General features: G+C 51.5%; 1 protein-coding gene across 1 annotated transcript; it reads right to left on the minus strand.

Moving 5' to 3' along the window:
* Positions 1–30,121: 30,121 nt before the first annotated feature.
* Positions 30,122–60,544, minus strand: LOC135892391 (SLAM family member 6-like). The gene is made up of 10 exons (XM_065420161.1): positions 60,445–60,544; positions 47,814–48,134; positions 45,540–45,806; positions 43,774–43,797; positions 42,270–42,389; positions 40,925–40,963; positions 36,521–36,573; positions 35,661–35,753; positions 34,389–34,490; positions 30,122–32,651 (listed from the first exon to the last, which is right to left on the minus strand). The coding sequence occupies exons 1-10, from the start codon at positions 60,494–60,496 to the stop codon at positions 32,565–32,567; spliced, it is 1,158 nt and encodes a 385-aa protein (XP_065276233.1). The 5' UTR covers positions 60,497–60,544; the 3' UTR covers positions 30,122–32,564.
* Between the last annotated feature and the right edge of the window lie 3,461 nt (positions 60,545–64,005).

The raw sequence follows: 64,005 nt of genomic DNA on the forward strand, positions 1-64,005 counted from the left end.
GCTGGTTCTGTTCTTCCTCCTGCACCGTCCACAGAGCCTGACGACAGCATCTCTGGCCTTGGTTCTCGGTGCCCTGAGCCTCGCACGGTCCCTCGCACCAGTGCACAGGCCAGTGTAAAAGGCTCCCCCTCTTGATCTGGCAGTCTTTTGCCCTCCCTTTGTACCGGTGACCCAGGGCGCTGGAGAATCGGGTTCTTTTGTCTCCATGGCTGGTGCGAGAAGGGGACAAAAATGCAGAGATTGCAGCTGGTTCCCGGGGCTGGCCGCAGCTAATGAAATCCAGCTCTTGGCTTGGTTACAAACTGAGCTGGTCGGGTCTAGAGACGAAGGCCTCCAAGTCCATTTCTCTTACTCACCCTTTGTAGATTGAATTAGTTTCAACACGCCAGCTGGCCCCCTGCACAAACAGGGCTCTTGTCCACGGAACAGGGCTAAAGCCAAGTCACTTGACTTAAAAATAATTTTTGCTTCCTCCTGGCAAACTTTGTCCTGGTCTCCCCCTTTCATTTTGTTTCTGGAGCAGCGTTGCTGGGCATCAAGGGCCCGATCCGGCTCCTGCGGGAGTCTCCGGGGCCCAATTCCTGACCTTCCTGCCCCTTTACGCCAGCCCAAAGCAAGCACGTGAGATGCAGCCGTTCTGATCCGCTGGCATCTTGCACCCGACTTTGCACATGCCTCAGTGACCAGGGCCCGGACCCTGCCGGCTCCTACGCACACGCTGAGCTTTGTGTCCCGTTGGGCCTGCTCCTCTGCGGCGCCCAGTGCGGTCGTGAATGCGGGTCGCTAGTGCAAAGCGAGTGCAAACCAGAATGGTCGTGCGTTGACACCCGCGTCGCACTGGTGCAGCGAAGGGCTGACCCTGTGCCTGTCGGCATCCATGGCAACGCTCCCAATGACTTCAATGGAGCAGGAGCAGGCCCGGAATGCACCAGACACAGGGTGACGGAGAAGTGGGCACAAGGGGACCGCTCACATGCACAAGTGTCAGGATCCGAGCAAGGCAGGGTGCAAGGCTGCGGAGGATCAGGTCCAGCGGGAGCGTCTCTCCCAAGGCCCCAAAGATTCATTCCTTCTTCCCTCCCGTGTCCTCTGGAGCCTGGAATCAGAAACCTGCAGTTTGTTACCGTGCCCCGGCCTCCCACTTTGTACCGAGTCCCCCCACTCAGCTGGTGCGTGCGTCTAGAACTCCCCACCCAGTGGATACTAGAACTGTCCGTCCGTCTTTGTCATGGGCCTGTATGAATTCTGCCTATGCCAACTTCAGTGCTGGGGAGAGGCCTGGGCTAGACCTGCCGCCTGCCGTCCCCAACTGCAAGTGGCAACATTATGATGGGCCCCTCGCTTGGCGGGTTTTCGTCTGACGTTTGTTTGTTTGTTTGTTTTTTAAGTCAAACCGACACGAAGTCTTTTTGGTTACAAATACCTCACAGGTTTTCTACTGGGTCCTTTCTACCGTCTGTGCCGCTGTGGTTGTGTGTGTTCGGTGTGAGGAGAACGCCGGGGCTGTGTGAGGGTACTCAGAAACGGCGGGTCGCGGTTGGGGGGGCGGGGTTGTAGGGCTCGCCAGATTTCGTCACTGTGATTTCAACTTTTTTTTTTTTTTTTAGCACTAAAATTATTAAAGGACTGTGACTTGTGGGGGCGTGAGGGGAAATTGACAGTATTTTGCTCTTGAAGTCAGATTTGCGGTTAACGTTTTTCCTTTTATTTTTAAAAGTAGGGGTTCCCCCCCCTCTTCCATGCTGTTGCTCAGAGGTTTACAATCGTGGTAACTCCCTATCTCTCTAACAGCCTCTGGGATGTCAACTGCCTTTCTGAGCTCAACTCCTCCAGGCTAGCCCCCCAATTGGTGCCAGTTGCCGTAACATCTGTCCAGCAGTCCGCCTATCAGTCATAGGGTGTTGTTTTGCCACCCATCACCGTAGTGTCTGGGCGCCTTCCACATAAGATCAATAGCAAAGTCCCTAGTGGATTTCATGGCCTTTTTCGGGGTCAAAATTTGGCTTGGGGGTAGGTTGAGCCCAGCTGGGGATCTGGGTCTCCAAGTCTGTACAAAGATACTCTGCTCTCCTCACTCTCCTGTTCTCTCACTGTTCTTTGACTTAATTAGCACCAGGTTCACCATGCGGTCAAAGTTCACCCTATGCTGAGGTCCGTGCACCACTAAACCCTTTAAAACAGCGTTGGTGGGACATCGCTGGTGCAACTGCTCCGTGCACGCCCTTCTGCACAGCAAGGGAATTCCATCCCCTCTCTCTCTTCCCTTTTCCCAGCATCCTCTTTGCTTACCGCCCGGGTCCGATTTTGATCTTGGTTACACTGGTGTAAATCTGGAGCGACACCAGTGGAGTCACTCTGGATTTGCACAAGTGCAGCTGAGACCAGTCTGACTGTCTTTAGTCTTCCAGGGCTTTTAACCCTTTGTTTCTATCTCCCGTTCCACCTTGCTTTGGATCTCTGTACCTTGGCCTTTCCATCACCACACCAAGCTGCCAGCTTCCCCATCCCTCCCTGCTGGATCATCCCCCAAGATGAGATCCCCCTCCCTTTGTCTGGCTCCATTAGTGTCTTGCCTCATGTCCTCTCGACTTCATTTTCTTCTATCCTTCGGGCCAGATTCCGATCCCAGTAACACTCATGTGGAGTCCCGTGAGGAGGGTCCCTGGAGAGACTCTGGCTTGACACCAGTTTCACTGAAATCAGAAACCGGCCTCCAACTTCACCTCCAGATTCCGATATCCATGTCACAGCACAGAGGTCAGTGAAGTGACTCTGGTTTTACACTTGTTTAACCACGATCAGAATCTAGGGCCTGACTCCTCATTGCCCTGCATCTAGCTTTATACCAATGCATAGCAGGTGTCCGCGACGAGACCAAGCACAGGCCCACCGAGAATCCGAGCCCATCGCTCCAATCTCTCCGATCCCTTAACATCCTCCACCTTCCCCTAGAAAACAAAGCCCTTCGCTGTAAACCCTCAGCTTCAGTATTCCAAGGACAAGAGGATCCAGCTAAAACATCTGGATCATTGAAGATGCTTCATGCAAACATCTGCTTCCATTACTGCTGCCTTCCACCATCAGGGTGATTACTTGACTTTCACCATTTCTTCTCCTCCAGATGATCTGTTAATCTATCCGTCCGTGTGTCTCCTTTCCTGATCCTCCAGGGGGATCTTTCGCCGACACTGCTTTATGGATCAGTCACCGTCGCTGTGATCATCTTGTCATGTTTCCATGTGCACATTTACAGGGATAGATTTTTTTTTTTTAAGTCCCCCCCCCCCCCCCAAAATACAGACTCTTCAGTGGAGTGAGATTGTAAATGTAGAGGTTTTAGGGGGGGTTGTTTTTTCCATTCTGAGTTTAGGGGGAAAAAGGTTTTGGGGGTTTTTTGTTTTGTTTTGTTTTTTACAGAGCTGATACCTTGTGCATGCGTGTAGAAAATTGTAAAATGTAAAATTGTTTTTTAATATATAAAAAGTTTGTTTTTACAGTTTGCAGTGAATCTAAGCATTATGGCCATGTTAGGAACTTTGGGGTTTTTTTCATAAATATAGGAACTAAAACTGTACAAATTTTTTTTTTATATAAAATAAACACATTTGACATTTTCCTTTTCCTTCTTTTGCCTGTGACTTTGTTACTACATTGAGAAATAGAGATTTCTCTACGCTGGTGGTTCTCAATCTGTACCATACCAGTGCCAATATGGGAAGGGTGGCATGGTCCAGACAGGCAGCGTGACCTAATGGTTAGAGCACTAGACTGGAACTCTCTTCCCAGCTTTGATGCTGGATAACCTTGGGCCAGTTCCCCTCTCTGTGCCTCAGTTTCCCCATCTGTAAAACAGGGCTGATAATGCCAATAGAAGAAAATTCTGGCAGGGCTATTAAACCTCATGCTTCAGGGTTTAAGATAGTCTAACTATTTAGCAGTCAGGAGGGAACCTATCATGGGGGGCAGAGTACCTCACCTCCACCTAGGGTGACATTTCTTCCACCTTCCTCTGAAGCAGCTGGTGCTGGACCACTGTCCGAGATGAGATACTGGGATAGATGGACCATGATGGGTCTGATTCAGTCCGGCAGTTCCTAGGTCCTAAGCAAGGGAGTTCCTCCCCCCTCTTCCTACGGGAGCCCATTTCCCAGGTAAAGATCTCATTGTCCGCATAAACTCTGGTGGTGTCAGCTCTGTGGGATATAAACTCTGATTCTCAGCTGCTGCGGTGCTGCAGCTGTTGCCACTGGGCTGGGCTGGACACAGGCAGAGGCGAGGGTAACCGTGTGCCCCCCAGTATTCTTGTTTCCTGTACATTATGCCTGTTTGTTTTTAAAACCACCAGCTGTGGGTTTGGGTGTGTGCGTAGTGCGGGAGGAGGTGGGGTGATGGAGGGAAGTTGCTTTTTCCTCTAAGCTCACTCTGTGATCACGGGCTATGCACACTTTTTCCAGCGAGTGCAAAGAATCTCAGAACAGACGGCTGGGGGGGGGGAGATGGATCATGTGACCACCACAGAGCGTTTCTTCAAACACTGAACAGGAAACTTTATCCCAGTAAGGGAAAATGCATTCTCCTTCTGGCTGCACTGTGGAGTTTCTGCCCTATAACCTTCCCCGCTCTTGCCAGACTTCCTGTTACAATTTGAAAGAAACAGGACACGATCACAGAAGGCCAGCTTCTCATTTACAAGACCTTGGCTACACACACGAGTAAACTGCTTTAACTACACTGGTATAATGAAAACTGTACAAGCCGTAGTGTGGATGCAGTTACATCTGTCTAGCTTATTGCCATAAATGTATCAGGCCTGGCCTTCACTGAGGTGTTAGCTACAGGGGAGTGGTGCTTAAACTCTACCCGGTACAGCAGGGGGTGGGTTGGAGCTCAAATGCTGCCTAGTTTGTGGACGCTGCTGCTACTGCCCGTGCTCTGTGCAGCGTGAGTGGTGGTTGTGCCACGGGTCTCACTCAAGCTAGGCTAGCTGCAGGGGAGTTAACGGTGCCATGAAGACAAGCCAAGTGTCGGGTGGGCGGGAGTGGGTGGGGGTAGTGTAATTGAGAATCAGGTCGTTTGGGGTGTAGTTAGTTTCACTGGTTCCCCGGTATAGCCACAAAGATCCAGATCCTAAAATAAGAACATGCGATCGGCCGAACTAGGTCAGACCAATGGGTCCATCTAGCCCAGTGTCCTGTCTCTGACAGTGCCCAGCGGGAATGAGCAGAACAGGGCGATGATCCAGTGATCCAGCCCCTGTCGTCCAGTCCCAGCATCTGGCAGTCAGAGGTTTAGGCACAATGGGAGTTAGGAATCGAGGAGCTCACACCCTTGCCCCAGTTAGGAGCCTCAGTGACTTAGCTCAGTCTCCTGGCCCAGAGCGGTCCACCTACACAGAGCGGCTCCCCGAGTCAGTTTCCCTTGGTGTGTGAACCAACCTACCCAGAGCGGGGAAAGAACTGCTTGAAAAATAGGAAAATGTGATTGTAGAAAACACGCCAGTTAGCCGGGGCGGGGGTAGCTCAAGCTACTTTTAATCCGTTTCTACCTGGACTGGATTCCAAGCCGCTGTTTTCCCTCCAGATTTGTCCCCTAATTTAAAGGTTCCACTCCCTCTCTGACCAACGGGAATGTTGTCGTGACAAGGGAAGACAAGAAGATATTTAACTAAAAGGGAAAACTAGGAAGGTGTGGGGGGGAGTGAAAAGATGACGAGGGAGGGGTTTGGAGTCTTCTGGACGCCTCCCTGAGCGCTGCGTGGCACTGGAAACATCCTGTATTTTCTCCCTTTTCCCCCAATGCTGTCTCATTCCAGGAGAAGAGCTGGGTCTCAGACGCCTTCCCCACCCAGTCGGCCTGTGCTGATGGCCAGTGTCCCCCTTGGTGGATCATTCTGAGCAATGTTAGTCTGTGACACGCCTCGAGCTGCACGTCTGAAGCCCTTGCCCATCGTTGCTCCACTCCCATGTGGCCTTTATGAGTAAAGCCCGTTAATTCGCTAATTAAGCTCCATTAAGGCAGACGCAGAGGATATGTTGGAGATGAGACCATGGGGCAGAAATCTAATTGATGGAGAGCTTGCATCACGGAGCATGTTTTTCCCTCTCTGGTGGCGTCTCCCCCGTTGCTCTGCATTATTTTTTTCCATTGCACCTTTGTTGTTTGTTCCCTGTGAACTTTGCCACCTACTCTCGGACATGGTGTCATTCTTCAAGGGCGACTCTGACTGTGAGGCTCCTAGGCAGCATAGTCCGGCGGACAAAGCACTTAACTGGGCCTTGGCAGACCTGAGGTCCAGTCCCAGCTCTGCCCGAGACACACTGTGTATCGTTAGGCAAGTCGTTTCCTCTCTGCGTGCTTCTGTTTCCCCAGCTTGGAGCTCTCCAGCGGAGTAACGGGGATTTCCACCAGCTGGGGATCTGGCCCTAGGACTGTTGATTACAGAGCAATTGAATGGGGAAGGGGACTGGAGTCAAGAGGGAAACTAGAGGCCAGAAGGGTCAGTGTAATTAATGGAAAAGAGGCATGAAAAATGCCCGGGAGATGGAAGAAAGGAGAGATGACCGTGAACATGTGATGACAGGAATCTGCCCCAAGAGGGGGCTCCAACCAAAAAAAGAAGGCACCTGGTCTCTGCACCCCATACTGGAGCCAGCCGTTAGGGGTCGTGCGCCACTCAGGCAGCAGCCCAGAGCTGCAATTTCTGGGGGAAATATTTGAGCCAAATCAGAGGGAATTGGAGATTTACATACAACATCCCGCCCTCCCTCCCTCCCCCCCCCCCTCCCCCCAGGACACTTGTTTAAAAGGTTTCAGAGTAGCAGCCGTGTTAGTCTGTGTCTGTAAAAACGAACAGGAGTACTTGTGGCACCTTAGAAACTAACAAATTTATTAGAGCATAAGCTTTCGTGGGCTACAACCCACTTCTTTGGATGCATCCGAAGAAGTGGGTTGTAGCCCACGAAAGCTTATGCTCTAATAATTTTGTTTAAAAGGCCTTGCAGAGCAGTGGGACTTTATTCTAATCCACGGGGGCTCTGCGGACAATCAGCAGCTCAGATCCTACAGGGGGAGCAAGTCTCGGATCAATAGCTAGGGGAGGGGCCAAATAAATCAAGCCCACCTTCCCCATGGGCTCCCTGGAATATCCGAACATTTCCGAGGCTCAGAAATAGCCAGTGAAATTCCCCTCCCCCATTTGGGCCATACACCCCCTGCCTCCCTCCCCCCGCCGGTAGTTTATTTGTCTTACGGTAGCGCCGGGAGGGAGCCTTCCTCGTGGACCAAGCCCCCCACGGTACTAGGTGCTGTACGGACACAGAACAGAAAGATGAGGCATGCCCCAAAGAGCTTAAAGTATAAGACAAGAGAGGACAGGTGGCTCCAGACAGACGGGGGAGCACAAGGAAACAGCCAATACAGGTTCTGATGGGCAGGTCTCAGCTCACCGAGTTTGTTGGGGGCCTCATGGCAAAGGAGAGGGAGGCGGGCCAGGTGCCTGATTTGCTCCACAGAGCAGAGGAGTCAGCGAAGGCCTGTTGAATACCCGATGCCAGTACGGCGAGCAGCTCGTCCGTCTAATGCGCTCGTCTGAAGTGGCTGGCGCCTCCAAAGCCCAGTGGACTGGCTGGCCAGAGCCGATGTGGCGGCAGCTGGAGCCTGCCCAGCAAGTCTCTCCCCTGCGTGGCTCTGGTGACAGACTCCTGACAGCACCGGCCATCGCACCTGCTGGACGCTTAGACGGCGGAGCCGAGGCAGGAAACTAAGAGCTGGTTGACACACAAACGTTGCCCTGGTATAAGTAAAATCAGGTTAGTTGGCCCAGTGCAAGGCCCTGCAGGGGCACTGCTCACAGCTGGATTATAGAGAGTTAGCCTAATTCGGTCAATGGCCCGGCCAGAGTAGGGGGCGTGGCCAGAGTAGGGGGCGTGGCCAGAGTAGGGGGCGTGGCCAGAGGCGGCAGTAAACTAGAGCGTTCAGAGGCAGCTCTAATTTACGCCAGGGGCCCTAAAGGCCAGGTTTGAACCAGGGCAGCTCCTTTGGTGAATAACCACTGATGGTTGAAATCTGGGCAAGCCCCCAGTGTAATTTCATGTGTCTAAGGTCACGGCCCCTGGCCCAGAGCAGGGGCTTGAGTCATAGCTACAGAGGGGCTGTGGGAATGGCCTGCCGCTCAATCACCAGTTGGGGGCGGTGGGGACAGGATATTCCATTTATAACCCCCAGCACACCATCCTCCGCCCCCAGAAATCCCACGTCCGTGGGAGAGGTGTGAGTATGCAAATAGCACCTTGCTTTTTTGCAGACAACAACTATAAAAAGATGCACCCCGCGGAAATGTCAGGCACGAAAAGTTCAGCACTAAACAGCAGCAGCAGCATAGATCATTGTGTGTGCATGTACACATGAGCACATGCATGACACACAAACACGCGTGTGTGCGTGCACATGCGCTGCAGAATGATCCAGTGATCAGCACCTGCCATTTCATGGCAGGAGCTCCGGGGGGGTTGCTAGGGAGAGTTTGCTTAGCAAATAGAACAAGGTGGGGGGGGGGATTCTTTTCTCCCCCCCCCCAAATCATCCTGTTTTCTTTGAAACCAGACCCCAGGCCCATTGCCCCCACCAACCCACTTGTGCCTCATCGTCCTCAGAATGAGTCACCTGACAAAGGTGCCATGATTTCGGGGCATGGGTCATTTCCTTTGGCTTTTGCATTGTCTTATTTTCCCCTTCCACCTTTTCCATGGAAGATCCAGCCCCGTCTCTTCCTCAGAGAGGACTGTGGACAGCAGCAAACTCATTTGGAGTTGGGGTACCCTCATGTCCCTGGATGTAATTCTCCGCGGCACCTCACCAGAGCGTGAAACGCCAGCACTTGGAACCAGCAGCGTCTCACACTCAGTTTGCACCAGTGCAAATGGCTGTGTATGGTCCAGTGCGCTGGGGAATCAGGCCTGCATGCTAGGAAGTGCATGGGGTAGGAGGCTGAAGGCGCTGTTGATACCCTGCTGGTGGACTATTCCTGCGACAAATCTGCTACAGACCATGGTGCTTATGTAAACAACCCCCCCATCCCAGCCGCAGTGCTCAGCCCAGCTGTGCGAGATTGGCCGACAGACTCTGGGCGTGTCTACACTAGCAAAGAAGGGGCCTTCAGATCACCGAGTCTGCTAAACCATTGGAGCAAACATCTTGGGGCCAGAGCTAAGACAGGAGCCAAATTGCCCTGTCTCCTTGTGCCAGCCCCCTCCAGGGAGAGGGACACGGGCTTTGCATTTCGGGCGGTCTTTGCCCTAACATGCATCCCTGCTATGGGGCCGGAGGAACACACCCCCTCCCAACTTGACCACGCCCTCTCTCCTTTGGTCCTCCCACGCCCTGTTCCTGCTCCACCCCCAGCATGGCCCCTTCCGAGATGCTGCATGTGGGTGCAGGTGTCAAGGGCCTCGGGGCAACAATGAACTGGACCAACAGGTGTCACCTTTGTCAGCACTTCAGCGCCCTCTGCTGCTGGCACCAGGGAACTGCATTGGCCCTAGGGCTGGCGTGACTCCCTGGACCCCGCCCATGTGAGCTTGTCGAGTCAAAGCTGTGATCTTGTGGTGGGACTTTTTGCCGGACGCAGTCACGGGTTCCCAGTCAGACCCAGCACTATTGCCCCTAGGGGGGTCAGAATCCCCCAGAGCGCAGCCTGAAAAAACACCCAGCTAGAAATTCCATCAGACCCCCTGACGCTGAGCGGTGAATACCCCCGACTTGCCATTTGGTGGCTGGACTTTTGTGGACCATTCAGCTCAAAAACCGGGGCCCGGAAAAATGTTTGCGTTACAGATAAGTGCATTTCTGTGAACACGAGTACCAACTCCCAGAAAGAGGAAGCCGCTTCGCCATCTGCGTTTAACCAAGATAATTTTAAAAAACTGAGCTAGTTATTTCTTCTTTTGCTCAGTTTGCATTTAGCTCACTTCCTGGTGTGAATCTGAAGTAATTACAGGCTTCAGTGCAGCGACTGATTCACTTGCACCTTGTGCCTGCTTTGGAAAGCAGGAGGAGGGGTGGGGCCTGAGACCTTAGTCTATCCAGGGATGATAAAACTGCCCTATGACCTCACAGGGTGCATTAAAGATTGTGAAGTGCTCAGATAACCGAGTAATGAGGGGCCATGTAAGTACCCAAGGTAGACAGGTAAAATGTTACTGCCTGGGCGTAGTAGAATTTTACCCCTTGTCCCAGCGTGAGTGACAACACAAGGTACAAGGCAAGGGGACGCCACAGCCCTCTGCATTTTCACTGGTGTCACTGAGATCCGACGCGGCCCACTGCGGCTTTTTAGACATGCCTCTCCAAGCGTCGGCATCCCAGCTGAACCCGGCCTCCTTCGCTGTGGGCCTGGGACCATCTGGGGACGCTCTCTGTACCGTGTAGGAATTCGGTATGAGATGCTGAGCTCTCTGGGCATATCTGTATCGAGCTGAAAACTCCATTTTGAAGGTGCAGCCTTTTCCATGGGGTCCATTCGCATCCCTGTGGGACCAAAATTCCAGCAGCGCTGTAGTGGTCCAGGGCTGAAGTGGACCAAGGCTGGAAATAGCAGGTCGTTAAATTGGGAGTGCTCGCCCATTGAAATAGAATTGCTCGAAACAATAGACTGGCTTCCAACCAGGAGAACTGGTTTAGAGGTTGCCTGGCACTGTCGGAAGGCTCAGATCCTCAAAGGCATCTGGTGCCAATGGGAGTTAGGCACCTAAATACCTCTGAGGATCGGGGGTCAAGTCACCTGGGATCGGGGGGTCTGGAACCACCTGAGGAGGGTGAGCAGGAAGCCACCTGACAAAGGGGGCTAAGTTAGGGTTACCATACGTCCGGATTTTCCCGGACATGTCCGGCTTTTTGGGCCTCAAATCCCCGTCCGGGGGGAAATCCCAAAAAGCCGGACATGTCCGGGAAAATAGGGAGGTAGGGCCCGGCGGTGCGGGGCCGGGGGCCAGCGCGGTGCTCGGCAGGGGCTAGGGCCGGGGGCACGGGGCCGGCGCGGTGCTGGGCCGGGGGCACGGGCACTTGGCCGGGGGCCGGCGCGGGCACTTGGCCGGGGGCCAGGGACGGGGACGGGACCAGGGTCAGCGCGGTGCCCGGGGGATCGGGGGGTCTGGAACCACCTGAGGAGGGTGAGCAGGAAGCCACCTGACAAAGGGGGCTAAGTTAGGGTTACCATACGTCCGGATTTTCCCGGACATGTCCGGCTTTTTGGGCCTCAAATCCCCGTCCGGGGGGAAATCCCAAAAAGCCGGACATGTCTGGGAAAATAGGGAGGTAGGGCCCGGCGGTGCGGGGCCGGGGGCCAGCGCGGTGCTCGGCAGGGGCTAGGGCCGGGGGCACGGGGCCGGCGCGGTGCTGGGCCGGGGGCATGGGCACTTGGCCGGGGGCCGGCGCGGGCACTTGGCCGGGGGCCAGGGACGGGGACGGGACCGGGGTCAGCGCGGTGCCCGGGGGCCGGCACGGTGCTGGGCCGGAGGCGCGGGCATTTGGCTGGGGCCGGGACCGGGGCTGGGGTCGGCGCGATGCTCGGCTGGGGCCGGGGGCGTGGGGGCGGCACGGTGCTGGGCCGGGGGCGTGGGCACTTGGCCGGGGGCCGGCGCGGTGCTCGGCCGGGGGTGCGGGCACTTGGCCGGGGGCCGGGGCCCCAGCCGGGCGGGAGACGCCGGGGCCAGAGCCTCTTGGCCTGGGCCGGCCGCCGAAGAGAGCCGCTCGGCCAGGGGGGCCGGACTGAGCCGCGCCGCGCCGCCCCCCGCCCCAGCTTACCTGCTGCCTCCCTGTTTCAGGCTTCCCGCGAACATTTGATTCGCGGGAAGCAGGGGAGGGGGAGGAGCAGGGGGCGGAGCGTTCAGGGGAGGGGGCAGAGTTGGGGCGGGGCTGGGGGCGGAGTTGGGGCGGGGGCGGGGAAGGGGCGGAGTTGGGGCGGGGGCGGGGCCCCATGGAGTGTTCTCCTTTTTAAAAATTAAAATATGGTAACCCTAGGCTAAGTGTTACAAAAGGGCAGGAGCTGCCTTACTCAGGGCCTGTTCTTCTTCGGCTCCAGAGGAGCGAGAAGCCACCCAGCATGTAGGAGCTTGATGAGCCAGGGGACCCTGCCTACCTACCTGAGCACAGCTGGTCCCCCCCGGACTCCGCTGGGCGAGCGGGGGGCCCTGCAGGTTGGACGTGAGTGGTCTGGGGGAGCTGTACTCCCCTGTGCTTTCTCTGTTCACGGACAACAATGGGGTTAGAATGCAGGGCCCGGCGTGCGCCTCTGAGAGAGGTCAGTGGTCACCCCTTTGGGTGGGGTTCTGGCAGAGGGCGTGTTTAAGCAATGGCAGATGGGTCAGCACTGAGCCAGGGGCTAGACCCTGGTCTGTGGGCTCCAGCCCTCAGCAGGGGGTGGTAGACAGGGGGTCTGTGCCCCAGGGCTGTGTTCAGGCTCCAGAGGCTTAAATCATCCAGAGGCAGGGTTCCCTCCAGGGCCGGCTCCAGGCACCAGCTTACCAAGCAGGTGCTTGGGGCGGCCACTCCGGAGAGGGGCGGCACGTCCAGCTGTTCGGCGGCAATTCGGCGGACGGTCCCTCACTCCTGCTCAGAGCGAAGGACCTCCTGCTGCATTGCCGCCGCAGATCGCGATCGCGGCTTTTTTGTTTGTTTGTTTGGCTGCTTGGGGCGGCCAAAACCCTGGAGCCGGCCCTGGTTCCCTCACAGCGGTCTAGCACGTGGCTGAGAGGGGCGCTCACCCGGGGCTGAGATATGGCCTAATCCTGCTTTCTCTGCAAACCCCCAACTCCCACCAGTTCCAGAATCGGGGCCAGCCGTGTTTCAAACAATAAATATTACTTTATTGGATGAAATCGTGTGTATTACACACACACACACCCATTAGATTGCTCTACAGTTTTGATACTCCCGGAACCAAAACCAGTCCCCAATCTCGCTAGGATTTAGACACGTGCTTCACATTATGGAGAATCAGGACCAAAGTTTGCCATCCACAAGGGAGCAGCACCACAATCAAGGCTAGGCAGCATAGTCCAGTGCCAGGCAGGGTATTAGGATTCCTGGGTTCTGTTTCCTCGCTCTGTTGCTGGCTTGATAGGCACGGTCACGTCGCCTTTCTGTGCCTCAGTTTCCCGTTCTAAAATGGGGCTGTTGATATGTACCCCCACTTGCAAAGCACCTTGAGATCTACAGGAGAAAAGCGCCGTGTAAGGGGTGAGATTGACTGTCACCTCCCTTCTTCATCAGGGGAAGATTTGGGGCAGGGTGGGAGTGGCGTACAGAGCTTTCTTCAAAAGTGACCAAAGCCTCTGTGGTTTCTCCATGTGTTGGCATCGCGCTGAGGGGCCAGGAGGCTCTGACCGGGTCTGACATCCTGGGCTAGCTGGGCGGGGCTGCGCTATCAGCCGCTGTGTTCTGTTCAATCTAAGAGAAGCAAAATCCACATGAAAATGAGCTGGAAGGAAGCGTTTAAAGGCTTCCACAGGCACTTCCCTTTCAGAACGCAGCTGCCCGTGACTTGTGGGTGCTGGGCACAGGATGGGAGCTGGCAAGAGAAGCAGAAAACCAGCCCTCCCGCCCAGGCCCGAGATTTTGGAATAATCGCACATCCGACTCTCCAGGAGCCCGACTGGCTGGGGGCAGCTGTGGAGTTTGCATCAGGACAACTCATCTCTGGGCGCTGCTCAGAGCCTCCCCGGTGACCTGCAAACTCCTCTGCGCTTTGAGCCCAGCTAGAACAGGTCTGAGAAGTTCTCATTCTCCTCTCACACCTGTGTTATCCCTGCTTTGGACTGGTGGAAAGAAGAGCAGGATCAGGCTCTCAGTGAGATGGCATGAGCAAAGGCCCTGCGGGCAGGCAGACAACTCCCCCCTCCGCTCCCAAACCAGGAAGGGGTTAACCACCGCCTGTGGTCACACTCAGCCCCACCTGCAGCCTCAGGTGGGCCAGAGCAGAGACTTCCTTGGAGGGTAGGAAAGGCTGCATCCCCTGCCCGCCAGGCAGCTGTGGGGAGACTGGTCTCCAGTGAGCCGTGGACGTGTTTTTCATTTTCTTTGGGCTGCTCTGGCTCTCTGGACGGGATGGGCTCCTTCAGTGGCATAGCCGGAGGGCCGTGACCCTGCCCCAGCCAGCAAGACTGCTGTCACCCAGGGACTGACCTTCAAGGTAAGTCACCCAGGGTGTGATGGGGAGAGGCAGCCTTTGACGACCCCCCCGTTGCTAATTGGGGATTAATGACACCCAGTTCTTAGTGAGCGATGGATGAAAAGTGCAAGTGCGTCATGTGGGAGGGTTAAAAACCTCTTAAATGCATCTGTTTAGCAGCTGCCCTTCATCCAGCCCTAGCTCCTAGCTGTCTCCACGATGGAGACATGCCCGCAGGCTAGTCAAGATGTCTAAGGGTTGGGTGGAGGGGATTTTGCTTTTGGGGAAGGAGTACGTGGGTGGGACAGGCATGGCCGGAGGAGAGAGACATCCAGGGAGAAAGAGAGACAGAGCACGACAAAAAGCCCAGCAGACACCGCCTGGAAGCTGGGAGCAGGGTGTCTGGACAGAGCAGCTGTCGTGGGTGCTGCAGGAAGTCAGAACTAAGCATGAAATTTTGCCATGGACAGCGGGGGCCCAGGATTTCACTCTAGTTCTTGTAGCAGCGGATGGCCAGGGGCAATTCAATCAGTCCTGTTGCTCTTTATCTTCAAAAGATAAAACCAAGGAGCAGTGACTTCTTGCCTGGCTGGGGGAAGGATCTGGGTCAGAGAGAGCTGCTTCGTTTTCCTCGGTGGTTAGTGTCTCCTTTGCCTGCAGCGTCTCCGCATGGGTCCGATTCCACGCCTGCAATACAAAATACAGCCACGGTAGATGGATCTTCGCCTGCGTGTTCGAATAGGCCGACCCACTGCTGCCTGCCTAGGGGGTGTTCTGAAATGCTTCCCAAATGTGAATGGATGGAGCCCCGTTGCACTCTTGCTAAGCATTGTTATTCCCATGTGGGGAAACTGAGTCACAGGTGCAGGGGCTGGCCCGGGGGTAGAGCCAGGCACAGAGCCCAGGTGTCTGTCACTGGGCAATGTTTCCATGAGAAGTAAGGGCCATAGTTTCAATCCACTTTTGTACTGGTGCAGGGCTGCTGGAATCAAGGGAGGTATGTGGCCATGAAACTGGATTAACACAGGGGGTGAATCAGGCCCTAAATTTGAAAAAAAGAAGTGGTTTAAGGCAATCTAGGAATGAAGACCCATTCGTGTGCAGGTGCTCACACCGAGGCTTTCTAAGCCATGGGGTCATTGCATTAGAGACCCGTAAGTGGCGCTGTGGGGTGAGCGCTTGGAGATCTACGGATGCAAGCTTCTTTCCAAAGCAGGGTCTGGATCACTTACTCCTCCATTTTACAGATGAGGAAATTGAGGCCTAGCGAGGTGACTGGCTCAGGGTCCGATAGAAAGCCTGGCAGGAACAGAAGGCAGGATTCTGGACTCTCAGCCTCCTGCCCTCTCCCCCCCCCCCCGCCCCCCATTAGGCTGGGCCAGCTCAAAGAATGAGCCGGGTTCTAATCCTGGCACGGATGGTCATTTGCTGGGTGGCAGGAGGGGAGGGAAATATGTCTTAGGGACCTACCTCCGGATGGGGGATAACATGGGCTGCACTGTGAACCGCTTGATTGTCTTGTGAATCAGAGTCTGCAATACAAAGCATTGGGCAGGTAATAAACCCACAAAGAAAAACAAGCCAAGGAAAAGCAGGTGCTCCACACCCGTTCCTGCTCAGAGCAATCATGGGGCTCGGCCCCAGCTCCTCAAAGGGATTTGGGCAACTAACTCCCATTGAAATCAGGCCAACGGGAGTCAGGCCCTTAAATACCTTTGGGGCAGGGACGGTCTTTGTTTCCTGTGTTCGTACAGCTAGCACCGTGGGGTCCTGGGCCATGGCTGGCTCCAGGTTCTGCTGCAATATGAGGAACTAATACATGTTTGTAGGATTTAGCCCTAACTGCTGAGCAATGGAAACGGGCAATGCGCAATGAATGGAAAGTGCAAAAGAAGGGAAAGGAAAATAGGCCATGATTGGGGGGGGGGGGCAGGGGGAAATCTTGTTTGCAGTGTTGTTGTAGCCATGTTGGTCCCAGGGTGTTAGAGAGACCATCCCATTGAGAGTCCATGAGATTTGTGCTCCTAAATCACTCGGGTCCAGAGCCTTAAAGATGTATGGGTGCCTAAATCCTGGTGAAATCAGGCCATCGGTGGGAGTTAGGCCCTTAAATAATTTTGAGGTTCTGGCCCTTGGGCACCCCCCGATCCTCACGACTCTGATACCCCAATGATGGGCACAGCATAGTGTGAACAGAACGGAAGGAGGGAAGTGAAGCTTACCCGAGGATTCATCAATGGACCCGGCTCTGCTGCGGCTTTCTGAGGAACAAAACCAAAGGGTGGCGTTAAGTGAAATCACTGGGGGAATAAATGTTTTTTTACGTTCTTCTGCATTCTCCAAAGAAAGCTGCGTGGTGGTGAGGGTGACTGAGGGAGGCGGGGAGTGGGCAGGCAAAGGGCTTTGGCAGGAGACTCTAAAGTGAAGTTTCAACCCTGACTCCCTTAATGAGCTGGCTAGTGTGTGAGTGCATCATTGCTCTCTACTGGATGAAATCAAACCTACCCCATGGTGTCATAGACCCTACGCGGCTAGCCACTGATGGGGATTCTCCTGTAGCTCAGGTGGCAGGGGCCTGAGGTTTGGGAGCAGCAGGAGCTAAAGTCTGACTCTGCTGGGCCCGCAGTGTGCAGCGTAAGTCCCGAAGGGCTGTGGGTGCCTGCAGCAAGGTTGCTTTCTGGCGTAGCAATGTGCAATGGCATCGTATTGCACGGGGCGTACAAGGTCATGCTGCACAGAGAATGCCACTGCGCCTCAGCCCCCCTGGCCTCAACGCGCAGTCCAGGTTTGTCTCCGCATCGGCCCCCGCAAAAGGAGGACTGTTCGGTTTAAAACCAGGCAGCTGACCTGCCTAATTCAGAGTCACCCCCCTGCCTTTCACTGAAGTTAACAGGGCAGTTGAGATCAGAATTGGGCCTGGAATTTCCAGGCTAACAGAGCCAGGCCACACCCCGCACCTCTCTCTGTGGTCTTCCTGTACGTGAAATACAGGGTGATCAACGCAATGACCATGAACACCGGCGGGACCCAGTACTTGATCGAGCTGGAAGCGGAGGCTCCTACAAAGGGAAGAAAAGGAATTGAGTCACGAACTGAGTCACAGCCAGGGACAACTCTTTAGCTGGTGTCAATCCATACAGCTCCAGGGATGGCGACAGAGCCTGGTTGATTCAGAGCAGCCCTGAAAGGTCTCCGGTTAGTTCACTGCCATAAACCCGCTTGTCCCTTTGCCCTGTGCCTTACATCACCGAGAGGGCTGGCCCTTAGGTGCTGCCTCTGCCCCAAGGAGCAGTCAAAGCAGATAAAGGGCAGGAAGGGAAACTGAGGCAAGGCAGGAAGTGACTTTCCCAGTGGCAGGAGTAGAACTCAGGGCTCCTGAGTCCTGGGCCAGTGCTCTAACCAGTAGGCTGTAGACCTATCTAGTGAACGTGCTGAGCTGTGGGTGGGAATCAGATTATTAGGGTTTGAAGGGACCTCAGGAGGTCATCTAGTCCAACCCCCTGCTCAAAGCAGGACCTATCCCCAAATCCCTAAATGGCCCCTCAAGGACTGAACTCACAACCCTGGGTTTAGCAGGCCAATGCTCAAACCACTGAGCTATCCCTCCCCCATACTGAGTGCTTGCTCAGGGACACCGTGCTGGAATTCTTGCTCTCCGCGCTGCGGCCGGTGCAGGTGTAGGTCAGGAAGCCATTGGCCGGCTTCTGGGTGATGCGGAGAATGGGCTCTGTCGACAGAACGTGACTTTTCCCCGGCTGGTGCCAGGATGGTGACGTCCCCGCCTCTTTCCCGCATGGTGCAGGTCAAGGTGACGTTGCAGATCCCCTCCCCGGAGGGGATTGCAATCGCTGGCTTTGACAGCTGCCCTGCTGGGTTGACAGGGGACAATCATCATCATCCTTTGCTCGCCAAGTACCTCACAAAGGGAGGTCAGGATCATCCTGCCCATTGCACAGATGGGGACACTGAGGCATGGAGCAGGGAAGCGACTTGCCCACGGTCACCCAGCAGGCCAGTGGCAGAGCTGGGGCTAGAACTCGGGTCTTCAGAGTCCCAATCCAGTGCTCTAGGCACAGGTGTGGCAGATCCAACTGCAGTGTCTGCAAATGCAGCTGCCGGTAATTGCAGTCAGGGAGTACATCCTACTAACCTAATCTTTATGATCTGTATTGGGGTGGCCCAGGGCCCCCGGTGCTAGGTGCTGTACAAACACAGACCAAAGAGATGGCCTCTGCCCCACCTCTGTTTGCAGTTTGTGTGGGATGCTAAAGGCTAACATTTTGGAAGTCACCTAAGTGACTCAGACACATAAGCAGCTTTTGGGGGACGGAGGCGCTTCACCCTCTTTGGCTTTCCAGGAGATCTAGACTCCCCAAATTTTCTTGGAAACTTGTACCCAGAGTGCCTAGAAGCGACACCACACCAGCAGGATGGAGAGGTGCTTTCAAGCAACTGTAGTTTGGCTAATAAACCAGCCCTGGGGAGGGAAGGGTTAGTATTAAAGTCTGTGTTGAGTGGCGCTTTGGTGGGGAGGAGGGTACACGCTGAGTGGATGGACCTAGTTCTGGAATGGGAGAGATGCTGCTACTCTCTCTCTCAATACAGCTTCGTTTCTCCTTTGTTTTATCTTTGACCCTGGCTGTGTGCTGAGCAGAGGTTTTCCTTGAGCTGCTCTTGGGGGGGCCTCAGTCCCTCCTCCGATGCCTGTGTGGCTACAGTTACACCCAGTTCAAATTTCTGAGTCATTCAAACCATTTCACAACCTGCTGAAGTCTGCTATGTCCCCTTTTGCAAGAAATCCCTAGGTTCATCTGAGTGGATTCACTCATGAGTAACAGCTCAGCGAGGGGAGTGGGGGCTCGCCCTGAATGCGGTTGGCAGAGCTCTCTGCCCAAGACTTACTGGCTTTGTGCCCAGTGGTGTCCTTTACTGGGATGCGAACTGTTGCGTTGGGCGTTGTGGGTCCTCCTGTGGAGGTGGCTGTGTTTGTAGTGCCCCATGTTGCATTTCTGTCTGTTCTCTCTGCTGTCCAGGTGAAGTAGCTCGCTGTTCCTCCCACAGGCCCACTTTGCCCCGGGTCCTTGGACGATTGTCCTTGTTCTGCTGCTCTGGCAACTGCAAAAATTGTGACAGGTTTTGTTTTTTGTTTTTAAATGAAAAATTGCACATTAGCACTTCATAGACACAGCACTTGTGTGCTGTTTCTTCAATCCCTACATGAGTGGGGTGCTAGTCCATGAACAGGGCTCCCAGGTACTACAACAATACAGATAATTAATATGAATTGCCAACCCAAGTGCTTAAAAACCAGGAGGCAAGCTCCCAAAAGTCAACACAACTTATTTAAATCTCATATTTTTCAACTAGTAATTAACTTACAATTCTCTCTGTTTGCCTCCTGGTTTCTGGGCCTTTAAGGTGCAATTGCTTTATGTTTTCAAGCTTTTCGCTTTCTAACCCTGCAGGCTAGAAATATGTAGTGTGACAAAGTTCCTCCTCTATCTTGGTGGGTCCTGCGCTTGTTGGCAGATTTTCTTGCCTCAGAGATTCACCATGTGGGTTAGGGAACAGCCCAGAGACCTTCCCCTCTGGAAGAACCCACAGTCCCGGTCAATTGGGAGGTTTTGGGGGAAACCCGGGCCCGCCCTCTACTTCGGGTTCCAGCCCAGGGCCCTGTGGACTGCAGCTGTCTATAGTGCCTCCTGTAACAGCTGCATGACAGCTACAACTCCCTGGGCTACTTCCCCATGGCCTCCTCCAAACACCTTCCTTATTCTCACCACAGGACCTTCCTCCTGGTGTCTGATAACACTTGTGCTCCTCAGTCCTCCAGCAGCACACCCTCTCAGCTTCTTGCTCCCAACTCCTCACACTCACACCACAAACTGAAGTGAGCTCCTTTTAAAACCCAGGTGCCCTGATTAGCCTGCTTTAATTGATTCTAGCAGCTTCTTCTTAATTGGCTCCAGGTGTCCTAATTAGCCTGCCTGCCTTAACTGGTTCTAGCAGGTTCCTGATTACTCTAGTGCAGCCCCTGCTCTGGTCACTCAGGGAACAGAAAACTACTCATCCAGTGACCAGTATATTTGCCCTCTACCAGACTCCTGTACCCCACTGGTCTGGGTCTGTCACAGTGGTTTGTTTGTTTGTTAAACAAATAAAGGAAGTGGAGATTATTATCTAATCACAGGATTCCAGGAGCAGGCGCTTTGAAAAACACCAAACATTGTGAACAGAGCTGGGCAAAAATATGTCAGTGAATGGTAAATTTGCCCCCCAACATTTTTTTCAGGGAACCAAAACTATTTGCAAATTTGGGTCAAATTCAGCAAATAGTTTGTACAGGAAAAAAATAATTTCTTTTTTGGAGGGTGTGAAGGGGAAATGTCAAATCAAACCATTTTGATTCAAATCAACATTTTCAAAACATTTCATTTGACCCAAACTAATTTTTTTTTTTTGTTTGTTTCAGCGAGGGGAAGAACAACAACAAAAATATTCAGTTTTGGTTCAAAAGGAACTGACTTTTTAGATTTTTGGTTTGGTCACTGAACTGAAAAAATCAGTTATTTGCCCAGCTCCAATTGTGAGACTCACGATACAATCACAAGAGTTGGCAATACTGGGACTAATCCAGACCTGGCCTATGTCGGTGCTGCTCCAACCAGGGGCGGCTCCAGGCACCCGTGCAGCAAGCGCATGCCTGGGGCGGCAAGCCGCGGGGGGCGGTGTGCCGGTCGCTGTGAGGGCGGCAGTCAGGCAGCCTTCGGCGGCGTGCCTGCGGGAGGTCCGCCGGTCCCGCGGCTTAGGCGGCAATTCGGCGGCGGGTACGCCGAAGCCGCGGGACTGGCAGATCACCTGCAGAAACGCCGCCGAATCTGCGTGACCGCCTGCAGGCATGCCGCCGAAGGCGGCCTGACTGCCGTGCTTGGGGCGCAGAAAAACATAGAGCCGCCCCTGGCTCCAACTGAGATCAATGAAACTGTATCAGCTAACACCAGCTCTGCCTTTACCCCTCTCTCTTCTGCGTAAAACACACTTTGCCATTCAGCAGGCCAGATTCTCTCATCTGATCCTGCCCCTCTGCTCCACTCAGGCAGCACCGATTTCTTTGTGACCTCAAAGCATCACAACAATAATCTAAAAGGTAAAACAAAATCTAATAATAAACGTATACAGGTCTCATTGAAAGGTGACGATGTTGACTAGAAAGGTCACCAGCTCTATCATCATCTTGTTCATCATTCTGATCGCTGACGAGAGTGTGCAGGAGACCACAGTTTTCATTGCCTTGGCGTGTACACAGGTCTGTCCAGGGCAAATTGTTCTGGCTACAGACACAGCTGATTGTGCGGCTACCCCTTCTGATAGAGGCACAAATAAGGTCTTGTAGAAGCTCAGATCCCACTGGGCCCTTGAAGGACACAGGAAGTCGTTCATCATTCACATTTTTCCATCTCTGTGGCAATGGTGATCCAACATCCGGTGTCTCAATATACAAAGACATCCAACTCTGTGTTTGCCAAGATGCTCTTATGACGTGTTCTTCAAGACTGTCCACATGGTGGGCGTTTGCCCAGTGACTTGTCAAGAGCTAGATTGAGGGACAAGCAGTTGAGGTCTCTGGGGGTCTCCTTTTCTTTCTCGCTCTGGACGTACGACACTGCTGCCAACTTCCTTACTGCAGAAATTGCAGTTTGTCCATCAATCTCTGAAGGATCTCTGAAGTGGTATGCTCCCTTCGTGCTGACAATATTAAACACAGATTTTCCCCCCTCAATACCAGATAAGGATGACACAGAGTCACATCCTATGAATGCGTGTGCAGCCAGGAAGTATGTTGCAGAAGTCAGGAGTGAGTGTGTCGCAGATTGCATGCATGGAGACAGAGGGATGCTTGTCAGTTGTGCTTATCTGGTCCTCATCGCTGTAGGTTGTGCCTCGCAATCCTTAACATAGTTATCCTTGCAACACCCCTGTGAGGCAGGGCAGAGCTATTATCCTCATTGTACACATGGGGAAACTGAGGCACAGAGCCTGGTGGCCCAATGGGCAGTGGCGCTGGAATGCTTTTTATAGTGGGGGTGCTGAAAGCCAGCAAAATGATCCCAAAACGCTTTACCTCACGCCCCCACCCCTCAGAGTGGGGGTTGGGAGCAGGGCCATGTCTCCAGGAGGTGGAGACACAGACGGGGTAAAGGGGCCGAGTCTGGGGCCATGGCTGGGGACAGGCGCGGGGCCAGTAGCGGAGTCCTGCATGCAGGGCACGGGGCCAGTAGCCAGGACCCCACATAAAACCTGGGGGTGCTGCAGCAGCCCTCCACCCCTACTGCCCAGGCCAGTAGGCGTTAGATACCGAAATACCTCTGAGGATCAGAATCTAAGTGACTTGCCCAAAGTCCTGCAGCAAGTCTGTGGTAGAGCAGTAGGGTGACCAGACAGCAAGTGTGAAAAATCAGGACGGGGTGGGGGGTAATAAAAGCCTATATAAGAAAAAGACCCCAAAATTGGGACTGTCCCTATAAAATTGGGACATCTGGTCACCCTATAGAGCAGGCACTTGAATCCTCTTGTAGCTAGGCCAGTATTTCTCAACCTTTTTGATACCAGGGACTGCTTGCTGCCTTCTTAAACTGCGTCAGGGAGTTCTCAGGGACACAGACTGGTCATTGAGAAACACTCTCCTAGGCTACCTGCTAGCTGAGCATCCCCGGGACAGTGTGGAGGAATTATTATCTGGTGCGGCGTTGGTATGGGCGTTGCTCTGTCTCCCACCCCCTCTCTTGGCCCCAGTCCTGTGCGATCCATCTGCCTACCTACTCAATCTAATCTAACATGGTACATGACCGGCTTGTCCTGATCCTGTGAGCTGGTGCATGCGCTAATCTCTTTGGGCCTGGGCACACTAGGATGAAAAGAGTTTTCTTTAAAACATGTTCGAAAATGCCCCCATTTAATCCTGGTGTGCACAGGCCCCTAGTAGAAATGAATCGGAATGCGAGAATGAAAGCCTTGATTGTCACTGCTCAGAAATATTCCAGGTGCTCCGTGCAGAGAGATGGTTGCATACAAAAGGAAGGGTGAGTGGGTGATTAACATGCACAATCCGGAGTAACCAGGTCAGGCTACTGAGACTAACAGCTTGATGGGCCTCTCTCTTATCCCAAGTATCAGGGGGTAGTCGTGTTAGTCTGTATCCACAAAAACAACGAGGAGTCCGGTGGCACCTTAAAAACCAACAGATTTATTTGAGCATACGCTTTCGTGGGTAAAAACCCCACTTCTTCAGATGCACGTCTTAAACCCACTTCTTCTCTTATCCCAGTGTCAATCAGAGGTGACTCCATAAAAGGCACTCATGGGTGCAAATGGAGAAGTAACAGCACAAAGCTGGTCTGAGTGGAGAATTAGGCCCTGCATCTGTTCCCAGGATCTGAGAAATCCCCGCCCTCCTCCCCCCCCCCCCTCAGTCTAAGGGAATATTATCCAGAAGCTTTTCTGCGGAGCTCATCCCTGCAGCGGCTGAGCCTTTGCATATGAAGTGCTAATATTCCTTTAAAGACATGGTAATGCGAGGCAATCTGGGGGGCTGCATTGCAAAGCAGGGAGGTTTGAAAGAATTGCCTGCATTCATTAGCTTCCCATTCAAGCTGATGCCTCATGCAGGTTTCTGACATTCCCTCGCCCCTTGGGATAGTAACCTGCTCTAAGGCTCTGGTTCTCAGGTCTGCGGACCCCCGGGGAGCTGCAGTCTAGGCCTAAGATTTCCAAAGGGGTCTGCGCCTCCCTTTGACATTTTTTAGAGGTCTACAAACGAAAGAAGGTTGAAAACCACTGTTCTAAGGGACAGAACGTCACGGCACCCATCTCTGAGCCTGAACTCTGTTCCCCGCACCCCCATAGGTGAAAACAGGGGTTACAGTCTGCCTGGGAACTCTACATTTCCACCTGTCCTGCAGGAGAAAAGAGCCGTTTGGATGGGAACTCGGGACTTGAGCGTCAAGCCTGGTGCTGGAGGGATGGGCACGTCAAGGACCACGGGCTTTGGGGTGCATTTGACTGGCTGACCAGCTCTCTGAGCTATAACGGTGTCCCGCCCTCAGAGCACACGCAGCCAACGAATGCTCTGCACCGAGTGTCTGGTTGGCTGCGTGTGGGCCGTTGTGAGCGGAGCTCTTTGGGAAGCTGAGAACACGTGTCTCGATCGGTCCCCTGGGAGCCATCTTGGCAGCATCAAGTGGGTGTCACTGTAATTCAGACCCCTGCGAGCGTCCCGTAATGAGCCCGCAACAGAGGGCGAGGAGATGAGATTCCTACTCGCTCAAAGGGCAGATACAAGCGGGCAACAATTCGGAGTCATTAAAGGAACGTAGTGACGCTAATGACTCAGCTTGACCTCACCCCAGGGGTCTGGGCAGGGTGTACATACTAACCCTGACTACCTGCGGCGAGGCCAAAACGGCTTGTGCCTGCTCTCCACTAGGAGAGCGATCTCCATGTGAAAAAACACATCCGGCCTCAGCAGTGAAGGCAAAGCCTATGGAATGTGGAACAACAGGGTGACCCTGGAGATTCCAGGCCCGGGGGGCTGGCAGAGGGGGAGGGAGGGCTGGTCCCGTCCTATGTCAGTCCTGCTTGGGCACAGGGCTGGCGTATCTGGCTTGTGACTTGTGCCCCAGGCTGTGTGCTCTCTCCCTGCTGTTTGAGGGAAACAGGACTTTGTGCCTGTCTGACAAAATCCTTGGTGCCCACCCGTTTACAATTCCTCATCCTCAGCCAGGTCCGACACTTCCTCTTTGATCAACCAAAGCGAGCACCAGAGCGCCTCCGTGGGAATTAGAATCAAGGCCCGTAAACTGGATTAACCTCTCCACTGCAGTCACAGCACCAATGGACGCTCTCTGCAGCTTAGCGAGCACAGCGGCCCCCTAGGAGTGACCGACCACATCTCTGACTGACAGGAAGCGCCTGTTGGGTGAAGCAGCTGTTGCCCAACACCTGCTCGAGCAACCCTCCTAGAAGCACGGCGCTGAAGTGCTGTTGAGCAACGCTTCCCCCAGAGCTCATGCAAAAACAAGGGGAGCATCGAGCGGTTACTTTGCTGCCTCACGGTGACGGATGGAAACAGCAGGACCCTGAGCAGCCTCAAACTGACCCTCACAGGCGGTTGGGAAACTCGCCCGCTGCCCCCGACTCAGCTCTGCGAGTGTGCAGCGATATCTAGAATGTCTGAGCATAGCCAGGGATGGCTCAGCGTCCGTGAGAAACAGGCCCGAGGTCAGGGGATGGAAATCAGTGGCAGGGAGACTTAAAGCAAAGTGGTTGTTTATTTGTGTAACCGTCGCATTTAGGAGCCCCAGTCACGGAGCAGGACCCCATGGCGCCAGGTGCTGTACAAATACGCAGCAAGCAAAGACAAGCCCCTTCCCCAAAGGGCTGACAATCAAAGTACAGACAAGAGACGGGGGCGCACCAGGAAACGGTGAGACAACAGCCATCACCCAGCAGCCTAACCATTGTCCTGCTCTTTTTATAGGCACCCCAGCCAAGGAGACTTGTAGGCCAAGTGGAAGGAAATGTTGTATGAGTTTTTCACTCTGATTAGCTAATTCGGAAGAAAAGAGCAGCCAACACACAACCGCTTCATTCAACCTGCGTTAGCTGCACAGGTTCAGCCCCAGACTGCTCTATAGACTTGAACTCGCGCTGCTAACCCAAGTTAGACGCCGAGCTGCCTTATCTCCACTGCTATTTGAACCCGGTTTAGCTAACCTGAGTTAAACTCACACTTCTTTTTGTAGTGTAGACGTGCCCCGGTGTAGCCAATCTGTGAACTCCCTGCTGCAGGAGAATCCAATACTCTGGATTATACAAAGGGCTAGCGCTAGATAATTAACCAACAGAGACACTTGTCATTTTCTGTGCTAAAAGACTAATTCAATCTTGTTTTAAGGCATCAGTTTATGGCTCTAGGGGTCAGAAAAGAAATCCCAGTAGCCAACCACACCTACAGCTTTGCCCAGCTGTATTATGGGGAGTTTTCAAATTCTTCTACGGCATCATGCAGAGGAAGGACCCCAGGCGTGGGGGACCAGTGGCAGAGTACAACTTGTACGGTGTTTCTGGACCTTGTCCAGGGTAGGGTTACCAGATAGTAAGTGTGAAAAAACGGGACAGGGGGTGGGGGGTAATAGGCGCCTATATAAGAAAAAGTCCCCCAAAAGGGGACTGTCCCTTTAAAAATGGGACATCTGGTCACCCTAGCCCAGGGTCACAAACCAGTCAGTGACCAAGCTGAGACCATCACTCAGCGCCCTACTGTGACTACTGGACCACGCTCCGTCCTATCCCACACCGACCAGTGGAGCTCTGTAGCCCAGATTCCAACTCCCTTCTTTCTAATGATTAGACGACCTGCCCTTCCCAGAGCTGGGACTGGAAGCCAGGAGTCCTGCTTCCATTCCCCTGCCCTAGCCACTAGGCCAGATTCATCCTCCGGGGGTTTTGCTTTCGCTTGATGCTCTGTTATGTTATAAAAGCCCCCTAGCCTTGCAGAGGCTGTGAGCGTCAGCTACATCCGTAAGCACAGATCTATCCTCTTGCAGGCGCAGCCAGGGCCACTAAAGCCCACTAGACATAAATCAGTCACCGATCGTCACCCCCAGTCCCTGACTCTGGACTCACCGGTTCCAGCACACAGCACCGAGATCCAAACCCACCACACGCTTCTTTCTTTTGGCGCCATTCTCTGAAACTCAACCACATGCAGCTGAATTCGCAAGCTCTTCCTTCTCCAGCTTCCTCTTGGGGAATTAAACAATATGCAAGAAATCCATGTAGCAATCTGGGTGATGAATAAGAAACAAGTGGCGTTCTGGGCTTCTGGTTTAAAGCTGGAGCGGATGGTTTGAGAAAGGTGGCTTTATTCAATTGCAATGTCTCATTGATTGTGTTTATCACAGTAGTGCTGAAGGACCTGCTGAAAGCAAGGGAGGGCAGGGTGCTTGGAGCTGTACAAACACAGGGTTGCAGACAGTCCCCGTCCTGAAAATCTTATAATCTAAATAGGCAACACAACAGGGGTGGGGGCTAAAACATTCCAACAGCGATCAGGGTGATGGGGGTACATGTCATGTTGGTCCTCCCATTTTGGGGGGAGTGGGGTTTAGTAGTTCCATTAGCTAAATGGAAAGACGTGGGACGGGAGAGGGTGGGGTGAACAGAGCAGGGAGAAGAGGGATGAGGGGAAGGAGGGATGGATGTGGAGCTGCCTGGTAATAATTTATGAATACAGCTGCCCCTTTGTGATCCGAGCGGCTAGTCAGATTTCAGGGCCCCTGGGGCTGTGCCGGTGGGAAGTAGAAAGTGATGGAGTCTGGTATCTTGTCTGATGCTGTCTTGTTTGTTTTGTTACAGGGAAAGTAGAAAATCCTGCTGCTCGAAATGCAGGAGGAACCGAGAACGGAAGGGGCAGTTTCTGAGCTCGCAGCCCCAAGTCGCTGTAGCCAACACCAGCCCCAACAGCTGTCCAGCTTTCTCCAGGGTGTGTCTGTGCTCTCGGGCTACGGCTTGGTTTTCTGGCTTCTTGCCTCCTCCTCGCTGTTGTGTGTGATCTACACACACCTGCTCCCCACTCAGGCCAGACTCCTGGGTGGGATCAAAACCCCCTTTCCCCTTGCCGGGGGAGGGAGGCGGTTCTGATTAACCCAACCTGACAGTTCTGTTAATTGAAGGGTGCGTTCATGCCCAGTCTCAGAGCCCACAACCGTCAAAGCAGTCACCAGTGCCCCTAGCATAACACTGCCGTACACTGGCCTGGCAACTGGGATGTTACTGTATGAATAGATTGGGTTAACTCAATGGAGGGCTGACTGGGGAAACAGGCAGGACGGAAAGGAGCGGCTCCAGGTAAGCGCCCGCTTGGCCAGCACTTGAGTTGGCAAAGGACAGCACCGGACGTATGGGCTCTGAGGGCTTCGGCTCAGCCTACAGGGTCTGTCTTGAAAGTCCAAAGGCCGGGAACACCGAAGAACAAAAGAACTAGAGCAGGATTTAAAAGGGACCCGCTCAAGTGTGTGTATGCAGGGGGCTAAACGGGGGGTGGATATTTGTTTGAGGGAACCAAATTGGGACATGACCCTGCTGGGCCTGCCTAGGTCGCTAGCAGGGGATGGTGAGACTGTAGGGGAACAGCTGGCTGGAGACTGTCTTTAAAAATCCTCTTTCTCTAAAAGCTTTGTTCCTACTGCGAAGATAACTAGCGCTGTTGTCTGCAGAAGGTTGTCTGGTTGCTGTACACCGGTCACAGATTCCCAAAGGGAAGAACTGCCCATGCCGAACCTGGTCAAACCTTCAGGATGCCGGGGGGGAGGAGGGGGAGGGAGGGAGAGGGACGGGGGGATGTAGCCCAGGGCTCGGGGTAGGCTTGGGAGAATTGTGGCATTACGTGCCAGGAGAAGTAAAGGCAGGAGGGCTGACGCCTGAGGGGATGCACGCAGAGACCATGTTACCTGCACAAAATTCTCTGTTACTCACACACTCTAGGGCACCCACCCGTACCCTGTTCCTAGGGCTCAGGGGTCACCCAGCAGGTTTGCAGGACCTTTTACTGGTGAAAGAGCCTTACACAGTAATATCCTTATCCTTATTTATTAACAATCCCACAAACAGACTGCACAGGCTACACACACCGTGCTCACCGCTCCCAATAAGACAGATGAACTTTTCCCTGCTGGCCAGTCAGGAGCGGGTCCATCTGGGGGACTCCAGTCTCTGCACGGTGTCATTGGCAGAGAGTTGAGGTCTGGCCGCTCTGATCTTTGGGGCTGTGTCCTGGAGTTGGTTCCCAAAGAACTTCTTTTTGGACCCCAGTTTATAGAGTGAAATTTGAGTCCTGTTTAGCTACAGCTTAACCAATCATTTTATTAAGTTTTACTAACCAATCCTAACACAGTGTAACAAAATTCTTTAACCAATCCTACCCCACTACCTTAATTAATTTATACCCAGCAAAATTAATTATGTAACAGACAGAAAAAATTAAAGAACCAGACAGAGACCATACAGATAAACAATAGGGAAGGGACCATAATGACAAAACAATGAAGAAATGAGGATTTCACAACCACAACTGGTGATAAGTGATTTTTTGACAGACAGACGCTATCAAACTAAGTTTTCTTAAAGAACCAGATCTTAAAATGGTTAATCTGGTGATAGTGGGGGCCATTAGGACGGGGTCTCCTTCTTAACAGGCTGATCTGACATTGTTTTAATGTAATTTAGATGGAATGTGAGTGATTTCCTGCTTCTCAGCTAATGGCCGCTGCTCGGCGGCTCTTTTAATCTGGCTGCAGACAAAGGCGTTAGGCCTTACAATATGGCTGCAGACAAAGGCCTTATCATTACACCCAGAGGGGAAGAGGTGCAGACGGTGTAACAAGGGGCAGGTGTGGAGGCGGGAGAGGTGAAGACTTAGCCCGGGACATTTGAGCAATCAGCATAGAACACTTATATGGCTCCATCCCCAGGTCTCTGAGTGCTTCACAATCCCCAGTGTAGTTAACCTCCCAGCACCCCTGGGAGGTAGGGCTATATACACACGACATAGATAAGGGAACTGAGACAGAGGCTACATGACTTGCCCAAGGTCACACAATAGAGCAGTGGCAGAGTTGGGACTAGTTCCAAAGTCTCCTGACACTGTACTGACTTGTACTAGCTGAGGATCACAGACATAGACTGTAGCCCTGGTGGTGCTGGGACAATCCCCTGCTGAGGGTCTGTACTCTGGCTCCACGCACGTCGGCTTAGTGGGTGATCCTCTCTGCTGATAAGAACTCCTGCTCTCCAGCCAGCCCCGCGTTCCCACTCCCATCCTTTAAAAAGCATTCCCCCTTTCCACAAGGTGTCTGCACGTCTAATCTCTCAGCCCCTGCACAGGCTGCTCCCTCATTGGCTTACATGGATGCAAAATTTGCATAACCGTGGCAATATCTGGAGACCCCATCTATGGTCAGGAGTCCATTATGCGCACGCGCACAGCGCACACACACACACACCCCCCTCTGAAGTGTTCTTCTCTGCATCAGGAACACGAATGAATTATTCCTTTGCTGAGCATTTTGGGACAGTCCTCCACATACTGTGATGTGCTTAGCCAGTGTGGCTGTAGCTCATAGGAGTTGCAGGTAGAAGAAATTGGCTGAGTCCCACTTGGTCCAATCTCCCTCGTCTGTGGAGAATCCATTCATGTAAAGTCTCTGGATCGTTTCCTTACACAGTACACCATTATAGTCCAGGACCCCATGGTGTTAGCAGCTGTACAAACACAGGACAAACAGACAAATCTTGCCCCCCCCCCCAAAGAGTTTACAGTCAAAGTAGGAAGTTTAAAGTGGGAGATTGTTGCAGGTGTAGAGGCAGCCTGGGACACCCCAGACTATCCGGATGCTGACCAATATTGTTTCCTTGAACTCCCTGTTGGTCTGTCTGTGTCCGCCTGTTCTCTCTTGGCGGAGAGTTAGATTGGAAGCCCTTTGGACAGGGACCGTCTTTTGGCGTGTGTTCGTACGGCGCCTAGTCTGTGGCTGGGCTCCGTCTCCCCAGGAGGAAGGCACAACTGAGAACACACAGAATAAATAAATGGAGGAAGAGGCAGAGGGACCAGTAGGGAGGGAAGATCGGGGAGCGGGTACATAGGGAGTGCTCAGTAGGCGAGAACAACTGGAAGTGGAGGAGGTAGAAGTAGCGTAAAGGGAGGAGAACGGGATGATCGCGTGGGGAAGGCAGCAGAGGGGGACACCGAAGAATCGAGTTCATGTTGTGGCCCTGCCGCAGGCTCCACCACTTGAGCCCAGATTTTCAAACAAGCTTTGCCCCCGGGACTGCAACAAGGGCAGTGGGCTGCGGGGAACCTGCCCCGGCCTTGGGCTGAGCCTCGAAAGTTTGGCCAAAAGTTGGTCGGTTTTCAATGACTTTTTGTTCCCAAATCTCCGTTTTTAAATCTTCTAACAATGAAATTAGTCAAAACCAAACCAAACCGCTGAGATTTTATTGAGACAAAACAGTTTATTTGACTCAAACTGAACTTTTCCACTGACGTCCTTCCACAAGACGTGTCCGTCATGTTGTATGTCCCACCGGCGCAGAGCATGGCACGGCACGTCTCCAAATTTCCGGTAGGATTTGCATTTTATTTGCTTTGCTTTATCCCGTCTTCACTTTTTTTCTTTTCCACGTTAGTAAAATTCATCCCCTTTGTTATAGCTGGAGTGTGCAGGGGAATGAGGAGGTTCCCACCGAATCCGCCTCAATGTTCCTAAATGTTCCCCTTCAAGATATGACCTGACCCACCTTGTCTCTGTAATATCCTGGAACCGACACGGCTGTGACACCACTGCTTACCCCTCAAGACTGAAATTTTTCCGGGGCTACTCTCTGCCTGCTGAGGCATGTTTATATGGAATCCCTGTGCAAAAAAAGTTCCTTCATTTTTGAATAGGAGGATATGAGGTAGGGCGGGAGTAAACTTGATCATTTATTTGTTTGACCAGCGCTGGCTGTTTGGAGCGGATCATTGGCGTGTCGCTGGGCAACGAGAGATGCCATCCAGTGAAAGAAAAGTGCTTTGGATTTGCCCAAGTTATAGATACTTAGGGCCCAGGTCTCACCGCGTTGCAGATCATTTTACACAGGCCTGACAGGTTCCAGTTACCTGAAAGTGGGGGGTAGCTACTTTTTAAGGCGTCTGAACACTGCCAGAGCACCGTCAAGGGGCCTTAATGTAACAGAGAATCAAGACTTCATTTTTTTCCCTTGGTGGGGGGACCTAGAAACTTCAGCAGCAAAAAAGATTATGCCCCTGAGCTATGTACACTAATACCGAGTTTTGATACTGTGTTTGTCACCAAGGTCTAGAGATACTTTACCCCAGCCTTAAGGATGAAGAGTGTTTTAAGGGGGCAAAGCTCTTGGGTAAGGGGCAAGCACAGAGGTGAATTTCACTCTAGATGCCTTGTTTGTTGTTTTGATTTGCATTGTGTAACCACACACCGACTGGGTGTGGTCTGTCCCATCTAGCGGCACCGAGACCACTTAGAGAGAGAACCGTTAATGAGTCTGCTCTGTAGCCTTAGCTAACAGGCAGTTGGCTTTTAGTTCATGAGGCTCATGTTTTAAGCTCCAGAGGTCCCCGGTTCGATCCCACCCGCCAAGGACCGGGGTCTGTCCAAATTACAATTGCAGTAGCGGATGGGAGCCCAGTCAGGGACAAGGACCCTATTGTGCATGGCGCTGTACAAATTATACGCATTGATCCTCTGCTGTTTGGGTGTCTGATCCTGGAGTACTGAATTATTCCTTGTTTCTCGCTGCATGTTTGTGTTGCCTTGACAAGCTATTAGATGATCTTGTCGTATTCTGTTGTCCCTTGAGGTTTTGGAGTGGCCGCAGAATCATCAGCATCTGTGGACTTGGCGGTCTTTGTCTGCAAGAACAGAAACAGCAAAGAGCAGAAACGTTAGCGACGGGAAAGCCAAAAACATTGAAGGGCCGTGTCAGCTGCCCTGCACCCAGTGCCAGAAACATGCCTAGGGCTAGGTCTACACTACCTGCCTGAATCGGCGGGTAGAAATCGACCTCTCGGGGATCGAATTATCGCGTCTCGTCGGGACGCGACAATCGATCCCCGAATCGACGCTCTTACTCCACCAGCGGAGGTGGGAGTAAGCGCCGTCGACGGGAAGCCGCGGAGGTCGATTTTGCCACCGTCCTTACAGCGGGGTAAGTCGGCTGCGATACGTCGAATTCAGCTACGTTATTTGCGTAGCTGAATTTGCGTATCTTAAATCGACCCCACCCTGTAGTGAAGACCTGCCCTAGGTTACCAGGGGCAGGTCTGTTCTCACGGGGAATAGAAGGACTCGTGGGAGTGTCCAGAGTGCTGGGCTCAGGTTAAGATTACAGCTGGCTGACATTTTTCAACTGAAACTTAATTTCAGCAAACAATGCAGATTTGGCAACATCAAACCAGTCCAGGAATTCGTCTTGGTTTGGCTGAATTGTTTGTCTCGGAACTTTTTTTATTTTTTTTTAAATCAATGTTTTGACATTTTTGAAATGAAATGTTTTGCTTTTTTTTTGCTTTTTTTGGTTCACAATGACTTTTTTTGAAATTTCCTTTATTTATTTTTTTGAAATTCACAAATGTTTGAAAATGCTTCGAATGGAACTGAAACATTTTGTTCAACCTAGGGCTACCATATTAAAACATTTAAAAAAGAGGACACTCCACGGAGCCCTGGCCCCGCCCCTTCCCTGCCCCAACTCCGCCCCCATTCCAACCCCTTCCCCAAACTCCCTGCCCCAACTCCGCCCCCTCCCCTGAACGCCCCGCATTCCCCCTCCTCCTCCCTCCCAGCCACGCGAAACAGCTGCCCGAGCGCTACCGGCTTCACGGTTTGCCGGGCAGCCCCCAGACCTCCAGACCCTGCGCCCCCGGCCGGGCGCTTCCCCAGCGCAGCCGGAGCCCAGGAGGGGAAGCGCCCAGCCGGGGGCGCAGGGTCTGGAGGTCTGGAGGCTGCCCGGCAAACCGTGAAGCCGGTAGCGCTTGGGCAGCTCGGCTCTTCAGCTACACAGAGCTGAGGTGTCTGGGGGGAGCAGCAGCAGCCGCCGCCGCCGGAGCCGCTCTAAGGTAAGCAGGGGACAGGGATGCCGGCAAAGCATTTTCCCGGACATGTTCGGCTTTGGGGCAATTCCCCCCGGACGGGGATTTGAGGACCAAAAAGCCGGACATGTCTGGGAAAATCCGGACGTATGGTAACCCTAGTTCAACCCAAAAGTTTATTTTTTTTCTTTCAACTTTTCAATTTGCTGCAAATCTTCCTCCCCCTCCTTCCCCCAAAAAGTTTAGGTTGAAGTGTTTCCCCTAGCTCTCCTCTTGGGTGACGGGGCTCCCCTGTTCCCTACAGGGGAAAATTCCCACTACGTCCCAAGCCCTGAAGTCAATGGAAGTCGCAACCAATTTAGGCCCCGACTCTGCATGCTACAGCTCATGACTAGAGCCCATTTGGAGTCAGTGTTGCTCTGCATGGACGCTGGGGTCTGCCCACATGATGTCATTGCAGGATCGGGGCCCAACTGGATATAGAACGTGGCCTCTCAGGCAGCCATGGCCCTACAAGCCCTGAATTCCAGCCTCTGATAAGATGCAAACCCCTCGTGCCTGGGTTGGCTCGTTGACTGTGGCATAAATGGTTTTCTCGCTCTTCTCCGTGGACTCCAGGCCGTCCTTGCACAGCTTCTCATCATCCGTTTGCGGAGGCGACTGCAACGAAAGAGACAGAGCTGTCACTCCTCCTGGCGGGAGACAAAAGCTCCGAGCGCTGGGAGATCCGGGGTGGAGTCCTGGCCCCACGAGCGTCAATGGGGCCGGGAGTTTGCTCTGAGCCAGGGGTCCCCAGTGTGGGAAAGCTTCCCTCTGGTTCGGCACGGGATGGGGGCTTTGGGGGTACGTCTACACAGTTCGCATCAGCCAGTCTCCGAGCCCAGGCCCGCAGACTCAGGGCTCGCTAGAGCTCAGGCTCCCATGCTAAAAGTAGCTGTGAATACGTTGTGACTCGGGCTTGAAGCCCGTCTCCTCCCAGCTCCTGCCTGAGCCGTAACATCTGCACAGCTGTCTTTAGCCCCACCGCCCGCATCTGATCTGCCGACCTGCTGCTGGCAGTGAAAGTAGGTGGCCGGCGCCTGAGTCTCCACTGCCCCTGGCGCGGTCATTTACCCCAGTGTAGAATGCTCCCGTCCTGAGCTGTCAATCAGCACAGAAGGGGCGGGACCATGGAGAATAGGGCCCAGGGAATCTGGCAACCTGTGCATGCAAAGGAGACTCACTGGCCTCACTTCCGTGTCTTGCTCTGGGCTGATCTGGAGGCATAAAGAGGGGCAGGGGAGCCTCCAGCCAAACCTCCCAGGTGCAGCGGGGTTTCCCTGGGGGTACAGGGTGTCCCTACACTGCCTGTAGAGGCCCTTGCCCAGGGCCACGCCGGGGGTGGACTGAGAGAGTGCAACTGGTGGCTGGGAAACTGTGACCTCCCACTCTCCTGGGCCCCTGGGGCTGCTCTAAGTTGTGCTGTGGGGGCTGGTCCTCTTCCCAGACCAGATCTCAGAGCATAAAGGGGAGATAAAGTCTCTTTTGCCCTGTCTCTCTCTGCACTGCCCCCTGCCACGCTCTGTCTCCTGCAGGGCTCAGCACAGAACTCAATTCACTGTGTTTAAGCATCAATTGTCATCCCTGCATCCAGGTTTCACTGATGTCCAGCTCATTGTCCATATTCTCCCTGAAATCAGAGTGCACCCAGCCCTGGGCCCGTTACACTAGGGGCGGGTGGTTGTTATTAGAGCCCGTAGCATGCTAGGGGTCAGCAGTCACAGTGTTTAACTCTGCCAGCCAGGAGAAGGAACCCATGCCAAATAAACATACAAGGTGTAGAGCTCCTACCTGGTTTGGGTAATGGACCTTGGAATAGATAGTTTTTGTCTCATTCTTCTTGGTCTCCGGGCTTGCTTTCGGAGTCCTGGTTCTACTGTGAGGCTAAATAGACAGATCCCCCCCCAAAGCATCCATTACTGAGCTGGACACAGATTTGCAGCAGCAGAGGCACGTCTTTACAACCCGCCGGATCGGCGGGTAGCAATCGATCTATTGGGGATCGACTTATTGCGTCTAGTGGAGACGCGATAAAATCGATCCCCGATGGCTCTGCCGTCGGCTCCGGAAATCCACCGCGGCAAGAGGCGGAAGCGGAGTCGACGGCGGCGCGGCAGCGGTCGACTCGCCGCCGTCCTCACAGCCAGGTAAGTCGACCTAAAATACGCAACTTCAGCTACGCTATTCACGTAGCTGAAGTTGCGTATCTTAGGTCGACCCCCCCGTAGTGTAGACCTAGCCTTGACTTTAAACAATGCTTTGCAGAGTCAGGTCAGAGTGCAATCATCACCAGGGGCAAACAAGGCCAAAGCTGTGGTCAGAAAAGCTCCAAAGGATCAGAACGGCTGCTCATTCTCTCTAGGAGCAGCTGCCGCTTTCAGCTCGACCGAGCATTATTGCATGTTCCAAAGGGACGTCAAAATTTTTCTGGTTGCTTCCAACCCCTCTTTCTCTTCCCCCATCACAAAGTGATCCCAGTGTTTCTGCCAGCCCCACATATCCCTTGATTGGGGCCCCACAGTCCCATACATGTGGTAAATCTAAGGCACTGGTACCATCAACCCATCCCAGCTATTCTTCTGGCTAAGCCGAACCACTGCCTTGAATTGGTAACGGTTTCACCACGAGGGAGCTTTAGGTGAACAACTCACCAGTGGCAAATTGCCGACTTGGGCGTAAACCGTGTTTTTTTCTGCATCGGCCTCTGCAATGAGAAGAACGTGAGAAGTAAGTGAATGGAACAGACCCCACTGCCAATGGAGACTGGGAACTGGGAGACACTGGGCTCATCACATAGGGCTGGGAAGTCCCCCTTGGGTGCCCTCATCCGTTCTGTATGGTAACTTCAGACAGATGGAGAGGACATGCATTCTCCTCTCGCCTGAGTGCTTAAGGGAAATCTGTGTTATTTCTGATCCATGTTACTGGGCTCATTGGGCAATTAATTTGATCTTTGATTATTAGCAGGTAAATATGCCCAATGGTCTGTGATGGGATGTTAGATGGGGTGGGATCTGAGTTACTACAGAGAATTCTTTCCTGGGTGCTGGCTGGTGAGTCTTGCCCACATGCTCAGGGTTTAACTGATCGCTATATTTGGGGTCGGAAAGGCATTTTCCTCCAGGGCAGATTGGCAGAGGCCCTGGGGGGTTTTCGCCTTCCTCTGCAGCGTGGGGCACGGGTCACTTGCTGGAGGATTCTCTGCACCTTGAGGTCTTTAAACCACGATTTGAGGACTTCAATAACTCAGGCATAGGTTAGGGATTTGGGTGGGTGAGATTCTGTGGCCTGCGTTGTGCAGGAGGTCAGACTAGATGATCATAATGGTCCCTTCTGACCTTAAAGTCTATGAGTCGTTAAAGATCCCTGGGCACTTTGTGAATGACCAGGGGGGTTCACCTTAGAACCAGGCCAAACTCTAACTCTGGTAACTGTAGCAGTGTTGCTATGAAGTATTAAACAGCTGCCATGTTCCCCCTCAGAGGTGGCTGCATTACAATGATGGGTGAAAAAAATCTCCATAAACTTTATCAATCATTTTGTAAGGCACTTTGGGATACCTAGGGATGAAAAGTACTAAGTAACTGTTCAAAGAATAAATAACAGGTGACTAGTTGTCTGTGGAGCTTTTACTTTCAGTAAAAGAAAAGACTTTTTAAATTAGTAATCTAATAGCCCAAAACAATAGTGGGGGGGGGGGAGGGGGTTAAAGAGGGGAAAATACTTATATTTCTTCAATTCTTCCCCCTGTTTTTGTTGAAATTAAAAATTCTTTAGAAGCTCGACACTTTTTTAGAAACTTGAAAATTTGCAACCAGTTCTACACTTGCTTCAAAACAGGGAAAATGTAAAAAAACCCAAAATATTTTGGGGGGGGAAGAGGAAGGGGAGGGTGAAAATTCAAAATTTGTGAATTTTTTACAATCAAGATTTGAGAAATTGCTCCCAGCGCTCTGATACAACCACTAAAACTTAAAACTAAGCTTAAAACCACACAGCCTTAAAACTAAACCAAAGTAGCAGAGGTATCAGGGATCTGCCAGATCCCACCCACCGCTGCCGTAGAGGGCTTGGATATCCATGTTAAGACATCTCCAACCACAAAGAGCAAACCAGGTACTTCTCCATGTATGTAGCCTTTATTTCAAATTAAGGAAAAACAACAAAGAGAGAACAAATATGAAGTCTCCATGGGAGAAAGACGAATAGAACACAATGGCTCATTTTGTAACATGTCCAGTCTGCACAATCCCTCGGGCTAATTCTCCTCTAGCTTGCATGTTGTGATGATGACGACAACTCCAAAATGAGTTATCAAAAGTCCAGGGAATGGGAAGCATTTGTTGAGTGGTGACAATCCCGGCATCTTTTCTCCTTCCGTTTGGTTTCTTAGAAGGACATTTATACTTTGCAGCTTGAGAGGTTAGTCTTTCCGATTCAGGGAAGCACTTAGACACATGGTTAGCTTTAATAGTAATTAATATCTACCTCTTGTCTAGAGCTTTTCATCAGTCAATCTCAAAGCGCTTTACAAAGGAGGTCGTTATCCCCATTTTATGTAAGGGGAAACTGAGGCACTGAGCAGGGAAACTGACTCCTCCATGGTCACCCAGCAGGCTAGTGGAAGAGCCGATACTAGAACCCTTGTCTCCTGAGTCCTAGTCTGGGCACTGTCCACTAGGTAACACTGCCCATCAAAGCCAGCTTTAAGTCCCATAAACTGCACTGGGGCTTACGCAAGTGCTTCAGTGTTCTCCTGAATACAGATACTCTCCTGGAGTGAGACAGCTGCTTATGAAGCAGCGCCGTTCCTCCTTATGTGCCATCTCCCCCAGCTTCTGCATCAGTCTTTAAACTTGTCAGTGTCATTCTTCTATTTTCTTTGCTCTTGTGGGATCTTTTGCTGTTGCTTTCAGCTGCATTTGCACTAAAATACTGTTCAAAGTTACAAGTCCCATGCTTCCAAAACTTCCTTTGTTTCATTCAGCCGGAACCTTTCCATATTCCTGTAAGTGTCCATTCCACCTTTCTATTTTTCTTCCCTTTAACCCGGAAATCTCTCCCACGCTCCTTCACTTTCTCTGAGCTACTTGTCGTTTTACCGTCCCATCCTCACGGCCGCATCTTTGTCCTTCCCGGAAGTGGAGAGTAAAAGGTATGTTCATGCCCAGGTGCCTTTTATTCCAGATGTAACGAAAACAACAGACAAAGGAAGAACAAATGTAAAGTTGCCAGGAGAGGGAGGGAGAGCCCAGTGTGTGTGGTTGGCCCTGCGACATTCTGCATCTGAGAAAAAACACAAGTGGCACCTGCCTCACTGCTACCTACACCCCAACCCTTCCCGTGGCTGTCCTGTGCAACCAAACCAGTCTAATTGGCAGCACCAGGCTTTAGCCTCTGGCCTAATCCCTGCACTAAGATCTCTGGCTTTTGGCCACCTACTGTATTTTCTAGGTAGATGGGGCTGCATAAGTGTCCCTCCTCCTCCTCCCCTACCAGCCACTCAGCTCGCAACCTTGCCCTCATCTCCTCCAATGAGAGAGACCGATGGAGCTGGGGGCGGAGCTGAGGGGTGGCAGTGTGAGGAGCAGCTGGCAAGGGGAGGGAGGGTCTGGGGGGTCAATGCCACAGACACAAACTGTGCACCCCTTAGCACCCCCCCCCCGGTTAGACACGGAGTTAAGGTCGGGGGGGGGGGGGAAGCACAGCACTAGAGGGTCAGGGTGACCAGATGTCCCTATTTTATAGGGACAGTCCCGATATTTGGGGCTTTGTCTTATAGACTCCTATTACCCCTCACCTTCTGTCCCAGTTTTTCACACTTGCTGTCTGGTCAGCCTACAGAGGGTATCCAGGCTAAGGGAGCTGGATGGGAGTGTGGCTGAGGGGAGTCAGGCTGAGGTGCGGGGATTGGATGGGGAAATCTTATGGAAATAATGCACATTACAGTAACGCCCTGCGCTGTGTGAAAGACAGTACAAAGACAGTACGCAGGAAATGACCAAGGGAAAGGAGCAAACCACCTTACGTTCATATCAGTTAACGTCCCCTCTACATTCAATCCCAGCTGTTTGCTCCTACATATGTTGTGGTAGCTCCTGTGATCACCGTGCAGCTACCGAGAAGCTGGAGGAATGAACCCTTTGGCTGTTCGGTGGTGTTCTCTGGCTGGAGTTATTTACAAAGTTAATTTTGCAGTTGGCCAATGACTGTGCTCTACTTCAGGCTCAGCTCAGCAGTAGCTGGGTGAGATTCTGTGTTGTGCAGGAGATCAGAATCCTTGGCTGGTTGGGGATAATGACAGGGGTGAAAGTAACTGAGGACACTTACCGCTACGGGGCGGGGCGGCTCCGGCCCCTGAAGGGGCGGGGCATTGGGCAGAAGGGGCGGGGCTGGGGGGGGTCAGCATCCCCCAGCCAGCACTTCCAGGCCACCTGTCCCGCGCCGCCTGGGGCTCCCGTGTTGATTTAAAGGGCCCGGGGCTCCAGACGCCGCTGCTGCAGCTGCCTTTTAAATCGCCAGCCCCTGGGCAGCAGCTCCCTTTGCCCCCTCCCACCTGTCGGCGGCTGGGGGGGGGGGCGCCCAAAGAGGCAGGGACGTTAAAGCTCTGCAGGGTCCTTTGCCACGGCAGCGCTTTAATGTTGCTGCCCCTTCCCCCCCTCCCCGTCGGTGGCCCTGCCGGTACAGACCCTACCAGCAGGGCCGCCGACAGGGGAAGCAAAAGGGGCAGGGACTTTAAAGCACTTTAATGTGGGCTGGGTATGGGCCGGTGCCGGTTCTTACTGGTACGGAGTACCAGCCCATACCGGCTCACTTTCACCTCTGGATAAGGACCTTCTTCTTGGGCTGGTTTTGCTCAGTGCCTCGTACCGGGGGCTGCATGAGGCAACAGTAATAGCACACGATCGTAACGTCCCTTCTGACCTTAAAATCAGAGTCCGTGTTTGCCCCAAACGGGAAAGGGGCTGAAAATCAGACTTGGGAAGTAAAATGCACTTGGGGGGGGGAGGAAGAGGTGCAGGCCAGGAGGTCAGTGGGACACAGGAGACTCTTACCTGCGCTGCCAGCAGGTCCTGGAGTGTACTTTTGCGAGTCTGTGATGGAAAAAAACAAAAGGGGACGTGCATTAGAAGACCACAGATCAAACCAAGAGCAAAATGTCGTTGCTTCCTCTGTGGCTTTCAACCTTCTCCACACCTGGAACCCTCCCTGTCCAGCCAGGGCCCTTCTGCCCGCACTAGGGGAAGGACAGGCTGGTGGTGGGGAGAAGCAGAGCAGGGGTCTTGCTGCTCGGATGCGGATATCCTGCACAGTCTCCAAGCAAAGCCCTGCTGCAGAGGCAGCTGTTCCGCTCCTGGGGGCAGGGGCTTCTTTGCTGCTCTTTGCAGACCCCCCACCCCAAGCTAATCCAGCGACCCACACCGATGGGCTGTAGAGGGTAATCAGCAGTTCCTTCCCTGATTGCAGAGTCCAGGCCGGGACTTAGGGAGAGCCTTACACACTGAAAGTGGGTGGAAATGGCCCCCTGAGAGCGCCCCCCACCCCGGGGACCTCCCTGGCTGTGTTGGAGCTGGCAGAAGGGCTCTGCACCTGTCCTACCGCAGCACCTGGTGTAGGGGACAAGTCAGGAGTGTGGCTGGAGTGCGCTGTGCTGCAGCTAGTCTCAGCAACCCAGGGCCATCGGGAGCACCAGGGAGCAGAGCATAATTAGACCAGCCTCGGGGCTGCTCTAACTTACAGCAGGGGAACGTGGGGAGCAGAAAGGTGGCAGAAAACCACCTTGGTCCTTGCTCCAGGAAACAGCACCTGACAATCAGGGCCCACTGCAGCGGCTCCAGGTAGCACGGATTGGGAGCAGGGGAGCCAGAGAGGACCACGGAGTCCATCTTTGTCCAGCAGCCTTGATAAAGATTCTGTTTGTATTCCTCAGAGCCCAGCCCAGCCTCTTCTCTACAGCGAAAGTCGTCACAGGCTGCTCCAGCCTACGTCCAGCAGGAGAGTTATTCTCCCCAAAGAGCATGAGAGGGTAATCTGCCACCCCTCCTCTGCAGCGCCCAGTGGAGTTACACTGGGGCGGGGGGGGGGGGGGAGGGCTTTACAATCTGTACCAGCCCCCTCCCCCCTGGCCTTTTTAGCAGCATTGCATCTCCCTCAATCGAAACGCCTCCTAGCGCAGTGTGCTCCTATCGGGACTGGGGCTTTGCAGTCCCAGTCCAGCCTTTGTACCGCGTCAGCTCCGAAGGGCAGGGGCCTTTGCCTTGCAAAGCATCACGGTCCTGCCTCAGTGCAGGGGGCGGGACGGGGTGACCTCCTGAGGCCCCGTGAAGCCCGACATTGCAATGATTGACACCTATTGTGCTACAGAAGCTGTTGTTATTCCACCCCAGTGAAGAAACTTACCTCTTTTGCGCTTGTGTGTGCGCACCAAGCACAGAGCAATGATGAGAAGGCCGACGATGACAATAACAATTGGAACTGCAATTCCAGCCGTACTGGCAGATTGGGACACAAGTGGTTTTTCTTAAAAGAGAAGATAAATAGTTCAGTGACAGTGAAGAAAACGGCCATGAGATGTAACCGAAAAGCGCATTCCTCCTCTACCCTACAACAGGATGCCCGTGTGGGCTGCAGGTCGGCAGTTTTCAAACCATCTCCCGAGACCCACCAATAGTTTGCAGGCTCCTCTCCTGCTGCTACAGCCAGCCAAGCAGTAGGGGATGTTTGGGAGGCCATGTCCTGCCTCAGCACTGAGTGTTGGTAAATAACCCTCATTCAGAGACTGCTGTTTGTCCTGCTGACCAGTACAGTCGCCTTGTTCGCTTGTCCTCCCTGGTCTGTCTGTATCCAGCTGTCTCCTGTCTTATCTCTTTGGGGCAGGGGCCCTCTGTTTTTGTTCCATGTTTGCACAGCGCACTGGGCTCCCCGTTCGTGACTAGGGTTCCCAGCTGGTACAGTAATACATTCTTATTATTATAGTTTAGCCACGCTATGGTGTTACGGTGAAGGGAAAATGGCAGATGTCTTGTGCAAGGACAAACAACACATTTAATTAGGAAAAAAACAAACTTGGGAGCTTTGGGCCTCAGTCACATTCACACCCCGGCTCCTCCCCACCACTCTGGCATTGTAAAGCAGCCTTAGAGTGAGTGTAAATATAACTTCCACCCGTTTGAGATCCCTTTATGCTGCCATTGCCATGTAAAGGCACCAGAGGAAGAGCTTTTGAGGGGGAAATACAAAGCGCCTGATTCACATTGACACTGAGTTCAGTGGACAGACATAGCCAGAAGTCCATGGAGTGACGCCGATTTCTATTTGCTGAGGATCTGTCCCGTTTTGTTTACGTTCCTCCAGATGCTTTCAGTACTCCAGCCCCGTAGGGGATCCCAGCAATAGCTTGAGTTATTTCCCTATGTCAATGCCAAGGCCTCCTGGCCTGTCTCCGCAGTGATGTTTTCCAGTGGAGCAAAAGCATTTCTTCCATTTGAACCCAGGTTTGCTCCTGAATTACCACTTATTGGGCCAGGGTCCCCAGCTAATGGAAAGCGGCATAGCTATATTGACTTCAGTGGCGCTCCACTGATTTATACCCGCTAACATCTCCAATGTTGCCAACCTCCAAATGTCCAAAAATCACGAGCTTCAAAGTAATAATAACATTCATTTTTCTTCTGTTTATTGAGCCCTTAGGGGTCCATAACCACAAGGACTAGAAACTTAGGTCTCTTCCCGCCCCCATGAAAGCTGTGATTCTCATGTAATCCCATGATTCCTGGAGCTGGGGCTTGAAGAAAAACACCAAATATCACAATAAAATGGTGAGAGTTGGCAGCACTGGATCTAGCCCCCCGAGACAGTAATTAGCTGGCAGTTAAAAGCAGACAAGACGGTAAGAGTGGCTCACCAGTGGTGGTGGTTGTTGTGGGTGCTGACGTCATGTGGTAAAGTGGCGTTGTTGCAATGTGCGTGATGGAATACAGCATAGGGAAGAGAATGGGGACAAGGGAATAAGTGTATCTGGAAAGACACCATGTTCCCAACGCAGACCCAATGCCAAGGAAAAGCATGTGTGTGTGCATGAGTAATATCCCTTGTGCGCCCAACCACCACCCATCCCCTCTCCACCCCCACCCCCCACCGTGGGGTACCAGGAAGCAGGAGGGAACTGATAGGGTAATTCTCTTTCCTCTGGATTTTCGCTAGAGGAGAAAACAACGTTAGAGTCTGTCACTTCCCCTGGGGGGAAGGGCAGCTGGAGTTTATTCTTCCTTTTTCCACCCACCCTAGTAGAAAAGGGACAGATCTTCCTGCAGGTGAAAGAGGCAAGTAGGGGAACTCCCAGCCCCCTGGACTGTTCTGCTTCTCCCATCAGGTGTTGGGGCTGCTCCAGCTACTGGGGGGATGACTTGGGGGCCTTAAAACTTCCCCAGCCATACACCAGCTTCTCCTACTACCCCCGCTCCCAGTTCCCCTGCTTGATGAGCTCTCTCCCACTCCCTGGAGAAGGAGCAGGACGATGGAGATCCCTGCTCCTTCTGGAAATGCCTAAACATTAAAGTTGAGCAAAAATTTCCATCCCACGTGACTTTCCAAAATGTTGACATTTGTTTTTATCCCGATTTATGACGACAAGGCCAAATACTGAAGCTTTTCACTGAACAAAAAATTCAATTCTGAAATGTCAGAATGAAATAGTGTGACATTTTTAATCACAACTTTTTCTTATGGGTCTGTTTGATATTAAACGGCCTCTAGCTATGTTGCCGCGCTGCCTTCTGGGAGTTGTAGTTCTGATGTTTTCCACCCTCAGCTTTTCAGGATGGGTCAGGTTCCCTGCTTGGACTACATCTCCCAAGATGCACCATAGCCAAGCTGGCTCAATCAGAGGGGACGCCACAGTGCATCATGGGAGATGCAGTCCAGACAATGAGTGTGGCGCATAGGAGAGAATGGGGCCCATGAAGCACACAAACTAAAACCCCTTTGAGGTACCACAGCACCTAAGGCAGATGTAGTTTAACACTGAACTGACCAGAAACAAAATATTTCATTTAGATTTTCCTAACAGAAAAATCAATCTTTTTGGCAAAATCAAAATTTTCCTGTGCAAAATTTCAGTTTTAGCAGCAACTGCATTTTCAGTCACAACCATTTTGACGAACGAATCATGAGCAGCTTTACTAAATATCACCAAAAAATGCCAGTCTGGTGATGTTTATAACCCAGCCAGGACCTAGAACTGCCAGAAATGTGCCATGACTTGAATCTCAACATTTCTAGCCTTGAACCAAAAAGGTTTGGATAACCTTTGATAAGCAGCTGAACTTCTGGGTCCTGCTGTGTTTATCCCATATTGGGCCTTCCAATTCTGCTAGGTTCAGCCATTACTAACTAAAAAGACTGCTGGGTTTTGCTTTTTTAACTCCCTGTTAAAGAAGCTCTTATACAGTTGTGCCTGGTAGAGTAAAATTCGGTTCTCAGTGAAATGTTCTCTTTGCTCTCCTGTAACACAAGCAGTGCTATAAAACTATCACTGTTACGGGCCTGATCCTACCAGTGACCTGGGAGATCAGCCCGTGGCAGATTGACAGGAGCGGGTCCTTTAGCTTCTATAGACGTTCATGGTTTGTTTTTGTTTTAAACAGGAGTCTTTCCTGCAGAGGGAGTTACCTGCACAAAGGTCCTTTCCAGAGGCCGTTGTGGAGCTGTTACTGGCGGGGTTCTGGGCTGTGCAGGTGACATTCAGGTGAGCATCACGGGGGCTCCGAGAGATGTGCAGAATGGACTCATCGGGTACAACAGCGCCCACTGCTGTGTGAGTCCAGCTGTAGGTCACATGCTCCCCTCCATCCCTGACAGTGCAGCTCAGGTTGTAGCTACAGGTTTCACTCACACAGGTCACTGAGTCACAGAGGACAGTTGGCTCCAGTACTGGCTCTGCCGGGGGGAGAGAAGAAACCCAAATGTGAGAACACAAATCTGATGAAAAATCACTGCAGGTTCTTACAAGCATCTGCCCAAAATTACCAAGAGAGCAGAAGCATCATTATAGAATGAAAGGAAAAAGACCTATTAGATCACATGCTGGGCCAGATTTAAATGACTCAAGAGATGGAATCACCCAGTACAGATGCGTGCAGAATGTGATATTTGTATTCAGATGATATTTATATTCAGGAGTTTTTACTATTCAGAAATATCCACATTCTGAAAATCTCCTACTGAGAGTTAATATTTCTGTGCACTTCGCATCCTTTCTTATTAGCCAAGGCATCGCATTAGGGGATCCATTTTACAGATAAAATAATTGAGAAGTTGCACAATGTCATTTCCAGCAGAGATGGAAATAGAATCCAGGTTTCTAATATAACAGAGCCAAGTACCATTCACTTCTGGGAAGCAATTCCTGCAGTGTTCACTTCACCTTGTGCAGAAGGTGTGCTCCGAAAATATGCATTTAAACTACATTAGAGCTATATTTATAATATGGTTGTTTCCAAGTTAAAGAGCAAGCTGAACCTTCCCCGAGACTTAACCCACCAATCAGCTTTTTGTCTCATTTTCTTGTATCCACCTGTATTTCCTTATCGTTTGTTTTGGATACCACATTCCCAGTACCAGTTGGGCTATGAAGGTACATCTCAATCTGTACGAGGTGTGACAAAGTTCCTCCTCTATCTTGGTGGGTCCTGCGCTTATTGGCAGATTTTCTTGCCTCAGAGATTCACCATGTGGGTCGGGGAACAGCCCAGAGACCTTCCCCTCTGGAAGAACCCACAGTCCCGGTCAATTGGGAGGTTTGGGGGGAACCCGGGCCCACCCTCTACTCCGGGTTCCAGCCCAGGGCCCTGTGGACTGCAGCTGTCTATAGTGCCTCCTGTAACAGCTGCATGACAACTACAACTCCCTGGGCTACTTCCCCATGGCCTCCTCCAAACACCTTCCTTATTCTCACCACAGGACCTTCCTCCTGGTGTCTGATAACACTTGTGCTTCTCAGCACGCCCTCCCAGCTCCTCACACTCACACCACAAACTGAAGTGAGCTCCTTTTAAAACCCAGGTGCCCTGATTAGCCTGCCTTAATTGATTCTAACAGCTTCTTCTTAATTGGCTCCAGGTGTCCTAATTAGCCTGCCTGCCTTAACTGGTTCTAGCAGGTTCCTGATTACTCCAGTGCAGCCCCTGCTCTGGTCACTCAGGGAACAGAAAACTACTCATCCAGTGACCAGTATATTTGCCCTCTACCAGACTCCTGTACCTCACTGGTCTGGGTTTGTCACAGAGGACAAAACATTCATGCAACTTGCCTTTGTCAGGTTTTGTATGTGCTAGTGCCAAAGCTGACTTCAGCTTTGCAAAGCCTTATGGGTATTACCTTAGCACGAGCAGAAGTGAACAGCACTGTGGGAAAGGCCTAATGTAATTTGGTTAATATGGCTGCCCATATGCTGTGTATAATACTATATTAATCTGGGGTGCGCTGCACCTGATGTATGTGTATTGGCTAACAGTGTAAGTGAGAATTCAGGCCAGAGAGTGGAGGTTCGTCTTTAAGTGCTGCAGTATTGTCTTAGTGCAGGCCCCTTGGTGCCATCTGCCCGTCTGACTATTTCTAGGGCCTGATTTTCCTCTCATGTGGCTCACCAGCTTTACCGTGATGTAACTCGATTGACTTTGGTGGAGGTACTCGTGATTTGCACTAATGTCAATAGGAGAATCACAAGCCTAGTGTGCAAATCTCCACGGGACCTGGTTCGTATTACACAAATGCCCTTTATGTCGCTCTGGCAGCACAAAGGGGTGTCGGTGTCACTGAGAATCCTGCCTGCAGAGTTTGTCATATCGAAGTTTAATATTCTATGTAAAATGCTCAATGTGTAATTTGTATATTGTTGAATGTTACAATTAACAGAAAGTAAAAAAAAATCGGCCCCACACTTACTGTACACGCGCAGCAGGAAGGGTCTGGGGATGATGTCTGTAGCTGTGGTGATTTGAGCTCTGTAGGTGCCCGTGTCCTCCATCCTCAGGTTGGTGATCTGAAGCGAGTAGTTCTCGGGGACTCTCAGGCGTCCCTTGTAGGATGGGTCTAACACAATGACATGGGGGGGGTTTCCTGCTGCTACAGTTACTATACTCCTCGTTGTGTTTACTGTCCAGGTAGCAGCTGTAACTTCCTCTGCTGGGCTCCCCAGAGGGAAAGTGACGGAGTCCCCCAGAATCCGGCTCAGCTCCATCACGCCTGCCTCTGCTCTGGAGGATCCTGCATATTTAAAGGGAATAAAAGGAGCTTTAGGAAACAGATTGAGCATAAACCCCTGTTAAGAATAAATTAATTCCCTCTCCCCAAGCCCTATGAAATACAGTACTGGATTTGCCATGGTGCTGGGCCCAAAAGGGCCCCGGCCCGGCCGCTCTTCTCCGCCCCCCGCTCTCTCCTGCGGGGGCAGAAGCTTGGTGCTGCCGAGCTTCTGGGGCTCCTGCTGCAGCAGGGCAGGCTCCACTGGCAGCCAAGCTCCTCCCCCACCTCTTCCCCCAGCGTGCCGCGTTCCCCCCCTTCCCCTCTCCCTCCCGCCGAACAGCTGTTTGCCGGCGCAAGGGAGGTGGAGGACCGGGGCCGCAGGACGATCACCGCTCAGGGGAAGAGGCGGAGAAGAGGCGAGGGCGGGGCCTTGGGGAAGGGGGTGGAATCAGGACATACCCCCTCCAGCCCCCTGCTGTGAGCACCCCCACGACCCCAGCCCACACCCTGTTCCCTGACTTCTGCACCCCTGCACGCCCCCACAACCCCAGCCCTGACTCCTGCACCCCTACACATACCCAGTCCCCCCACACCCCATGCCCTGACTCCTGCACCCCCCACATCCCCACCCTCACCACCAAACGGGAGCTCCTGCTCCCCTTGGACCAAATGGGAGCTGCCCCAGGTAAGCACTCCACACCCCAACCTCCTGCCCCAACCCTGAGCCCCCTCCCTCACCCTAGCTCCTGGCCAGACCCTGCACCCCAACCCCCAGCCTGCTCCTGCACCCTAACTCCCTCCCAGACCCTGCACCCCCAGCCCTGTGCTCAGTGCACCCCCACCCTCAGATCAGTGCAGAGAAAGATTAAGAGAATGGGCTAGAACCAGGGAGAAGGTAGGTATCCACCTCTATGTGGGCAGGAGCGGGGGGGGATCCTGTTTACCCCCTCCCCAGCCCTGCTGCACTTGCAGTTTACCCCCTGCCCCTCCCCCTTGCTCCAGGGACCAACCCTAGCTCCTGCCCCACTGTGCTTTTGCCCCCGGCCCCTGCCTCGCTCCAGTCAGCAGGGACTAATCCTCCCCCCATGCCCCACTGTGCTCATCTCACACCTGGCCCCTCCCTCGCTCCAGCTGGGGACCAATCCCCAATTCCCCCCCACCATGCCCCGCTGTCAGGCTGGATAAAAATCAATGGATTTTTTTATTTAAATCAGATTTTTGAGGAAAAAACCCTATCTAAAGATAGTTTTAATTAAGATACATTATATCTCCTCATGGAATAGGGATTATAAATTCTAATTCTATAGTATGAGACAATATATTCACGTAATGTTCAAGAAAAGTTTTGTAAATGAGTTCCAATAGTTCATGGATTAGAGACCCAATTTTATGGGGTTCCAGGGGCTGCTGTATAGATTATTTAGGTTAATCTTTCTATCTACCCAATGGGACTCAGTGCTCAGGCTAGAAGATACCATCAGAGATGCTTGGTTTTGCAGTTCTCAAACTGGGGATTTGTGTCTCCAGAGGTAACATGCTTGTTAACAGCAAAAATGTTTTAAAATAAATAAATAATATATAGAGGTGAGAAATAACAGACCTCAACTCTATTGTCCCTCTGCAAATTTGTGTCCACAGAGTCAATCCCTTACCTCTCTCTAAAAGTGAAAAATTTCAAAAAGTTCAATAAATAGAAGATTGTTGAGGGCGGAATAGATCTGGACCAGGAGACGAAGTCCGGAGATAAATGTGAGAAACGAGGGACATATGCTTGTTTGTTAAAATATTAAGTTTGCTGCTGAAGAAAAAAAATCCAGAATACTTAACATTGTTGTTTTAGTTAAATAAAACAATTAAAATGTCTGTCTGGTGATGTTCTCCTCCTAATACAGCATGGCAAGAAAATCCTCCAAATATTAATGATTAACCTATTGAATTGGAGATAGTTCACCTCCATAAATATCTGCTTCAATTATCTTTGGCCCGGCACAGCTGATGAGGGCTTGCAGGGCTTGGGCTGTGGGGCTGTAAAATTGCTGTGTAGATGTTTGGGGTCGGGCTGGAGCCTGCGAGGGGGGAAGATCTTAGAGTCCTGGCTCCAGCCTGAGGCCAAATGTCTCCACTGCAATTTTGAGAGTCTGAGCCAGCCGCGGCCGTGCCCAGGTCTTTGATTGCAGTCACACACTCAGCGTCTGGATAGTCTGTACTCCATTAAATTCAATAGGATGGTTTGACCCTGATGTCTACAGTGCATATGAGAGCGTCACATGTATCAGAGCTAGTTGATCAAGCCAGCTTGCTAGAAATAGTTGCGTAGCTGCGGCAGCATGGGCTCGTACAGCGGTTCCCCACGCTTCATTGCACCACGATCCCCTTCTGACAACAAAAATTACTACACGGCCCCACGAGGGGGGGACCGAAGCCTGAGCCTGCCTGAGCCTCGCTGTCCCGGGTGGGGAGACAAAGTCAAAGCCCGAGACTGAGCCTCACCACCCCGGGTCGGGAGACGAAAGCCGAAGCCCAAGGGCTTCAGTCCCAGGCAGGGGCTGGTAAACTGAGCCTTGCTACCCAGGGCTGAAGCTCTCGGCCCTGGGTGGTGGGTCTCAGGGTTCAGCCCTGGGCCTCAGCAAGTCTAACGCCAGCCCTGGGCACCCCATTAAAACGGGCCCCCCTGGGACCCTGGGTACGTACTAGGGTGGCAAAGCCTGTTCCACCGCCCCGTCATTCTGGCTCCAGGGCTGGTTTTAAGGCATTGGCACGATCAAGGATAGCTCTGATATGTGTGCTGCGATCACACCCACTGACTGCCGTGTAGATGTAGCCTTCAGGATTTACTGCCTACAGCTAGGCACCGATGGAGGGTTTATTTAGTCTCGTGATTTGCCCCAGGTGTGCACATTTTCTCTGCCCCCTCCCTATTCGCTCTCCTTTTGCCACCCGAGTTTAGGGAAGTTGGGTGGGGGGAAGGTCTGTCCTTAGCGGTTTGTCATTTATTTACATCGTGGGTGGCAGTCACTGCTCATCCCTCACTGACTGCAACCGGGATCAGATTCTGAGTCGCTCTACGCTTGCGTGAGCCACTGTGGAGATTGCACAGGCTCAACTTGGACCTGATTCCCCTCCGGTTTACACGAACGCCTCTGTTCATGAGTCTCCTCTGGTTTACACGAATGCCTCTGTTCATGAGTCTCCTCCGGTTTACACGAACGCCTCTGTTCATGAGTCTCCTCTGGTTTACACGAACGCCTCTGTTCATGAGTCTCCTCCGGTTTACACGAACGCCTCTGTTCATGAGTCTCCTCCGGTTTACACGAACGCCTCTGTTCATGAGTCTCCTCCGGTTTACACGAACGCCTCTGTTCATGAGTCTCCTCCGGTTTACACGAACGCCTCGCCAGCGGAACTCAGTGGAGCTATTCCTGATTCACAGCAGCGTCAGCGAGCGAGACGAGACTCAGGTCCTCGTTGTGTGGGGAAGCAGCACCCGGCAGTGGTTTTCTGTTCTTCTTTCCAGCCTCCTCTGGACTCTGAAACATTTCCTGTGCACAGCTAAGACGCCTCACCAGAGGAAGAGCAAGAGTGACGATGGCGAGCTAACCCCTGGAGATTGGTGATGAAATACAGAGCTCTGCCTCTACGTCCACGTGTCCAAATGACAATCTGGTCCATTGCTGGCGTCTAGAGACCTAGGTCTGAATGATCCATGGAGACGATTCATCTCTGACTCCTAGATGTGGTCCCTCCAGGTCTGGGTTCAGGCAGATGGGGAAGTTTGTGCCGCCACGGCCCATGATACATCTGCGGGTGGAGGACCTGTGTCTCCAGGGTTGTCAGTTTGGTGCCTTTCACCAGCACGAAATTCATCAAGGATTCAGACCTGAAGTCCTCCATTGGTCCAGACTCCCCGTTGTGCCGTCACTGGGAGCTTTGCTGAAATTTTGGGGCTGGATGCTACCCTCCCGAAATTAGTCAGTGTGTTGTCAGCTGATTTGGTAATTAAGACAATGAGCTGGGACCCAGGAAATCTGCATGCAGTTCCCAGCACTGTCATAGACTCATATGTGACCTTGGGCAGGTCATTTAATCTTTGTCTCAGTTCCACCATCTGTAAAAATGGGGATAATGATCCTCCCTTTGGCCTGTCTAGTCTGTTTAGACTGTAAGATCTTCAGGGCAGGGCCTATCCATTGCTCTGTACATGCGCAGGCCTAGCACAAGGGGGCCCTGCTCTCAGTTGGGCTAGTGTAATAAATATAAATCTTCCATTTTTTTTTACTAACTCTCTGTTCCTCATGCCCTGCAAGTAGTTAATTCCGGACTATGGCACAGCAAACACCAGAAAAATCAGACGGAAAGGATGGAAATAGTGAAAGAAGATAAATAAAGCACATTGGCCTTAAAAACCTACTGGGTGAGCTTCTGGCCACATTGAAGTCAACTGAAGTTTTTCCATTGACATCAGTGGGAGCCAGGACTTAACACTGTGAGTGGGGAGATGGAAACTTGAGTCAAGTGCTACCATGGGATTGGTGGGGCCAATCCAGTCTTCCTGGGTCCATCTGCCTGCCCCATGAGGTTAGTTCCAGAGCTCACAGGATGGTTATAGGGTCCTGAGTTTATTTCTGGCACCTTGACTGGACTCAGCATCACAATAGGATTATATATGGAGATATACCTATCTCAGCACTGGAAGGGACCTTGAAACATCATCGAGTCCAGTCCAGTCCAGTCCCCTGCCTTCACTAGCAGGACCAAGTACCATCCCTGACAGATTTTTGCTCCAGATCCCTAAGTGGCCCCCTCAAGGATTGAACTCACAACCCTGGGTTTAGCAGGCCAACGCTCAAACCACTGAGCTATCCCTCCCCCCCCATTGCATTGATATGTGTCAATCATCATGCACTGATGTGATGACATGGCATGATGATGGCCACATGGCAGTGTGGCATCATGATTCTGGTTTCAGCATTCGGTTAAAGACACGTAGGTGGCTAATGGCAGTTCAGCCTCACTGTGAAGTGCCCTGACGGAGCATCTATCCCAGCTAGAGTCTGAAGAATGTACAGATGGAGGCCCCGGTTCTTCACCATATGGCACCTGGGGTTGTCATGTGCACCTCTACAGATCCTTCAACTTTACTGAAGTCAACAGAGCTACACGGATTCTGGCCCCTGGCTGTGCTACACCCACTTTGCACTTACTTTTCACACGTGTAAATGACGGCACAAGGTGCTAAGCAGTGGAAAAATCAAGCCAAGAGATAGGAAATGAGGGTGTGAAGAACAGAGTTTGCTGTAAGCACTGTGAGCTCAATAGGTTCCAGTTAGACTTCATGGTCAGGCAGGGTTTATACCTTTCTCCAGAATGTCAGATTCTAAAAGAAGGTCCCTTAGCTCTTAGAAATGTGAGTGGACAGAATATAGATGATATTACTCCTGATTGCAGCATTTCTGATCTTCCTTTATCTCTGTAGGGAATGGGGAGCTTCTATTTCTGGTGAAATTGCTTCACAGTTTCCGAGAATTCAAGATGTTAAGCATCAGTGAGAGGGAACTGGCCCTGAAAATAGAGAACCTGGCTCAGTGGACGTCCATGGGTGTAGCTCTGTTGGAGCAATGCTAATTTGTGCCAGTTGATTAGTTGACAGAATGTTCCTTCTAGCACAGAAGCTTTGTGGAAACTACTAAGCATTGTATGTAACCTATAATTTAAATCAGCTTCTCTACCAGATGACTGGCAGACAGCTAATGTGACACCAATTTTTAAAAAAGGCTCCAGAGGCGATCCTGGCGATTACAGGCCAGTGAACCTAACTTCAGTACCGGGCAAACTGGTTGAAACTATAGTAAAGAACAGAATTATCTGACACAGAGATGAACATGATATGTTGGGGAAAAGTCAACCCAGCTTTTGTAAAGGGAAATCATGTCTCACCAATCTCTTAGAATTCTTTGAGGGGGTCAACAAACATATGGGCAAGAGTGACCGGGTGGCTATAGTGTACTTGGACTTTTAGAAAGCCTTTGACGAGGTCCCTCACCAAAGGCCCTTAAGCATAGTAAGTGGTCATGGGATAAGAGGGAAGGTTCTCTCATGGATCAGTAACTGGTTAAAAGATAGGAAACAAAGGGTAGGAATCAATAGTCAGTTTTCAGAATGGAGAGAGGTAAATAGTGGTGTCCCTCGGGGATCTCTACTGGGACCAGTCCTATTCCACATGTTCATAAATGATCTGGAAAAGAGGTGTGGCAAAGTGAGGTGGTAAAATTTGCCAATGATACAAAATTATTCAAGATAGTTAAATCCAAAGCAGACTGTGAAGAGCTACAAAAGGATCTCACTAAACTGGGTGACTGGGCAACAAAGTGGCAGATGAAGTTGAATGTTGAGAAGTGCAAAGTAATGCACATTGGAAAACAGAATCCCAACTAGCCATACAAAATGATGGGGTCTAAATTAGCTGCTATCACTCAAGAAAGAGATCTTGGAGTCGTTGTGGATAATTCTCTGAAAACATCCGCTCAATGGGCAGCAGCAGTCAAAAAAGCAAACAGACTGTTGGGAATCGTTAGGAAAGGGATAGACAATAAGACAGAAAATATCATATTGCCACTACATAAATCCATGGTATGCCCACACCTTGAATACCGCATTCAATTCTGGTCACCCCATCTCAAAAAAATATCAAAATTGGAAAAGGTACAGAGAAGGGCAACAAAAATTATTAAGGGGTACGGAACAGCTTCCATATGAGGAGAGATTAATAAGACTGGGACTTTCCAGCTTGAAAAAAAATGACTAAGGCAGGATATGATAGAGGTCTATAAAATCATGACTGGTGTGGAGAATATGAATAAGGACGTGTTATTTACTCCTTCATATAACCCAAGAATTAGGGGTCACCCAATGAAATTAACAGGCAGCAGGTTTTAAACAAACAAAAGGAAGTACTTCTTCACACAACACGTAGTCAGCCTGGGGATGTTGTGAAGGCCAAAACTATAATGGGATTAAAAAAGAAGTAGATAAAGTCATAGAGCACAGGTCCAGCAATGGCTATTAGCCAGGATGGTCAGGGATGCAACCCCATGCTCTGGGTGTTCCTAGCCTCTGACTGCCAGAAGCTGGGAGTGGACAACAGAGGATGGATCACTTGATGATTTCCTGTTCTGTTCTAGTCACTCCCTCTGAAGCATCTGGCAATGACCACTGTCAGAAGACAGGATACTGGGGTAGATGGACCATTGGTCTGATCCAGTATGGCCCTTCTTAAGTTCTTATGTTCATCCCTTAATCACTGTACAAAGCAACACAAAAAATTTGCTTTAGCAGTTGTAGTCCAAACATATAGCAGTAGGACTACTGAGAGAAAGAGATTAGAGAGGATGGTATATATTGTGATAGACAGATGAGGACATATTGAGATAGATGGATAGACAGCTCGATATGGATGGGGATAGATGAATGGATGGATAGGCAGGGATGGGGATAAATGGATTGACAGGTAAATATGGGGATAGATGGATGGATAGGTATGGACAGTGTGACAAAGTTCCTCCTCTACCTTGGTGGGTCCTGCGCTTATTGACGGATTTGCTCGCTTCACAGATTCACTCTGTGGGTCAGGAAACAGTCCAGAGACCTTCCCCTCTGGTAGAAGCTATAGTCCAGGTCAATTCCTCCTGTGTTTGATCAGGAGTTGGGAGGTATGGGGGGAACCCGGGCCCACCCTCTACTCCGGGTTCCAGCCCAGGGCCCTGTGGACTGCAGCGGTCTATAGTGCCTCCTGTAACAGCTGCATGACAGCTACAACTCCCTGGGCTACTTCCCCATGGCCTCCTCCAAACACCTTCCTTAGTCTCACCACAGGACCTTCCTCCTGATGTCTGATAACGCTTGTACGTCTCCATCCTCCAGCAGTACGCCTACTCACTCTCGGCTTCTTGCACTCCTCTTGCTCCCAGTTCCTCACACACTTCCTCTCCGCTGGCTCCCCCTGGCTTGACTGGAGTGAGCCCTTTTAGAGCATCAGAGGGGCCTTAATTAGAGTCAGGTGCTTAACTGCCTCACCTGACTCTTAGCAGGTTAATTGGAGTCAGGTGGTCTATTAGCCTGGAGCAGCCCCTGCTCTGGTCACTCAGGGAACAGAAAACTGCTCATCCAGTGGCCAATATATCTCCCTTCTGCTACTCTGCTGTTCCCAACTGGCCTGGGTCTATCACACTAGGAATAGGTGAATGAATGGATGGATGAATAGGGATGGATGGGGATGGATGGACGGATACGTGTGGAGACAGAAGGGGAGCTAGACCAACAGGCTCATTGTGGTGCATGCATCTGCCTGTGCACAGCAGTTTAATTTGATGTTATGTTCTTTGTGCGATTGTTCTGGGGATAAATTTTAGCAGTGTCTCTCCTGGGTAGGCCACAACAGCTCCCGGCAAGGAGTGTCTGAGGAGCAAGCGAGGGCTTTCTCTGGCAGATGTGTCCTGGCAGTTAGCATCCCTAGCTGTGAGAAGGGTAGTGGTGGGGCCTTCGTAAAGGACAAAGAGATTGGCTGGCTCCACTACAGAGAAGTCGGCTACTTCTAGAGGTACGGGGTTTATGAGGAGGATGGACAAAGCGGCTGTGTGCTTGACACCCTGCTGGGAAGAAAGGAAGCGTTTGAAAGGTGCAGACAGGGCCTATGACACAAAGTCACAGCCACCAAACACTGACCGCTGTAAAGCAGTTTTCTAGACGCCAGTCCACCCATGGGGGTTTTGCAGAATTTTCGCTTACGGGAAGTTGAGTAAATGCTTCTCTTTATTGTTTCTCTCCCTCCCTCTTAAATAGATCTTGTGGTGATATTATGATGAGACTGGGGCCCCATTGTGCCAGGCGCTGCACAGACACAGAGTAAGGGCACGTCTACACTACAAGCGCTTCAGCGGCACCGTTGCAGAGCTGCACCTTCACCTTTGTAGTGCCACAGTGTAGACACTCACTACAGCAATGGTAGGGAGTTTTCTGTCACTGTAGTAAATCCACCCGCCCAAGAGGTGGTAGCTAGGTTGGCAGAAGAATTCTTCCGGTGACCTAGCAGCACCTACAGTGGGGTTCAGGTTGACCCAACTACAGCACTTGGGGTGTGAAATTGCTCATAGCCTGGAACGACATAGCTAGTTCGACCTAAGTTTTAGTGTAGACCAGGTGTCAGAAACAGTCCCTGCCCCGAAGACCTTACAATCCAAATAGACAAGACAAAGGGCAGGAGGAGGAAAGGGCTGTTGTCTCCATTAGCAGAGGTGAAGCAGGGGGCAGATTTCCGTGCGTATCTGTGGCTCCCGCTTTGCTGAGCTGTTCTGAAAATCTGACCTCTTCTGTGTGTCTCCCAGCGTGAGCTATTTTGAAAAATGGCCATAAATTGCCCAGCCCAACTTGCCCAAGTGGGTGGCAGAGGTGGGAATTGAGCCCAGATTTCCTGTACCGTAAGCACAAGACCGTCCCTGTCCAAAGGCAAGGATGGGACCCACTGCAACATGCTGGACCCCCTCAGTTTCTAGTGAGGTTAATGGCTGCTGAGAGCTATTCGCCCCTGAGACCAGTCCTTTGGATTTCACGGCTATTACTGAGAACAAATCTTGCTGGCCGTTCCAATGGCTCTACTTTCTAGGGGAAGAGGGAGAACAGGTGTGTGTGTGTGGGGGGGGGGGTGGAGATAAACTGCCTCACAGCTATCCAATGTCATACAGGACAGGCTTGGAAAGGTTGAAGTTGCAAAGCGGAGAAGTGTCACAGATAGGCAAGTACCCACAGTGTAAGCAGCATCATTCAGCAAAGCTGTCGTAGGGTCCGTCTGCAGTGCATGTAAACCCAGGCGTGTGGGACTCAGTGTTCCCAATCCCACGTAAACCTGAGTTTATAGTTGCTGGATCCGGGTTTCATGGCCATGCTAATGTGTCCAGACTGTGCTAAGCAGACCTTCTGACTCAGGTCTGTGGCTTAAGCTGCGTCCACACTGCAAAATGACAGGGCTTGAACCCCAGTCACAGCGGGACTCAGGCTGTGATCCTCCTCCCCACAGCAGGGTCCTAGGACCCGGGTCCTGAGCGCTTGCTGACCCAAGACTGGCTGATTTGTATGTAGTCAGAAGGGGCACCTGGGCTCAAACTTGAGTCAGATCTTGGGCTTAGGGTGCAGTGTAGACGTCCCCAGTCAGCCTGATCCAGTTCCCATTGATGTCACTGGGAGCCTTTCCATTGACCTCAATGGGCACTGGATGGGCTGCACGGTCAGCGAATGATGGCGTAGCTTGCTCTCGGTCAGCTCAACTGCATTAGTCTGTCTTTTGCTGAGAGAAGAAGTGGAGAAGTAAAGGTCTCCTCGCTTGTGCACACATTGTTGACCAGGAAGCAATTGGATGAGCTGTTGCTGGCACATACCAGTGTGGCAAGATCAATGCTACAAAAGCTTTTTGGTAGTTGCCACCTGCCTCGGGTGACCAGACACCAAGTGTGAAAAATCGGGACAGGGGGTGGGGGGGTAATAGGAGCCTATATAAAAAAAAGCCCCAAATATCAGGACTGTCCCTATAAGATCCGGACATCTGGTCACCCTACACCTGCCAATGTGGTGAAGTACGAAAGACAAGCCGTAAATAGACCGTTGTGTTTCAGGATATAAAAGCACCTGCAATCCACACCATGGCGAATGTGCAGTCTTGTACAACAGCCTTGCAACCCAAACTGATCCTAAAGAAATAGCAAAGTCCTAAACTCTGTCTACTCTCAGAAAGGTGGGGATTTGAACATGGGCACACCTTTATCTGAAACACTGCACTGCATTGCTAGTGTGTTAGAACTGCCAAACATAAGTGTTCAAAAATCCTGAGTCAAGCCCCCCCAAAATCAAGAGATTGGTTTAACAATTGCTTCACATTTCCAAGTTTTCTCTGCAACGAGAAGAGCTAGAAACTTTTTTTTTTTTTTTTTTAAATAAAGGCAAGTTGAGATTTTCCTGCAATCTCTTGATTCTAGTAGCTGGGACTTTAAGAAAAAACACTAAATATTGTGAGACATAAATCCATGAGAGTTGGCAACGCGGTAAATTCCTAGGCAGCACATGCTGTATGAGTGACTCTTTCCTTAGCTACATTATAACTATACAGAAAACAGACAGTTTAACTAACAGCTTGAAAATTAATAACAGAATCATTCAACCAACAATACACCTCATCAATAATTAATATGATCGACAATCAATTATTAATCTAGCACCCAAAATGCGCTAGGCCCTGGACAAAGATGGTCCCCGCTCTGAAGGGTTTACCATTTAATTTTCTAATTTAATAATTAAAAATATTGCCCCCCATCCCGCATCAGGATAAGTCAATGTGGCCCCTTGTACATGAATACGGACACACTGAAATCAACCGGGTACAGGGATCCCAATTAATAAATGGGTGCCTAGATTTGCTTGATAACATTCTCTGGATGGTTTACACTAGTAAATGAAAGAGTTCACTATAATCAAGTATCATAAGCAACATGACGCAGGAAGCAGTGAAACACGAGATATGAGCCACATGCTAAAGAAATATCGTTATTCTGAAGGGCTCAGGGAAATGAGGCAATTACTTGTTTCCCGGGGCCCAACTCACAGCCGCTGCTACTGACAACATGGATTTTTGTTGCTGCCGTGACATTTTGTAAGACTTCCAACATTTTGCAATGAGGCACAAGACATTTTGTAAAGCCCCTTTCGCTCCCGTGGCAGAGTCCAGTTCCTACTTCTGCAAGTGCCTGGCCTAAGTAGTACTTTGAACAGTTATGGAGAGGACAGGGATCACTAGCCCCATTTTACAGATGGGCAAAACGCAGACACAAAGCAGCGCAGTCACTTGCTGTCAGAGCGGCACAGCCAGGATTTAGGCCCTAACTCTCATGACTGTCCCTGCTGTCTGCTAGGTCACAGAGCCTGGAAGATCGGCTAGACTCCCCATCAGGCTGCTCCGACCTGAAGGCGACGCTGACAGGTGCTCAGGGACCAATGTGGAATGGCTCCAGTGTGTTGTAGCTTGTAGCACAAACCCCGCTGCCACTTCAATGGCTGGCAGCCTCCACAGAGAAGTGGGGGACTGACTGAGTCCCGAAACCTGAACTGCCCTCTTCCGCCTAGAGGTAGGTCCCTTCAGGCCTGGAGATGAGGCCAAGCTGCCCTGTATTGTAGCCCTTATGTCAGTGGAGGAGTTCGGCCTCCAGCCTGTGTATATGATAAAGTCAGGCCGGCATTGTCCTTTCAAACACCCAGCAAAGGCAATGGACAAACTCCCTTCACAGCCCGCACTTACCGGCTTTGTAGAAAAGGAGGAGAGTGAGCCACACAAACCAAGGTGTCCCCATTTCTCTGTCAGAGCTGGTGCAGTTTCCTATGTGGCTCGAACAGTCACTGGCTTCTGAGACAAGAAGCCCAGCTCCTTCCGCTTTACAACGACCTTGGGAAACCACAGCTAAGTGCGCATGAGAAAAGAGAACTAAGTAACTACTACTTCCGTGGCTTTCAAACGTTTTAGCCTCTGAGTGAGAGCCCCCACTTCTAAATTAAAAAGGGGGTTAATTTAATTTAACGGGGACTCGGCGCTGTCAGCCCCACAGAGCCGACAGCTTGCGACCCCCCCCCATGTAACCACCTTGCGACCCCCTGAGGGGTCATGCCCCCCAGTTTGAGAACCCCTGTACTACTTCATCAAAGCTACGTCGGTGCTACAGAGCACCGGTGGTGGCGCGTAGGATGGGTGCAGCCAAGCACTGCAGAGAAAAGCTGGCTACATCCACACTGTGAGGTGTAGTTACACGTGTCTGACAGGCTCTGATGCAGGGAAAGGCTGAGCACTGCTGAGAGTAGCAGTGTAGAGAGCTTGGTCTAGAAGGGAGCCGCGTATGGTATGTTCTCGGGTACATACTGTACTCACACCCTTCGGGCGTGGCTTCACTCTTCTCCCGAAGCTGTGCCTCACTGACGGCATGGCTATTTATTCCCGTGCTGGGGGGAAGGCTGCCCAAGTACATACTCTACACCACTGGTTCTCAACCTTTTTGGGCTCAGGACCCATTTGTAAATGTTTATGGCCTGTCATCCCCTGGTAAATAGTCAGGGGGTGGAGGCCCTGGGGTGGTTTCGGTCAGATCCTGGTGGGGGTTGGGTCCTGCCCAGCACTCACCCTCCAGTGGCGGCTCCGGCAGCTCCTGTGCGGTGGTGCTGGCTGGATTTCAAAATTGAAAATTTTAATTTATTAAAAAAAAAAATTACACTTTTTATTTTAAACGAACAGTCGCATCGTTGGAACGAAACCACTTCCCACACTTTGAAATGTTCACAATTAATAGAAAATGTTTGTTGGTTGGATCCATTCATAACCAAGGAAAGGAGCAATGGACTGGGCAAAGAACCGTATTGCTGGGGCACCAGTGCCATGCGTGTTATGAATCAGTGTAAACCACTCAGGATGAAACTCTCTGCCGGATAGTCATTAAGGGAAGTGTCTGGGATAAAGCACCACTGGTTTGTAGTTGCTCACTTACTGTACCGAAGGAGAGCTCACATTTTGAGGCCATGTGGTCCTAGCAGAACAGCTTTGACCTAAGGGATTTCCCAGGTGAAACCCCTGTAAATGGAGGGGAAAGTGACATTTACTCTGTGAAATTCCAGAAGAATCCAAGAAAGACTCAGACAAGTCTTCTTGGGACAGGGCAGCGGTGCCTTGGCTGAGTTCTCCGCCAAAGCGAGTTGTGCCTATGTGTAAACGGGTACCTCCTCTCTGCCAGGTAAACAGGACTCATGGATAAATAAACAAGTAGCAAATACCCCTGCCCTCGCTGATTTCTGCTCTAAACGGGAGAGCCCCCAGAATCTACCACTGCTCAGCAAAGGGGCAACACTATTAGATCTGGACTCCCCTGGAAACGTTCCTTTTAAAATGTACTAGGACAAACTCTAGTAGCTGGCTCCATCCCCCTTACACTGCTCTGGGCAGCTGGAGATTTTCCTGCCAGAATGGGGCATTCAACACAGGAGGCGTTCAACACTGAGACAGTTCTACACCACCTGCACCCAACCCCGCCACGTAGGGGGCATTTCTGGACAAGGTGGGGCCTGTGGCTGGAGGTAGGAGCCAGAACGTGCTGTGCTCTGGCATTCCACGTCTGATGAGTATTTCCCACAGGTCTGAGTTGCTGCCACAACCTGAGGTTTCCCCATCGGCCTGAGAATTAGAGAAGGGGATAGGTGGGTTAAATCCCACACACTGGATCCTGCTGATTTACTGTATTCATGACATTTTCCCAGTGCTGCTTAGCTCAGAAGTGTCGTCTGCTTCCCCACAAAGTTTCGGTTCCGTTTACTAGGCTAATCAAGTTACTTGGGCAGGATTACACACTGAGACAGGCATTCGGCTGCTCAGGGAAACCAGGATCCTCTTCTCTTTCTTAGGGTTTGTATCATGATCATCATCCTCATTATTCTTTGTTGCTCTAGCACAGGGATAGGCAATCTATGTCATGCGTGCCAAAGGCGGCACGCGAGCTGATTTTCAGTGGCACTCACACTGCCCGGGTCCTGGTCACCAGTTCGGGGGGCTCTGCATTTTAATTGAATTTTAAATGAAGCTTCTTAAACATTTTAAAAACCTTATTTTCTTTACATACAACAATAGTTTAGTTCTATATTATAGACTTAGAGAAAGAGACGATCTAAAAACGTTCAAATGTATGACTGGCACACGAAACCTTAAATTAGAGTGAATAAATGAAGACTCGGCACCCCACTTCTGAAAGGTTGCCGACCCTGATCTCGAACTACATGCCTTTGTAAACCAAACTGAACCGAGCACACATTCCTATCCTGCTTTCTGACCGGGAGGATCCCAGGACTCGGCGTATACATTATATATTTACTGATCCCTTCACCCCACTCACAACTGCGGCCAGCGGAGGTGGAGGACCTGAGTCAGGAAAGCACATAAGCACGTGCTTAACTTTGACTTCAGTGAGAATTAAGCATCTACTTAAAGTTAGGCTCATGTTTGTGCTTTCCATAATTGGGGGCTTAACACAATACAGCCACGCCACACAATGGCACTGGGACAAGAACTGGTCTGTCTCCAGAGGAAACTCCAGGGAACTAGAATGCACCTACCCCATTGGGCTGCTCCAGGACAGCAGGACGAGAACCCTGCTACAAGTTCTATAGGATGTTTTATGATCAAGACGAGAGCGAGTCAAAAATTTCCCATCCAAACTGTTTTCAGGGAAAAGGGGCCTTTTCTCCTAAACAAAAATGTTTGCAGGAAATTTTAATTTCATTCAAAATGTATCTGAAAAACTGGGCATTTTCTGAAAAAAAAAATTAAAAAGCAAACAAAATGTAGTTTCTTTTGATATTTGCGTATGTGAGTAAAATACTTACCCTTTCCCAACTAGTTCTAGGACCTCGTTTTAAAAAAATCTCTCATCTGAAAGGCAGCATCTGCGGCAACCAGGAAACCCCCTGCCAACATGCCAGGTCATTGATCTTTGAATCACAAGCACCACTTTCTGTGATATCCTGGGTGTCCATCATTGGTGTCCAATCCAAGTAGAGCTCAAGTCCAAATCTGCTTAGTTTATAGTGTCAGGTCTAATCACACGGTGTGGTGATATACTAGCTAACTAAACTAGGAACAAAAACAAAGCATTCATGAATTGTATGGCAGGTTAATGCTGTTCAGTTATTACAGTTAACTTAGACATGAAAACTTACAAGGAGGAAGATGAGAGAAGAATGATGAGGAAGTGAGCAACAGAAAGGAGAGGAAGCAAAAAGGCAGAAATAGGTAGTGTTATATCCTTGGGGGCAACAGTTTTAGGAACACAAG

Source organism: Emys orbicularis, chromosome 20 (assembly GCF_028017835.1).
Source record: "Emys orbicularis isolate rEmyOrb1 chromosome 20, rEmyOrb1.hap1, whole genome shotgun sequence".
Taxonomy (NCBI): Eukaryota; Metazoa; Chordata; order Testudines; family Emydidae; genus Emys; species Emys orbicularis.

Excerpts from the sequence above, each read along its gene's own strand:
- LOC135892391 (XM_065420161.1), bottom strand. The coding sequence starts at position 60,496 with ATGGGGACACCTTGGTTTGTGTGGCTCACTCTCCTCCTTTTCTACAAA. Across the intron at positions 48,135-60,444 it reads CCTCCTTTTCTACAAAGCCG|GATCCTCCAGAGCAGAGGCA; the intron begins GTAAGTGCGGGC and ends TTAAATATGCAG. Across the intron at positions 43,798-45,539 it reads TGGAAAGGACCTTTGTGCAG|CACCCACAACAACCACCACC; the intron begins GTAACTCCCTCT and ends ACATGACGTCAG.